This window comes from Ochotona princeps, chromosome 2 (genome assembly GCF_030435755.1).
Source record: "Ochotona princeps isolate mOchPri1 chromosome 2, mOchPri1.hap1, whole genome shotgun sequence".
NCBI classification, from domain to species: domain Eukaryota; kingdom Metazoa; phylum Chordata; class Mammalia; order Lagomorpha; family Ochotonidae; genus Ochotona; species Ochotona princeps.
Genome location: NC_080833.1, coordinates 37,263,717 through 37,335,535, shown reverse-complemented (window position 1 = coordinate 37,335,535; position 71,819 = coordinate 37,263,717). Strand labels below are relative to the sequence as shown.

General features: G+C 45.0%; 2 protein-coding genes across 2 annotated transcripts in view; one reads left to right on the top strand and one right to left on the bottom strand.

The window, feature by feature from the left end:
* PDZK1IP1 (PDZK1 interacting protein 1) overlaps positions 1-656 on the top strand; it is a 4,631-nt gene extending 3,975 nt beyond the window's left edge. Inside the window, exon 4 of the mRNA XM_004598493.2 lies at positions 395-656. Coding sequence (XP_004598550.2) covers positions 395-467 — 73 coding nt within the window. The 3' untranslated portion in view covers positions 468-656. The remainder of the gene's footprint in view (positions 1-394) is intronic.
* Positions 657-29,493: 28,837 nt separating this feature from the next.
* On the bottom strand, positions 29,494-62,371 carry LOC101531548 (cytochrome P450 4X1). Its single transcript, XM_004598500.2, has 12 exons — positions 62,198-62,371; positions 50,454-50,595; positions 48,638-48,682; positions 45,179-45,306; positions 43,233-43,360; positions 42,993-43,147; positions 38,310-38,416; positions 37,268-37,458; positions 34,145-34,278; positions 32,767-32,831; positions 30,501-30,583; positions 29,494-29,689 (listed from the first exon to the last, which is right to left on the bottom strand). The coding sequence occupies exons 1-12, from the start codon at positions 62,369-62,371 to the stop codon at positions 29,494-29,496; spliced, it is 1,548 nt and encodes a 515-aa protein (XP_004598557.2).
* Between the last annotated feature and the right edge of the window lie 9,448 nt (positions 62,372-71,819).

The window sequence follows — 71,819 nt, the reverse complement described above, 5'->3', positions numbered from 1 at the left end:
GCTCAGGCTTGTTTTGGAGTGGGGCACTAAGTGAGAGATGGAGAATCGAGGGCTCAGTGCATGTTCTGGAATCCATAGGGCAGCGGGCATCCTAGGGAGAAGGGCTGTCAGTGAAGAGAGGAGTGAATGAGGGGAGTGGACCCACAACCAGGGCTGGGCGGGGGGATGGGCTCCTTGGGGATCCAGCTGGGGATTGCCCAGTGCAGGGTGAGGGGGAGCCGGGGCTCAGGGAGGTGGTGCTGGGAGGCCTGCAGGCTCAGGTGCACTTGTCCAGATGAGCTCAAGAACCCCTTGCTTCTGAGAGTCCAGTGCTTATCCTGGAATTAAAGATGGAGCAGGGCCGGGGGCACAAGTGGATGGTGGGAGAACCCCAGGATCTGCTACCCTCTTTCAGGTCCAATGAGCACGTGAATGCCTATGAGAATGTCCTGGAGGAGGAGGGCAAGGTCCGCAGCACCCCCATGTGACCCACGCTGACCTGTTGCCCCAGCCCGAGGCCCGCAGGCACCTGTGAGCAGAGCTGTTCATCACCGCCAACCAAGCCATTGCTCTGCCCTTGGGGATGGGATGTCTGCTCAGCATGGCCCCCACAGTTCCACCCTGACCTGTGGGAAGGGCCCTTATTTCTGTGAAATAAAGACTTTTTGTACTCCTGGGGCTAGGGCTCAGAACCAGCCTTCTGAGGCACCAGCATGGTGCCTTTGGAGATTTCTGGGAAGGTCCTTGCAGTTGCAGGCTGGGGTGTGTGTCGAGTGCAGTGAAGAGGGGTTTGGGTTGAAGCACCTGATGAACTTCTACACCAGGAAGCGAGGGCAAGGGAAGCCCATCCCTGCCTTGGGGTGGCCCTTGTCCCCTCCCTGTGGCTAGATCAGTCAGGGCAAGCTTCCCGGGGTGTGGCAGACCCTGACACCAGCCTGGGAGATGGTGTCCAAGGCTCTGAGATCCCACTACCCCTTGTTCCAGGAGTGCTTCTCCTAGTCCACCCCTCACTCCGTGACACTAGGATCTGCCCCCATACTGTCCAGCAACGTGAGGTCCACTCATGTCTCACTAGTCTGGCTTGGTCTGCTCCCCTTGGCCACTCTGGGCTGGGCTCAGCCTTGGACTGACCTCCACCACTCCTCTGGAGGGGCTGCCCAGTGTCACCGCACAGCTAGGCAGTAGGCTGTCCTGGGGTGGAGGTGAGGCCAGGGCTCAGGGAACTGGGACCCCATCCGGAGACAGCACAGCAGGAGGCAGGCAGAGGAGGCTGATGGGCAGGGCTGGCTCACCCTGGGGCCTCTCCCTGTGGGGTGAAACCTGAGAAAGGTGGCCCTGGGGGCGCTGGGGGGAGCCTAGAGGGCTGGAGGCAGCCCCTCAACCAGATTCACCTGTCAACAGCCCTTTATCCGCTCTTTTGCTGTTCCGAGGCTGCATCCAAATACCCCACCAGGGAGACACCTCTTCAGGCAGAAGGTGGCCCTCTCACCTCACTGGGCTTTAGGGCAAGAGCTCAGATCCACCCTCTCTGCCCTGCTGTGTGACCTGAGGCAGACCGCCTTCCCTCTCTGGGCGTCAGTGTCATGTGTCATCATGGCTGGTGATGATGATCTTGGGATTCTCCCTGAAGCTTTCAGCTACCTGGCTTCCTGTTGAACTCCCCCCTTTTCACCCCGCCTCTGCCAGGTTGCATCCTGCCCATTCTATCCTCTCAATCTGGCTTGGCTCTACTTCCTCTAGGTGGTCCTTTAACTCCCCAGGGCAAAGACAGGCAGTGGACAGCTGCTCACTGAAGGAGGGACAGAGGGTCCCGAGGACCAGGCCCCACCAACATCCCCTCATCCTTTCGGAGCCTCCTGCCTGGGTCTCATTTTCCTTACCCACCTCTGCCTGCAGGCTCCTTTACCATCAGCCTGCCAGAACCCCAAGGCAGGGCCACTGTCTCTGAATAGCAGGTGCAGTCCAGCCCCATGCCCCTGGCCTGCAGGACACACATTGCTCCCAGGAGCTGCCAAAGGGAGAGGGCATTGTGTTCCAGCAGCTCCTCCTCATGTTGTCTCTTCAGGTCAGTACCCCTGCCGTGGCATGGCTGGCACTGACCTCACACTCCCTCACCCCCATCCTATGTTCCCTGTGGGCTTCTGGGAAGAGGGCGGCGGGGGTGAGGGAGTAGAGGGGTGGTATTGGGAGCTTGGTGCTGCCAGCCCCAGAAACCCCCGAGACCCCCCAATCCTTATCGCTGGTTCCCACCTGCCAGCCAGGCCAGATCAGGGAGGGAAGGGAGGCTGGGCCCGGGCCAGGGCGGCCTCTTAATGACCCTCCCGGGGCCTAATCTTGGATTGGCAGCCGCTGAGAGGCGCAGGCTCGCTCCTGGAGGAGGCAGATAACGCACCAGCTGGGCCCCCCACCACCTATCGCCGCACGGCGGGTCCCCGGCGGCCTCCGAGTCGGGGCGGGGCTGGAGGGAAGCTCTCCGCCCCCAGCCCCGGGGAGGGGATACCGGGCTCGGAGTGACAGATGGGGCGGGGCTGCCCGGGCAGGAGCCGGAAAGCTCTTCATCCTCCCCGGAGAGGACCTCCTTTTTGTTTCTGCCAGCCGCTGTGGACCTATTTCTCCCTTGCTTGGCCCCCATCTTTGTCTTTTTTTAAGGGAGGGAGGCTGCCTCCCCCATCCGCTGATTCATTGCCCAGGTGCCAGGAGGGGTGGCGGGGCGGGGTCAAAGCCGGAGAGAGGGAGCTCCCACCGGTCTCCTGTCTCCATCTCGCGTGGGCGGGGTGGGGACCCAGCAACTAGAGCCTCCCGCTTGCTGCTTTCCAAGAAGCTGCACTTGGGAACTCAGCCGGGACCCCAAACCGGGCTCTCTGACAGGGGGCATTGTTACAAGGATCTTTACTGCTCGGCCACACGCCTGTCTCCCTTCTTCCTGCATGGAAGTGCCCAGCGTCCCCCTCCAAGGGCCTCCTCCCACCCGAGCTTCCCTGATGGCCCCAGGATCCACTACAGGCTTCGTCTCCAGCTGGCCTCTCCCTCAGGCCAGGCTGGTTCTGGGGCCACCACATCCCCCTCCTGCTGAGGCCCTGCCTGCACCTCCTCCTGCTGCCCTTTCCGCGGCTCCTACCTGCACCGTGTGCATTCCACAGGGCCCCATGAGGCGTCACACCCGCACCCTGGCACTGCACGGTGCAGGTTGACCGCAGCACCACAGACTTCAGGCTGACTTGGCGGAGGAGCTTCCAGCCTGCAGCTGGTTCTGACAGAAGGTGTGGACTCCCACGTCCAGTTTCATCTGTTCCAGGACAGGTGGGCAGGGCAGGCTACCAGAGCACCTGCCTCCCTGGCTCTCAGAGAGCAGGTTAACCGCTGACAGAGCTGCAAGGAGCCGCTGGGTCCTGACTTCTGGGAAGACAGCCTCCTCCCCAAGCCCAGGGATCAGAGGGTGTCATACACCTTCTGCCCCATCCTCCAGGACCCACGGCACAGTCGGTGGTCGGACAGCACCTGTCTCCATCCAGATCTGGCGGGGCTCGGACCCTCCTCCCAGATCTCTGTGCCTGGCAGTGAGCACAGCGGCCAAGCACTTGGGCTGGGGAATCATGCAAATTCCGACTCAGGTTCAACCCTGCTCCTTCCTCGTCACTGCCTGTGGGAGACCCCCCTGGCCCTTCAGACGCCCCATTCCTTTGCCAGGAGAACTGAGTCTCTGAATATACACATTGAAGGTATAACTTTTTTGAAAGGCAGAAGCTACAGAGGTGGGGGGTGGTGGGGAGAGATTTTCCAGCTGTGGGTCCTTTCCCCAGATGACTGCAATGTCTGGGATTGGGTCAGGCTGAAGCCAGGAGCCTGGAACTCCGTCTGGGTCTCCCGCATCAGTGCGCTTTTCCAGGACTCTTAGCAGAGCGCTTGTCAGTAGCAAAGCAGATGCCAGGCTCACAGGCAGCTGCTGAATTTGCTTTGCCCCACATGAGCCAGAGTGCCAACTTTAAGGTATCTTGTGTGCAAGGTTACTGGGAGCAAACAGTACTGCTCGGCCCCAGCCTTTGATGAAACTGCTGGGCGTGCCCCACCCTGCTCCAGGACAGGCGCCTGCCCCTGGCAATTCTGGCCCCTGCCCTTCCTGCCTTATTCTCCCTACCTGAGCCCCACCCACACCTGCTGCCTGTTTACTGGCCTGTGTCTGGCTACTGTCCAGTCTGGGAGTTCTTCAGTAGCAGGAATGGGGCGATGAGTCTTTTCATCGCCAGCACCCAGGATGGGCTGGACAAGAGAAGGGAAGTCCAGGGAGGAGTGAAGAGATCCGGAGGAAAGGGACTCAATTACCCCTCACAGGGGCAGGCACGCGCAGGCACAATCTCTGGCTGAAGGTCCCAGGGTGGGAGACTGCGCATGCACCCAGCTTCAGCAGCTGCTCTCTGTCTGGCTGTGGTGTTGACTGCCACCTGGTGGCTGCAAACCCTGCAGGGAGCAGGGCGTCAACAGAATCTTTTTTTTTTTTTTTTTAAATTTTATTAATTACATTGCATTATGTGACACAGTTTCATAGGCTTTGGGATTCCCCCATCCCCTCCCCGTCCCCTCCCCGCCATGGTGGATTCCTCCACCTTGTTGCAGTATTGTAGTTCAAGTTCAGTCAAGATTCTTTCTTTGCAAACATATACCAAGCAGAGTCCGGCATCTCACTGTCCAGATAAATTCATCGGTTTCTCGGGGAGACCATCTCTGGTCTGAAGGTAGAGCGGGCAGAATATCATCCTGGTCAATTAAAGCCCCAACATAACATCAACAACAATTTACAACATTATGGAATTAATTGACATGGTATTGAGTAACCAATATGTTACAAGACGCGAGTTCTTAACCACAGTTCTTTTCCTGTGACTACTTCATTGACATTTCAATTTTAGTTTATATACAACCAGCTTCTATACACCTTTAAATGGCAATAGGGTACTATTCAGCTGTCTTGTGTCTATTTTCATTCTAGTATTTAGCAATTTATAGTGTTGGAGTATAATTTTGCTGAACCTGGCAGTTTTTAGGGTAGTCTAAACTGGCTTATAACTCTAACAAGGCATATATCAACAGTTTAGGTGCAGAACAGTTTTAGGAGGGGTGTGCAGAGAAATCTTCAGTACCTTAGTGAGGAGTAACTAATCTCTGTGTCCTATCTAGTAAGGTATATGTGATTCAACAGAATAAATTTGGGTTCTTCCCCTGAAGTGCTGGCGCTAGAAGCCTCCCCTTGGAACAGCCCCAGGAACCCCTACACCTCTGACACCCACACCCTGCTTGTGACCCTAGCAGTCAAGTTCCCAAATGCCGTAACCTCCAAAACTATTGATGACACTGGGCTTTTGGGGCTGAGCTGCTTTGGTTCTGAAGTCACCTCCTCACTCCTCTGCTCTCTCAGATGGTTGGCGAAGGGGCCAGGGTTGTAATGTAGGGGTTTAAGCAGCTGTCTGCAGGCTGGCTTCCCATCTAGGCACTGGTTCAAATCCTTGCTGCTCCATTTGCCACCCAGCTTCCTGCTAATGTGCCTGGAAAGGTGGCAGAGAATGGGCCAAGTGTGTGGGCCTTTGCCACTCATGTGGGAGACGTGGGTAGAGGTCTTGGGTTCAGTGTGGCCCAGCTCTGGCTCTTGGAGCCATCTGGGGAATGAGCCAGTGGATGGAAGACCTCTCTCTCCTTAGTCTTTCCTACTCTGCCTTTCAAGTAAATAAACAAATAAATCCTTAAAAAATAAAAAAAAAAGAGAAATAGTTTGAGAGCCTGGTGTGTTCTTCCCTGGGCCAGTTTTCCCAGAAAATCTCCTGGAGAAGAAGAACTGAGAGAGAATGAGTCCCAGTGTCTGTCCTTAGCTGGAAGCTAGGGGAGCTCCTGTTTGCTATCAGCTGGGGCAGTAACCGGTGCCTATCCAAGAGGGATGCTGCGAACCTGAAATTAACATGAAACACACAGAGTAGCACCCAGCACATGGCATGTAAGAACCATCAGCTATTGCTATTCCTGTTGTTATTACAGAGCTAGTCAGGTTAGATGCAGAGCCACAGCGTTAGCAGGATCCCTTTAATCTGGGGACCTAAGTCACAGGAAGGAACAGCACCTGCCCAGGTCACAGAGGGCACTGGCTGAGAAGCAGGCTCGGGCCTGTGCCTGGCAGGCAGCAGAGAGCCTGCTGGGCCCAGCTGCCCCTGCATCACTCAGGGCACGTGCAGAGTGGGGCTGGTGTCTGTTCTGTCCCACGCTGCAGAGGCAGCAACGTTTCTGTACGTGGACTTCTTAGGTGCATAATCAAATCCTTGGCTGGTTGGGGAGAGAGGACGGGATCAGGGAGACACGGGAGGGAGGCAGCTCCAGGTCCCCAGAGTTAATGAGCCTGGGGCAGGCTGGGAAGGGACCCTGCTCGCATCTAAACTCAGTGGTGTGTGATGCCTTCTGACTGGAGCCCACCATGGCTCAGCCAGGTGGCTACAACTGGGACTCTTTGAAAGAGGGGAAAATACAGACCCAGAAGTGCAGGCCAGTGGCATTGAACTCCAGTCTTTTGCCTTCGGTCCACTGCAAATTCCACCCCAGCAGAGGGTTCTCTGTGGGGCCTGCAGGGTGTGTGTTGGCCATGGCAGAGCACCTGGTGCTTTTGGGAGGACAGTGGGGAGGGACCCCTCAGTTAAGAGGTCCATAAGCCTCTGCTGCACCTCCTCCCATCTTCCCTCCCAAATTCCCTCAGGACCGGCCTGTTGGTTTCCTCCACAAGCGCTGCGATTGCTCTCATAAAGGATGTCCTTATTCCGGGCCCTTGTTGCAAGATGCAGAGTCGCTGAGATCCTCCTGCTGCTTGGGCAACAGGATGGCAGCCAGCTTCACAGGGAAGCTGAGCTTGGTCCCCAGCTCAGTTCCTGTGGGCTTGGGCTGCCCATAGAGCTGCTCCCTCTGCTGGCACAGACCACATCCACGTGTTCGTGTCGTGTTCAAGGGTCTGATGCTGACTTAGGTACAAAAGTCCTAGGAAGCTTGACACAGAGGCTGGGGTCAGCTTTCCAGGCGGGGTACCCTATCTACTTCATTCTCTCTGTGCAACAACGTTGCCAAGCACGGCGGACCCTGTCCCCACCTGCACATCCTCAGGCATGGCTGCACCAAAGAGGAAGTCTCCATAGCTCAGCAACCTGAGTCTGTTGTCTCTGTGCATGCATGCCACCAACTCTCCCAGACCAGATAAGGGGCTGTCCTCCTAAATGCTCCTCCCCCCAGCTCTCCCAAAATTTACTGCCCCCTGCTGGTGTTCCCTTTACCTTCCCAGCTCCTCTGCTTCAGGTTGCACGCTTACCTCTGCACCTCTGCTTGTGGTACTCTCATACCTGCCACCTCAGTGCAGACAGAACTCACACCTGTAACCCAGGCCCAGCCAGGACCCAGCCCTTTGCTGGGTCCACTCCATGAAGCAGATGCAGCCCAGCAACTGCCTGCAGGGTTCCAAGACCAGCTTCCTGGGCAAATCCCAGCCTATCATTATTTTACATGATCCTGGAAAGGCAAAAGGCACGTGGGAATCTGGACATGCAGGTTAGGGGTGAAGTGATGCCTCCTGGTGGTGAAGAGAACAGCAACAGCTCACAGAGGTGCTCAGCTCCGGCCAGCTGCTCCTGGCTGACCTGCAGTATCTTGAGTGGCCACTAGATGGCCACACTGTGACTCGGCCTCTTTACTTCTCTGGAGGAGCACTCCGCGCAGCTCTTAAGTTCTGCTTGCTCCCCTGTTTCCCACCTCGGCCCCGAGTTGTGCATATTCAGGGTCCACGTGTTTCCCTTGCCAGGTTTACTAGATCTGTCTGAGCTCTGCGGGGAGAGACACACCCAGGGTGGTGGCAAGACCTGCACAGAGCACAGGTGCTCAGAGCTTGCTGGGTGAGTGTGTGCCAGCCAGTCTGACACACACACACACACACACACACACACACACTCACACACACGCACACACACATTGGCACATTGGCTCACAGCCTGGGTTGGATCACCTGGCCTCTTTGGGTCTCAGTTTTTTTTCTTTTTGCTTCCATTTTTTCTTCTTTCCTTCTTTCCATCTATTTGTTTGAAAGGCAGAGAGAGAGAGAGAGAGAGAGAGAAGATGAATATGAATGTTCCATCTGCTGGTTCACTCCTCAAATGGCCATGACAGCCAGGAGCACAGAACCCCATCTGGATCTCCCATTTCAGCAGCAGGGGCCCAGGCACCTGCACCACCTTGTGCATTAGCAGAGAATCGTATCAGAAGTGGAGCATCTGGGACTCGAATCTGTGCTTATGTGGGATGACAGTCCAACCCACTGTGCCGCAACGCCAGCTCTCCTGGGTCTTGGTGTCCTGATCACTGAGTGGACACAGAGCAGGCTTGCTTTGGGACTGGCATTTGGCCAGTGCCTAATCAGTGTCCCCAGGGTTTAGCTCTGGCTTTGCTCCTGACTCCCTCTTCTTGCTAGGGCACATTCTCACTGACAGCAGGTAGTGACCTAAGTAGTTGAATACCTGCCACCCTCATGGGGCTCCGAGGTTGAGCTCCTGCATCCTGACTGTGGTCTGGCCCAGCCCTGGACATTCAGGACAGTGAGCTAATGGTTGGGGTATCGCTGTCACTTTGCTTCAAATATATAAAGTTCAAATCATAAAAAGTCACACACACACATACACACATACATTTACCATGACAGTGCATTGTAAAGCCTGGCACACTGCACCAGGGCAGACGCAGCCACCTTCCACTGCCCACCAGCCGTTGCTCTAGTCCTACGCCTACACATTATCTGGCCAGATTGGGGATATTAAACATTGTTTTATCTCTTTAAGAATGCATAATTATTTTGCCTGAAAGACAGTTACAGGGAGGGAGGGAGGTAGATCTTCCGTTCTCTGGCTCATTGCTCCAGATGGTTGCAGCAGCTGGCGTTGGGCCAGGGAGCCAGGAGCCTCGAACTCCACCAAGGTCTGCCACATGGGTGATGGTGGCCCAGACACTTGGGCCACCTGCTGCTGCTTTCCCAAGTGCATTAACAGGGAACTGAATTGAAAGTGGAGCAGCTGGGATTTGAGAATCAGTGCCCACACAGGACGCTGCCATCATAGGTATCCGCTTTAATCTCCCAGCCAGAATGCCAGCCCCTGTTTAACCTCTGGCTAAAGGTTCTTCCGCGCTAGGTGGGTTATGACATAGAGTTGCTCTGCCCACAGGTAGGGAATGTAGGAGCTGGAGTTAGGCCAGGCTGGTGGGTCCTGGCATGCCTTATGGGTCAGCTGAGCCCAGAGCTCTCTGATTCACCTGAAAATCTCAGTCTTGGCCTCCCCTGTCCTTAAGGTCATATGACCCTCCCTGCCTTCTTTTTGTCCACACCAGGTCCTGGCAGCCCAGACTGGGCTGGGGTGGGACTGAAGGTTGCTTTGCACACCTCATGGGCCTCTGGCCCTGGCGCTGGCTCCATCTTGATGACACTGGTCACTGTCCCCTTTCACCAGGGCCCTTAAGCAATGACTGCACTCCTTGTGACCAGCTGCCAAGAGTGGAATCACTTCTGTGAGGAATGTGAGCATTTCTGAGGCCCTTGTAAACTGCATAATCTCTGAGGTTTACCCAAAGTTGAACCTCTTTACTTAACCAATTCCACCACATTGCAAACAGTGGGAGAGGACATTCCAATGTATTTTGTGGTAGTTTTTTCAAAGCTTCAACTTTCTAATCATTTCTCTGCACAGCTTGTAATATTCATTATAGCCACCAGGTGGCGGAACTACCAATTCCCTGAGATCAATGCTGGACCAGTAATTGCTCTCTGAACCTGTGCCTGGAAGGGAGTTGGTCCAGACTGGGAATCTGAGTGGAGGGGCCATTGATGAAACTGCTGGCCAGTTGTTAGGGTGGCCCTGGCTGATAGATCTCTGACTAGAGGTCAGGTGCTGGGATGTTAGATCTGGCCCTGCCTGCCTTGGTTTAGCTAGAACCATCTGTATGTTAATTTGCAGCATCACTGCAGCATAAGCAGTCATTACCATGGTTTGTCTCATAGCCAACTGGCCGTCTTATGCATGTCGCAGGCAGTGCAGAGCCCAGGACACACCTGTGTACTTGTGGTTACCTGGCAATTAGGAATACAGAGATGAACTGTTAGCACAGAACATCACTGATCGCCACACACCAGCCCACACCAGTGCTATAGATGGGGGCCTCTTTGGCAGTGTTGGGTACCATTACCCAACTGTGTGGTGAAGTGGTAGAGTGGTCACATTTGGCAGGGTCAAGACTCTATCCAGCATGCGAGAGAACTTGGCCTCTGGGGGTAGACTCTATGGGGTTGTGTGGGCCCAACCCTGTGGAAATACAAGTCCCCCTGGTTAGCTCACAAGCTGGGGTTGGGATGGACTAAGCTAGGTGTGACCATGCTACCTGCCATCACTCACGGGTGTAGGAACCCATAACAGTCAGGTTAGGTCAAGGCAGCAGCACCTGAATGTGCATCCTATAACAGGATGTGGGGTGGGCCGTGCTGCCACTGGAAGGGGGCAGAATGGGCAGGGCTGAGCTAACCTTAACTCACAAGAAACAACAGAAATCAGGTTGGAGCACAGGTCATGCCAAGTAGGTCCTTGTACCTACTGATCTGTGTGAGACAGGGACGCTAAGCCACAGCATCTAAGGGGTCAAGACAAGTGAGGGGCTCTGCCAAATTGAATCAGAGTGACCACTGGCCCTTACGTGATCTAAGGCTGGGAATAGGCCTGGTTGGGCAGCTAAGGGGATACTCTAGCTGGGTTGAGTTTCCCACCAATGAGTGCATGGGCTGGAATTGGGGCTGTGTTCTGATCAGGATGCGATTGTAATCTCACTTGGCACAAGTGTGGACTGGGACTGGAAGCACCGAGCCAGGCCAGACGCCAACACCATCTGGTTCTCTGCAGGCCCAGGGGAAATGTGTGACAGACTAGGCTAGGTCTCAGCCCTTACTGAACCATGTGTGAGCTATATGGGGGTATGGAAGAGCCATGGCTGGGTTGAAACACTCAACAGTAAGAACCAGATCGGGTTGAAGACCAGTCAGGAAATGCCACTGTTCCTGCTAGGACAGGAGGCGAACTGAGCAGGGCTGGCTCATGGACCCACTGGTGTGTGCAAAATCTGGCACTGGGAGAGTTTCTGATGGAGGAGCCTGGACAACTCCTCTGGCAGGACACAGTCCCTGCGGGTAAGCTCAAGAAACACAATAGGAAACAGCCCAGAACAGGCTATGGAAATTATCCCACTGGCATACGTTGGCATGGGTTGGGGGCAGACCAGGCTGAACCTGTTCACATCAACCGCTGGTGAGTCCGAGCGCCAGAACAGAGTGTGGGTCAAGCCAGGTTCGGTTGCGACACATACTAGTACACAATAAGGAATGCCAAGGTGAGATGAGCCGTACCAGATGTGGTTGCAGTGCCCAAACAGCACATGTGATAATCAGGAGGAGGAGGCAAAGCTGACAGGGGAATGTGGGCTCCCCTGCTGGACAACTACTTCCATTGGAAAGCGTGAGTCGGGATGGGGGCAAATCAGAATAGGCAGGACTATAACACCTGTGGGCCTCATGTGGACTAGATAAGGGAAGGGCCATGGTGGGCTGATTGTTCCGACTGGTGCAAGCAAAAACTAGAGTGGGTGAGGGTGAGGGTTGGTTGGGCTAGCCACTGCACTAGCTGGCAGAGGCTGGCACTGGGAGCTAATTCTGTCAAGTCAAATGCCAGAACTACCTGGAGAGTGCATAATCTGGGAGTGGGTGTGGCCTAGAAGGGAAATAGTGGGCACCTGCCTCGGGCTACCACTCTCATTGGACAGCAGGAATACCAAGAAAGGGGCAGGGGTGGCTGTACAGAAGGGCACCTGCCAGTAGGTGTGTGGGCTGGATAGTAGGTTGGTCGGGTTGAGCTGGGCTTCAATGACATGTGTGAGAGCTAAATGGGATATGGGACAGACTGGACAAGCTTGCGGTGCATACTGGCAAGCATGGGAACCAGGATAGTGGGCAGAACTGGTGGGGGTTATGGGGAATTGCCCCAACCAGGCTGCAGCTCCAACTGGTTTGCGTAAGGACTGAGTATGAAGGGGGCAGGATCGAACTGGACTACAACCCCCTTTGGTTCACAAGGAAGACAGGGCTGGAGACAGAACAAACCCAGCAATCCCAACGACCAGCATGTGCATAAGCTGATTGGTGTGACGGACGGTGTCGGACTGTGTACTAGCAAACTTGTGCAAGAATCAGCCCTGGATCATCTCAGAAGAAGTTTCTTTGGAGATCCCTCCAACTGAATTGTTCATCTTAGAACCCCAACCATGAAGAGACTGTCAGCCAGTGTACTCTGAATAGGTTTCATTGCAATTGAAACTGAGAAATTGGAAGCAATCCAGAACTGATGAACTATCAAAACTGTTTGAGCAGGACCCTCAGAACGTGCCTCCCGTTGGGGATATGGGATGGGTAGGAGGTTGGGTGGGGCTTTTCCCTTTGTTTTTTTCCCTGACCCCAGATACAGGGAAAAATGACAATATTAGTGTGGAAACAATGGTATTACCCACTTTCACCCTGTAGCCCTTGACCCTTTGTACCCTAATAAACTAAGTAAGATAAAAAAAAAGAGATTATTGAAGTTTAAAAGAGAGTTTGGCAGAGCAGTTGGGTACAAATTCAATGAACATAAATCAATGCATAAATAACTTTGTGGCTAGAAAAAAACTACAGTCCCTTTTAAAATAGCAGAGCAGAACCTTAAATACCTTGTAATAAACTTAACCAGAGACATGGAAGACCTCTCCTAGGAAAATTACAAAACATTAACAAGAAATAGAAGACATTAAAAGATGTAGAAATTTACCATTTCCTGGATCAGCAAGATCAACATCATCAAAATGTCCACATTACAGAAGGTCATATGCAGATTCAACATGACCTCAATCAAAATTCCAAGAACATTCTTCTTAGAAACAAACAAAAAAAAAAGATTCAAAATTCATCTGGAAACACAAGAGATGTAGCATCATTCTGAAGCAAACATGAGCTCCCAAAGATGTGTGTCTTCAGGCCCCAGAGGGTTGCTGGTGTCAATCACAGCGGTTTATATGCCTGTATTCATGTTACTGGTGTTGAGGGACTGTCCTCTTTTCCACTAGGAAATCCTGAGTGACTGTGGTCTTACAGCAAACAGTCATTGGGGTTCTGGAGCTCTGTGACATGAACGGGACCTTTCTCAGCTCCCATGACGCTGGAGTTCATTCAAACAAAACTCCCTCGTCCCAGCCCTGGTGATGTCAAGATGGGCTTGCTTAGTACCACAGGGTGAATGCAGGTTATGATGGGTATTAGGAACTGGCAGGTGTGGGCTTTCAGCAGAGTAATGCAGATAGAGTCTTCCCTAGGTGCTATAGGGTGAGTTTCAGCGAATTTGAGAAACAAAGCACTAAAAGATGTGATCCCTGGGCTGCAGAGCTGCAGGGCTCCTTCTCCAAATCCTGCAGGTACCCTTGATGCTGTGAGGGAGACTGTGTACTGCCAGTAATGCACTGTGAACATGGAGACAGTACCTTCTTCAGGTCCCACAGGGTGAGCACAGTGTTCCCGGGACTTACAGATCAACAGTCCCCATCTGAGAGCTGTGGGATGCAGTGCAGGCCTTATTCAGGTCTCGAGTTTCATGCACAGGCCATCCTGGGGACAGCGCTCTGGAAGGTGCTAGTCTGGAGCAGTGGACTACAGATATGGTTCTCCCCATGTCCCACAGACAAGCTCTTTGTAATTTTGGGGGGCTGACTTCTATTTGTTTTTTTTTTTTTAAAAGATTTAATTTCATTGGAAAGGCAGATATACAGAGAGAAGGATATACAGGGAGAAAGATCTTCTGTCCACTGGCCCACTCCCCAAGTGGCTGCAACAGCTTGAACACAGTCAATCCAAAGCCAGGAGCCAGAAGCCTCTTCTGGGTCTCCCATGCAGGTGCAGGGTATCCCCCACTATAAACATTCCTCATAAGTGTGACATATTTGTTAAAAATCAGGGGACTTACGATGACACGTCATTAGTACCCGAAGCCCATACTTTATATTGGGGTTCATTCTTGCATTGTTTCCTCCGTGTATTTGATAAATGGATGATGACATAGCTCCACCATGATAATACTCTAAAAGAACAGTTTGATAATCCTAAAATTCCCGTGTCCTGTCTATTCATCTCCCTTTCCTTCCATCTCCTGGCAGCCCCTGCTCTTCTTACTGTGTTCATTATTTTGCCTTTTTCTGAATGTTACATAGTCAGGATTAGATAGCATGTAACCTTATCGGGTTGGTTCTTTTTTTTTCTTTCAGTTTTTTTATATTTTTATTAATATTTTGCATTATGTGACAGTTTCATAGGCTCTGGGAATCTCCCTCCCCCTCCCCTCCCCCCTGGTGGATTCCTCCACCTTGATGCAGCATTACAGTTCAAATTCAATCAAGATTCTTTCCATGCAAACATATACTAAGCATGGAGTCCAGCTACTTATTGTCCAGATGGGTTGCACAGTTTCTTGGGGAGACCATTTCTGGTCCGAAGTCAGAGCTGGTATAATATCATCACAGTCAATTAAGAGTTATCGGGTTGGTTCTTAGAAATCTCTTTTGAGTAGCTGTGAGAGGCCTGCTAGTGAGATTAGAGAAAAAGGAATCTTAAAAAGTTTTGCAGAAATTGGGCCTGGTGTGATGGCCTAGTGGCTAAATCCTTACCTTGCATGCTGTTGCGGCTGTTTGAGGAGTGAGTCAGCAGACAGAAGATCTCTGTCTCTCCTCTCTGTATATCTGCCTTTCCAATAAAAATAAATAAATAAATGAATAAATATTTTTAAAAAGTGTTGGAAAAATTCAAAGGCTGGAGACATGCTTCTTTTTTTTCCCTTTTGGGAGAAACAATCGACCAAAACCCAAGAAATGTTCATAAGACAGTCTATTACAGGGCAGAGCCATAACAAAGATAGAGTGCTAGTCTTGAAGCTTGCACTTCAGGTTCTAATATTTCATGTTCAGGATGCAGCAAAGTTTTCCAGAGTCTTCTTGAGGGCCATGGAATGAGGAAGCCTTCTACATTGTGACCTTTAACTTCTTTCCCTGTGTGTCAGACCTGTGTCTTCAAAGTTACAACCAATTTTGTTACAAAAATACAAAAGTGTTCTTTCTGTTTTAAAAATTAAATATTATTTTTGAACTAAATAAATATTACTTGAAAAAATAAAAACAAAGTTTTAAAATTAAAAATAAAAAGCACGATAAAAGAAGAATCACATAGACCTGTCCCTAGGACTTGGCTTCCCAGGTAGTATATTCTTGCAGGACATTTGAGCTCAGAGAGATTTGGTGCTCAGCAGAAAGGGCTGGTGAAGTCTTCACGTGGGGTGGATCTCAGGGGTTTTCTGTTGTTCTTGCTCGTGGGAGGGGCTTCCCTAGTGCTTCAAGCAGTGTTTCCTGTTTAAGGAACCAGGGGATCCTGGGAGCCATTGTAACTTGGAGTTTTCAAAGACTCTGTGGTAACTTCTGGAATTTGTCTTCACCTTTTCTTTTCCCACAGTTAAAGCACTTGTCTCCTTCCTGGACTCTTCAGACTGGATCCTGTTGCTGACAGTAATGTTGCAGCATGGGACTCTGGCCTGCAAAGAGAACTTTATGTTCTTCAGGGTTAGGACAACAAAGAATCGCTAATATTCCCCTTCACACACATCATCCACTATAGTTGTGATTCTTCTCCTCCTCTTGCTCTGCTTATTCTTGTGAGGGAGCCGAATGAATATTTCATTGTTTTATGTTTTAAAGTAGTTTTTATTATGTTCCACAGATTCCTGCCTTTCCCTCTCCTTCCCTCCATTTGCGCTTCCACTCTTTCCCCCCGTATTACACAGCATTATAGTCTTTCAGCAATAGTTAGAAGTCTAACATGTTATTCATGTGTGTCATGGCATTGTAGGTATGGGCAAAGGCAGAGAGTCTAGTATCATATTGTCAAGGTATGTTTCACTGGAGTCTTGCTTTGATTCTGGAGTAGCCGTGCCTACTGCAATGTCTCTTGACTTCCTAGTATGCTGATCTCCACTATGCAGTTAATTTATGAGAATACACAGACACAGACACACACACAAAGACACACACACACGTATTTGTTCACCTATGTAGCTAACCAAATAGATTTTTAAAATCATATGTTTTCATGCCTTTTCACTTTCATGGTCCCTAGTAAGAAACCAGCTATAGTTTTTTTTTTTAAGATTTATTTATTTCTTATTGGTATACAGAGAGGAGGAGAGACAGAGAAGAAGATCTTCCATCCGTTGATGCATTCCCCAAGTGACCACAATGGCCGGAATTGTGCTGATCTGAAGCCAGGGGCCCAGAGCCTCTTCTGGGTCTTCCACGTGGGTGCAGAGTTCCATGGCTTTGGGCCATCCTTGACTGCTTTCCCAGGCCACAAACAGGGAGCTGGATGGGATATGGGGGTGCCGTGGTTAGAACCAGTGCCCATATGGGATCCCAGCGTGTGTAAGTTGAGCACTTTAGCTGCTAGGGTATCATGCTAGACCCCAGGCATAGGTCTTGTCAAGAATTTCTTATGTGTGACAGGTCACTTTTCTCTTGCTGTTTTCAAAATTCTCTTTCAGCAATTTGATTACAACGCATCACAATTTGGGTGACTTTGAGGCTATCCAATTTGGACATCACTGAACTTTAGATCTGTTGACTCCTGTGTTTCCTCAAATTTGAAATTTTATTTATCATTTCTTTAACTATGTTTTTACCATTACTTTGACCTCTCATGCTGAGACTTCCATAACGTGTTTATTGGTATGCTTGATGGAATCCAATAAGTCCATTAGGCTCTGTCCATTTTACTTTATTTTTTCTTTCCTTCTCTCTTTGGACTGGGTACTTTTAATTGCCATTCCTTAGAGTTTACTGCTTATTTTTTTCTGCCATCCCAATTTCATCTAAGTTGTTGTGCATTTCTAGATCTAGATTTTTTACTATGTAACTTTCTGTGGTTATTCCTTTAACACATTTTAATAGACTTAGTTTCCTAATAGTTCTGAATGTATAAAACAAAAATTATGAAGTAGAATATCAAATTCCTATATTCCCTTTGTCCAATTTCCCTTACTATTAGCATCTAACTCTAGTCTCATATATTTTCCCCAACTTATTGATGTTCCTTACTGGTTTATACATCACTATCCTCATCTTCAGTCTTTGTTCGTGGTTTCCTTCTGCATTTGCAGCATGTTGAAGACACTGCTTTAAAACAGCCTTTGTAATTCTAATGCCCAGGCTCCTTTAGGGGATGGTTTGTATCCGTTTCTTTCTACCCCTGTACATAGGCTTTCTTGGTGCTTTGAGCACTAGGTATTGCACTAAGAACTGGATAGTTTGAGTTGTGCAAAGGAGTTACTCCAGCAATCAGATTTTTCTCTATTTCCGGGAAGTATGACTGCTGCTTGCTGAGGACTGCAATCACCAGTCCAGTCTAATTTTTCCAAACATTTTATTCCTTGCTGTATGTGCTCACTGAGATGTCTGTCTCACTATCTCTGTAATCAGTTTCTTGAAAGAGATTTTATTTAAGAAAAATTATTTATTTTTATTTTAAATGTATATTTATAGAGATGAGAGAGCGATCTCCCATCCACTAGTTCACCACCTAAGTGGCAATAATGTCCAGAGCTGAGCTGATCCAAAGCCAGGAGCTAAGTCCAGGTCTTCCACATGGTGCAAGGGCCCAAGGTTTCCATCCTCCACTAAAAAAAAGTGACCGTTCTCCATTAGTTTCCCAGGGAAGTGGATTGGAAGTAGAGCAGCGGAGACATGAACCAGTGCCCATAGGGGATGCTGACATTACAGGCTACAACAAAATGGATTCCCCACTAGCCAAATTAATCAAAAAGGAGGGAAAAGATATGGATCAATAGGAATAATGAACAACAGCAGTTATAAGCAATTATTATGCCAACAAATCAGAAGACCTAGAAAAAATGGGTAGATTTATGGACACATACAAGTTACCAAAGCTGAATCATGAGATAATTAATAATATAAATGTACTTAGAACCAGGATGGAGATCAAATCAGTAAACAAATCACTCCCAACAAAGAAGAACCAGGACTGGGTGATTTCACTGCTGAATTATACCAAGTGTTTCAAGAACTTACCCCAATCCTCCAAAAGCTGTTAAAAGTAATAGGAAGAGGTCCTGGCATGGTAGCCTAGTGGCTAAAGTCCTCACCTTGCACACACCAGGATCCCATACGGGCGCTGATTTGTGTCCCAGAGGCCCTGCTTCTCATCCAGCTTCCCATCCAGCTCCCTGCTTGTGACCAGGGAAAGAAGACATTCCTCTGTATATCTGACTTTCTAATAAAAATAAATGAATCTTTAAAAAAAATAGAAAGGGAGGCAAGCCTTTCAAACTCTTTCGCTTTAATGCCAAAGCCAGATAGGTGTTCAACAGAGAAAGGGAACTACCTTTCTCTGACATTGCTGATGAACACAGACACAAAAACTTTCAACAAAATACTAGCCAATAGAATCCATCAGATAGCTCATTCACCTGAGCCAGGAGGAATTTATTCCTGGCTTTCAGCGATGGTTTAACATAAACAAATAAAAAAATGTGATACATTATGTCAACAAAATGAAGAATAAAAGCCATATGATCATGTTAATAGATGTAGAGAAGGCATTTGATAAAATCCAACACCACTTCATTCTAAAAACCTTAGACAAGATGAGCATTCTGCAACACAATCAAACCAACACACAAAAAGCCTAATTCCAGCATCATCCTGAACAGAGAACGATTGGAAGGTTTTTTTATTTTTACTTTTTAAAAATTCTTTTTTATGATTACCATTATGATTACTATTTTATGATGCAGTTTCATAGGTCCTGGGATTTCTGCTACCCCCTCCTCAAGCTCTGAGTTCTCCCATATCACTGAGTTCCCCCATATGATGAGGAATAGCATAGTTTCTCGCAAGCAGTCATAAGTCCATCATTGCAGGCATGGACAATGGCAGAGAGTCCAATGTCCCATTATCAAGACACTTCCAAAGGTTTCACTGGAAGCCCATGATCGATCTGAAAGTAGAGATGCACACTGTACCATATCCTCACATGTAGACATGAAAGTCTCCATTACACAGTCACTCCTCAAGTGAAAAGCTATAATAAAGTCAACAACAGGAAACAAAACAGAAATTTACAATGCCATGAAGTTAAATAACATGCCACTGGATATGATATTCTCCATTACACAGTTACTAAACAACCCCTTAAATGAAAAGCCACAAAACAAAATCAACAACAGGAAGAAAAAAAGAAACTTGTAACACCATGAAGTTAAATAACATGCTACTGAATGACTAATGTGTCATTGAAGAAATGAAAAAAAAATTAAGAACATTCCTGAAGAAAATGATGCTATTGTATGATCTTCTATGAGTCAATGAAAAATTCAATGAGAAAAAAAAGGTGTTTTGAAGAAATTAAACTAAACAAAAACATCAAAATATGTTAGATATGGCTTCTGCTGTAGGCAACTAATCTACTAATCTATGACGTTTGATTGATGAGTTTAATCCACTTACATTTAGAGTTAATGTGAAAAGGTGGTAATTTGGTCCTGTCCTTTTAACAATGGGTTGTTCATTGATTTAGTCTACTGTTATTTTACTAGGATGTTCTTTGCATTTGCCTTTGGTTTTGGTGAGTTCTAATTCTCTGTCAAGAGAACATTTTAAAGTATCATTTGTAGGACAGGTTTGCAAGAGACATATTCTTTTAACTTTACTGTGGAAGAATTTTATTTCATTTTCAAAGACAAAGGAAAGTTTTGTTGGGTACATTATCCTGGGCTATTAATTTCTTTTTTCAAATCAATTTCCTTTATTCTAATAAGTAGGAAACAGCAATTAAAGACTTAGGGTGCACATCTTCTTTTTTTTACTTATTTTTTTTACATTTTATTATTATTGCTATCATTTTATGATAGAGTTCCATATTCCCTTATCCCTTCCCCAATTCCCTCCCCCCCACCAAGTTCCTCTATATCATTATAAAAGTACAGTTCTTCATACTCAGTCATATGTTCAGCATTGTGGGCATGGACAATGGCAGAGAGTCCAGCATCCTGTTGTCAAGATATAGTAAACAGTTTCATTGTAAGTCCATCTTTGTCTGGAAGCAGAAATGCGTACCACACTGCATCCTCACATCTGGATGTTAGTCTCCATTTCACAGCTACTTTACATCCCCTCAAATGAAAAGTCATAATACAAAATCAACAACAGAAAGAAAAATAGAAATTTACAATGCCATGAAGTTAAATGACATGTTACTAGATATGACAGTCTCCATTACACAGCTACTATACATCCCCTTAAATGCAGAGCCACAAAACAAAATCAATATCAGGGAGAAAAAAATTAACAACACCAAGAAGTTAAATAACATGCTATTAAACGACTAATGTGTAGCTGAGGAAATGAAAATCAAGAACCTTCTTGAAGAAAATGATGCTACTCTATGATCTAAGAGTCATTGAATGATTTAATCAGAAGAAAGTGTTTTGAAGAGATGAAACCAACAGAAAACAACAAAACCCATGTGATGTAGTTTCCGCTGAGCTTTGTTGAAGTGTGTCTCCTCCAGACAAGAAATAGATGGGTTATGTTTTTTAATCCAGTCTACTAATCTATGACGTTTGATTGAGTTTAAGCCATTTACATTCAGAATTTAATATACATGGATGTTACTTTGGTCTTCTCATTTTAGGAATGGGTTGTTCCTTGGTTTAATCTTCTGTTGTCATTTTACTGGGATCTTCTTCCCGTTTGCCCTTGGTTTTGGTAGGTGCTATTCCTCTTCTCTGTCAAGAGAATGTCTTGAAATATCATTTGTAGGGCAGGTTTGAAAGAGGCAAATTCTTTTAACTTTTCTTTGCTGTGGAAGAATTTTCTTTCATTTTCAAAGACAAAAGAAAGCTTTGCTGGATATGTTATCCTAGGCTGACAATTTTTTTCTTTTAGAATCTGGAATATGTCACTCCATTCTCTTCTTGCCTGTAGAGTTTCCTGTGAGAGATCTCCAGTGAGCTTAATTGGCATTCCTTTATATGTCAATTGATTTTTTTTTCACGTGCACATTTAAGGATCTTTTCCTTATGTTCAATAGAAGAGAGCTTGATAATCATATGTTGTGGTGAAGATCGTTTTTGATCAGGCCTGTTGGGAGTTTTGTGTCCCTCCTGGATCTTGTTTCCCAATTCATTCTCCAGATTAGGGACATTTTCCTTTATTATTTTATTAAATACATTGGCAAACTCAGCTTCTCTTTCTGCACCTTCTGGGATTCCCATAACTCTTATATTTGGCCTCTTCATAGTGTCTTTTGATTCTTGAATACTTTTTTTGGCCTGATCCAGCTCTGCTTCCAACTTTGTGTTTGCTTCCCCCTGGTGACAGGAAAGATCTTCCAATTCTGAGATTTTGTCTTCTGCTTGCTTCATTCTACTTTGGAGACTCTCCACTGTACTTTTAATTTGCTCTACTGTGTTCTTAATTTCTAATAAACCAGCCTTGATTTGCTTTATTGCTTCCTTAAATTCTTTGAACTCTTGCATGAGCTTCTCATTTTTGATCAGAATCTTTAAAATGAGTCTTATGGATTCTGTGTCCTGCATTTTCTCTATGTCTTCCTCAGTTAACTCTGGGGTTGGCATAGGGTTTTGCTCCTTTGCAGGGGAGTTTTTGGTATTATTCATTGTGCTTTTGTCTCTTCTTTTGCTCTTGGTCATTGTACTTCTGGTTAGCAGAGTCTTCTCCTTGGAGCGGGTTTCTAAGTTGTTTCACCCACAGGTCTACAATGCGATTTTACTTATTATGGTTGGTATACAACTTTTTGGTTGTAGCCACTTGTGCCACAACCTCCAGTGAGTTCCAGGTCTGGGTTCTTATGTCAGATTTCCACCGTGGTCTCACAGCCCAAACTCTTGGCTCACCACTCTCCACCTCCTGTGATACCGTGCTGAGGCTGCACCGTTGTCTCTGTAACCTTTCTCCCACTTTTGGTTGGAGCAGGTCCCAGGATTAGAGAGACACCAGGTGTCCTATATAATTAGGCTGTTGGTGGTGCTGATCTTGTCGGAACTTGTTGGACGTTAGGTCTGAGTGCCACACAGACCTATTTTGACCAGTATGATGCCACAGTCATTATTATATTCCTGCGGGACCAGTGCAATCCACTGATGTCAGCGAGTTCTCGCGAGCTCAGCACATGCACAATTCCCTGTTGTCCCCTGCAGTCCTAAAGCTATTGCCACAGTGCGCAAAATGGTGCCTGATGTACCACCTCTACAGTTCTTGATCTGCTGGCCGTCAGATCCGAGGGCTACCCAGACCTGCTCTGGGTGGAGCCCATAGAATGTCATGTTGTTGCAGTTCACCGAGTCAGAAATCAGCTCACTCCCAGCTCAGCGCATGCTCCATCCTTTTTCTTGTCCTTTCCCCCTTACACAAAATGGCGCCCAATTCAGCTCTAGAGGGCTGACTGGGCTGTGAAATCCGCCCTGTTCTCACACTGCCTGTCTGTGATCTGCTGCTCTGTCTCTGCTCCTGGTCAAATCAAACGGACCATCAGGACAGACAGATTTTTGGGTTCTCTTCCCGAGCTCCCAGTGAAAGTCCCTTCCCACCTGTTTGCTGGACTGGCAGGTGGCACCCACCCCAGAGGAGCCAAGTTCTTTTCTTTCTTCATGCTCAAATATAAACTTAGCATCTTAAATGAAGAAAAATGAGGAGATCTTCAATTATGATTTATTACAGACAATTTCTATTACACCCTCCTTGATGACAAGTGACATTTTAGCTGTAAAAGTAAAAACTTTACCATGCCTTTTTTGTTTTGTTTTGGCCTAACAATGAGGCCTTAAACTTGGGGCCCCGTGCCTGATGGAATTCTTGTAACATACACTCGTGTATCATATAGAGATACCACTCTGTTTCTCTTATGTATTCTTACTCTAGTTGTTTATTTAGAATGACAAGCACGTCTTTTCAAAAAAAAAAACCAAAAACAAAAAAAAACCAAAAAAAAAAACCCAAAAAAAAACAACACCACACTGCTGTGCCCGCTGCTTTCCTATGTCCGTCAGTCTCCAGGTATCCCTCTGCTGTTGTTCTGTCCTTTCCTATTTCCTGGAATGTGTCCTCTCTGCTTCATCCTGATTAAATGTTTTTCCATCTGTTTAAAAGTGTCCTTACCCTATTCTGCCATCTTGATTCTCTGTTAATTTCTTTCTGCTTTTAGAATCTGGAATATGTTGCTCCTGTAGAGTTTCCTGTGAGAGATCAGCTGTGAGTCTGATTGCCATTCCTCTATATGTCAATTGATTTTTCACGTGCACATTTCAAGAACTTTTCCTTATGTTCAATTAAAGTGAGCTTAATCATTTGTTTTAAAATATGTTTTTTTAATTTTTATTGGAAAGGCCGATATTTAGAGAGCAGCAGAGACAGAGAGGAGGATCTTCCGTCCGGTGATTTACTCCCCAAACAGCCACAATGGCTGGAGCAGAGCCAATCTGAAGCAGGGAGCCAAGAGCTTCCTTCAGGTTTCCCATGTGGGTGCAGGGTCCCAATGCTTTGGCCTGTCCTCGACTGCATTCCCAGGCCACAAGCAGGGAGCTGGATGAGAAGTGGGACTGCTGGGATTAGAACCAGCGCCCATACGGGATCCCAAAGTGTTCAAGGCGAGGACTTTAATCACTACACTATCGTGCCAGGCCCGAAGAGAGCTTGATTATTATGTATCATGGTAAAATTGTTTTTGATTAAGCCTGTTGGGAGTTCTGTGCCCCTCATGAATGTTGTTTCCCAATTCTTTCTCCATATTAGGGAAATTTTCTTTTACTATTTTGTTAAATTCATCAGTAAACCCAGCTTATCTTTCTGCATCTTCTGAGACTCCACTAAGTCTTATAGTTGGCCTTTTAATAATGTTTTTAAAATTTTTATTTTAAAAAAATTTAATAGTGTCTTTCCATTCTTGAATATTTGCCCTGGCCTGATCCAGCTCTGCTTCCAGCTTTTTGTTTGATTTCCCCTGGTGACAGGAAATACCTTCCAATATTGAGATTCTTTCTTCTGTCTCCTTCATTCTATTTTTGAGACTCTCCATTGTACTTTTAGTTTGCTGCACTGTATGCTTCATTTCTGATATATCAGGTTTCATTTGATTCATTTCCAGTGTGACATATTCCTTAAACTTCTTGAACTCCGGTATTACATGCTTCTCATTGTTGATCAGAAGTTTTATACCAAATGTTTTGAATTCTGTATCCCTCATTTTCTCGATGTCTTCCTCAGTTAACTCTGAGGTTAGCAATGGGTTTTGCCTCTTTGCAGGGGAATCTTCAATAATATTCATTTTGCCTTTGTCTCTTCTTTCACTCTTGGTCATTGTACGTCTATGTGTTAGAATTTTCTCCTTGGGCTAGGTTTCTAAGCTGTGTCACCCACAGGACTACAATTCAAGTTTACTTATTGCAGTTGCACACAGCTCTTTGTATCCACTTGTGCTACTCCCTCCAGTGAGTTCCATATTTGGGTTCTTTTTTTTTTATTATTTATTTTTTATTACAAAGTCAGATATACAGAGAGGTGGAGAGATAGAGGGGAAGATCTTCCGTCCGATGATTCACTCCCCAAGTGAGCCGCAACGGCCACTGCTGTGCTAATCTGAAGCCGGGAACCAGGAACCTCTTCTGGGTCTCCCACGTGGGTGCAGGATTCCAAGGCTTTGGGCCGTCCTTGACTGCTTTCCCAGGCCACAAGCAGGGAGCTGGATGGGAGGCAGGGCTGCCGGGATTAGAACCTGGTTGCTAAGGTCCTCGCCTTGATCCCATATGGCCGCTGGTTCTAATCCCGGCAGCTCCACTTCCTCTCTATCTCTCCTGCTCTCAGTACATCTGACTTTGTAATAAAAAAAAAAAAAATCTTTAAAAAAAAAAAAGAATATATAAGAATGAAGCCTTGGCATTTGCAAGAAAATGTTTAGAACTGGAGATAATTATGCATAGTGAAATAAATCAGACCTATAAAAACAAATATAGTTTCTATCTTTTAAAAAAATTTAAAATGCTTTGAAATGTTTATTACAGATGTGAGGAGATTGCATACCCATGCAGATCTCTTGGTGGGATGGGAAGTGATGGTGCAGGAAGGTGGGTGGGGGAAAAGACTTTGCCCTCCCTCCCATGACTATGGGGCCTAAGGAAGAGGGGGAAATGTTGTGCTATTCCTTAACATCAGCTCACATTAGCGCCAGGGGACAGCAATGGTATCCTGGTTTTGTCCCAGGGACCTTGATGTGTAGAAGAATGTTTTGAGGGTGTTCCTTGGGTAGTCTCAATTGTTCTGAGATGGTGTTGGCTTTGTTGATCAGGTATGAGATATCACTTTCAATACTTTGCAGCTGTTTATGCTTTGGTATTCCATGATCTTAGGTGTTCAGCGGAAAACTTGGACTGTAACATTGTCCTTTCTATTTTTTGGTGGTATCACTCCTCTTTCTATTCTTTGGTGAGACACTCAAGTTCCTCTTTGAATCAGACAGGCCAGCAGTTCTGTGCTTTGTGTGTATCCCAGTATTTTAATTTTTAAAAAATGGTACAGTTCCATAGGCTCTGGAATTTCCTCTTCCACCTCCCCAAGTCCCCACTCTGGGCTGGTCTAACTTGTCCCCAGAAGCTGGCTGTTATCTGTATTGACAGGTGCTGAAGCCTAGGTGGGAAGGCCCCTGAAGACTCTCCCCTTCCTCCAGACCCAGCTCTCACATTTGCTAGCAGGTGCTGTAGCCTAACCTCGCCTAGACTATCCCCCTGCCTCGGCTCTCATTTATGTTGGTGGGTGCTGTGGTTCAATTTGACTTAGTCTGCCTCCAGCTCTGGTACCCACATGTGCTAGTAAATTGGGCAACTCAACCCAACCTGGCCTGCCAACTGCCCCAGCTCTCACATGTTGTAGCGGGTGCTGCAGCCTAGAAGGGGTGTCCCCAAAGTTATGCTACCTGGCCAGTACTCAGCCCTGGTTCTCATGCATACTGGCAGGAACTGTGGCCCAGCCCAAAATAACCCACTCCTGTTCCTGACACTCACCAGTGAGTGCTGTGGCCTAGTCGGTGCAACCTCCCCAAACTCCTACTAGACACATTCCCAAACATGGCTCTTATGAGTGCTAGTGGGTGCTGTGACCTACTCAGGCCTGATCTGCTCCTAGTCCTGACTTCTGTGTGTGCAGGCTGGTGCTTTGGCTTGACTCATGGTGGCTTTCTGGATTCTCCCTTATGGTCCACTTTTCTCAATCCTTCAATTACTGGTAGGTGCAGTGACTTAGTCAATGAAAGCTTCCAGATATCATTGAAGGATTGAAAAGTATATCCCATTCTAAGAGAAAGCAGAAATGAGCACATGCAGCCATCCTAATACCAGACAAGACAGATTTTAATTAAAAAAAAAACTGGTAAAAGAGACAAAGAAGGGCGTTACAGGATTATGGAATCAAAGTAACAGATGCACATGTCCAGTGCCAGCGGTGCCTGTTTTTTTTTTTAAGAATAAAAAAATTTTTAATTTTTTCCTTAATATATCTGATGTAAAGGAGATTTTAAGGGAGAAGCCCCACCCAGTCTCCCACCCACCCCAGGTCCCAGATGTGGGGCATGCTCCGAGGGTCTTGCTCAAGTGGTTTTGATAGTTCAACAGTTATGAATTGCTCCCACTCTCACCACTCCAAGCACGATGCAGTCGTTGGAGAATCCACTGATTGACATAATCCATCATATAGTCTCTGTTTGCCCAGTATTTTCATTGCCAGAATATAGCTGAGGTGGTTGATTGACTTGTTCTGTCTTCTGTCTTTTCATGGCTAGGGTTCTGAGTCCGGAAGCTCGATTGGGGGGATCCCCAAAGAAACTTTGTCTGAGGTGTTCTCAGACCAGATTCTTCTATGTACTAGCAAGAACAGGGCCTGGCACAGTCCATTGCCCCATCAACTGGTGGTTGCAGTTGCTGGGTTGGTTCTGTTTTCATCCCTGTCTTTCACTGGAACCAATGGGTGTTTGCAGTCCAGCCTGGTTCTGCCCAGCACATACTTGGCCCTCACATAAGCCAGTGGGAGCAGAAGCCCAGCTGGAGCGACCCACAATAACCCCCACCAGGCCCGCCTCCTACCCTGGTTTGCCAGTATGTGTGGCAGACTAGTCCAATCTGTCCCATATCCCCTTCTGCTCTTGTACATGTCAATGGGTATTAAAACCTTGTTCCATCTAACCAGCTCAACTCTTCAGCCTTCACGGATGTTGTTGAGTGTCTCTGTCTAGCCACCCCAGCCCCTGTCCTAGTTTTTGTGCCCTCCTGTGAGGGGTGCTACGCCAAGAGGGAGGAGCCCACTATTTCCCTCCCAGGCCACTCCCACTCCCGAATTATGCACTCTCCAGGTGGTTCTGTGGTTTAACTTGACAGAACTAGCTTCCAGTGCCAGCTTCTGCCATCTGATGTTGTGGCTAAGCCCAAACAATCCTCACTCACTCTAATTGTAGATCACACCAGTAGGAATAATTAACCCAGCCTGGTTTTTCTCTGATCTGGTCTACATGAGACGCACAGGTGCCATAGCCCTGCCTGGTCTGGTCCACCCCCATCCCAGCTCACACTCTCCAGTGGGAGTAGCTATCCAGCAAGGGAACCACCCCTTATTCCCCTGCCGGTTCTGCCTCCTCCTTTCCTGGCTCTCAGTTGTGCTGGTTGAGTGCTGCGGTCACATCTGGCACAGGCAACCTCATCTTGGCATTCCGTGTTGTGTACTGCTTTTGTCGCGACTGAACCTGGCTTGACCCACACTCTGTTCTGGCGTTTGGATTTGCCAGTGGATGACGTGAACTGATTCAGCCTGGTCTGCCCCCACCCATGCGAAATGTTTGCCAGTGGGACACTTTCTGTGGCCTCTTGGCTGTTTCCTTCCATGCTTCTTGCGCTTACCTGCGGGGTCTGTGTCCTGCCAGAGGAGTTGCCCAGGCTCCTCCATCTGAACCCCTCCGAGTGCCAGGTTTCGTGCATACCAGTGGGTCCATAAGTCAGCACTACTCAGTTCACCTCATGTCCTAGCAGGAATAGTGGCTTTTCCTAACTGTCCTTCAACCCATTCTGGTTCTTGCTGTTGGATGTCAGGGGTGCCTGGGTTTTAAAACAGATGCTAAAGGGTGAGGGACGCAGGCAGTCTACATAAACAGCGTGACTTGATAAAGAAGATCAGGGTGGAATGCAACTGCATTCTTCAATTCACAAACTTCTGGTGCTAGAGACTAAGGTCAAACCTTTCAGGCAGTGATCTTCAGGTGGCTAAAGTTTTGAGACCTAGGTGGAAGTCTTCAGGTCAGAGTCCACAGTTGGGCAACAGTCCAAGGTCACAAGATTCTGTGATTTAAGGATAGCCTTGAAACAGTCATGTACTGACTTCTATACTTGCATCATGCTGTTGTTTCCTGATCATCAAGCATAAGCTTGTTAACCTGAGTACAGAACATGGCTGTCAAAATCTGTCCGGCAGCAATTCATGTGATTTGATTCTCTAAGAACTTCAATAAACAGTTGATGCAGTAGGATGAGACTGCCGAGTTGTTTGTTTGCCTTTATAAGAATACATACATACATATGAGTAAGAATAAAACATATAGGAAAACGTCTGAAGCTGCACATCAAACCATTCTGTTTCAGGAAAAGCATTGAGTTTTTTCTTTTAACTTCTGATTTATTTTGCAAGGCAAGGACTTCAGCTGGTAGGTTACTGTGCCGGGCCCAAGAAAGCATTGATTTTAGGAAAATGATTGACCAGGGCATGGGTTGCAAGCTTTGTGAAGTGAAATTATTAGTTTTCTACATGCTTTTCTAATATTGCAAAAATTTTGCATAAGCTTTCATACATCCACCAAATACCTGTGTAATTTTGAAAAAATTTTTTTTTAATTATTTTTTTTTGAATTTTTATTACAAAGCCAGATATACTGAGAGAAGGAGAGATAGAGAGGAAGTGGAGCTGCCGGGATTAGAACCAGCGGCCATATGGGATCAAGGCGAGGACCTTAGCCACTAGGCCATGCTGCCGAGCCCTGAAAAATATTTTAATAATAACAGAAACACTCAAAAGTCACCTGGCCAAATGCTTGCTATATAGATTCATGGCAGAGTCAAACAAAGATCCTCTAATCTTCCAAAGTCAGACAGAAACAGTAACAGGCATCACTCCATGTGACTTGAAAATATCTTTGGATTATGGGCAGTTCCAAAGGGCCACCCCCCACCCCCCATCTTTGTCCGCTTCAACACTTTGAATCCTTTGCATTCACCCTCGTAATTAGTTGTACATTTAGCTAGAAATAATTTAGCCATTGTGCTTTAGGATTGGACATTCAGGCAGTTTCTCTAAGTGCAAGTGGATCCCATTCTTGGGTTGGAGGATGACGTTGTTCAAGAAGAGCAGAGGTGTGGGAGATGCTGCAGTCACTTTGAAACGGAGCAGAATCAAGGCGATGGCCACCTTCAACTCGAGCATGGCAAACTGCTGCCCTATGCAGTTCCTGCAGACATCGGGGGAGAAGGAGATGTTGAGAGAAAGGATTCTCTGAATCTTTAGTACTGGCATAACAAGAGTGAAGTTCACAATAAAGCACCATTTATACTGTGGACACTTTCAGACTTCTGATTGACGTTGTTGCCTAGTTAGGAGGCTCCAATGTGATGTCCTCCTTGGAACAACAAGGTATTTCAGATAGTCAAAGAACTGCTTCTTCTGCCCCAGGGGGTGGACTGCACAGAGCCTGTGAACAGTCATGCAGATCATGAGATTACCTTTGAAGGTGTAGCTGCAGTGTGTGAATAGAGAAGGGACTATCCTTTGTGAATTTAATTGACCCACTGATGGCCTAGACGGGCACTGCTATCCACCTCATGGTCAGGTGAGAAGACAGAGTTCTGTGAAAAATGTATAGAACTGAGAGGCTAAAGTGAGTTAGCTAGACCCCTAATTAAACACTTCTGTGTGCATTTTTAAAGATTTATTTTACTTTTATCTGAAAGGTAACATTGCAAGGAGGACAGAGTTAAATCTCCCATCTGCTACTCACTCCCTATATGGCTGCAAAAGCTGCAGTTGAGCTGTTCTGACCCAAAGTCAGGAGCCAGGACTCAGCTTCTTCTAGGTCTCTGACCCCAGGACTTGAGCCATCGCCCCCTGCTATCCCAAGCCATAAGCAGGAATTGGAAGTGGTGCTCCCAGGATACAAACTGGCATTCATATTGCATGCTAGCACTGCAGCGGGAGGCTTAGCCTACTACACCCGGTGCTGGCTCCCGTTCTGTGCATTTTCAACAACTTCAAATGGTTCTCACCTTGGTCCAGCTGAGAATGGTAAAAAGGCATGAGGGTGTCTCTGATCAGAATTCTCCTTAGAAAACCTCAAAGGGTCAAACACCTGAAATGAGAGGACAGTACCACCAATAACCCCCCCAAAGAACATTTAAGACACTTCTTCAGCTGCTACTTAGTGCTGACCAATAGGAGTATAATGTGAATCATGTGTGAAGTTTAAAGTGTTCTGGTAACCACATTTCAACTGGCAAAATTAATTTTGGGAATGTAATTTATTTAACCAAAATTATTCTCACATGTAATCAAAATACTTATGAAGGAGATGGTTCTTTTGGCCTCATATCTTGAAAATTTCATGTGTGTTTTACACTGAAAACATGTCTCAATTCCAAGTAGGCACATTTCAAGTGCTCAATAGCCACTTGTGTCTTACAGCTACTCCATTGTGCCACCAGACTTGCAAACCCTGGCCTGCCTCCAAAGGGCCTTGTCTGCTATTCAGAATAAGGGAGAACTGAAATTCATGCTATGACAATTGGAGGAGGTAAGGGTGTTAGCCACCTAGAAGGCATATCAAAATGATTATGAGGTTAGTTGCTACTGGGACATGCGGTCCAGCTTTCTATTACAAGGAACAGAAGAACAGCTACATCCTGTGAGGGCTTTGAGGTTTAAGAACTAAAGTAAATGAAATTATGATATTGTAAACACAAAAGGAAAAAGAGAAATAAAAAGAAATGGAGGAGGTCTGGCGTGGTAACCCAGTGGCTAATGTCCTCTCTTTGCATGTGACGGGATCCCATATGGACACCAGTTCATATCCCGGCTGCTCCACTTTGCTTCCCATCCAGCTCCCAGCTGTGACCTGGGAAAGCAGTCAAGGACAGCCCAAAGCCTTGGGACCCTGTACCTGTGCGAGATACCTAGAAGAGGTTCTAGACTCCTGGCTTTGGATTGGCTGAGTTCCAATCATTTTGTGGCCACTTGGAGAGTGAACCAGCACAGATCTTTCTCTCCTTCTCTCCTTTTCCCTGTAAATCTGACTTTACAATAAAATGAAAGAAATCTTAAAAAAAAGGAAAGAGAGGGATTGTGTGAGATATATTTCTTAGAATTATACCTATGAAATACATGAAATCCAATCTCTTCATATCAATATTAAAAAATGTAAAAAATTTTAAAAATCCAGTCTTTTCATAGCAATTTAAAAAAATTTATAAATTGAAAAAAGAAAGCAATACCTCTTGGCAGTTAAGATAAAAAGCTGAGTTGTTGGAGTCAACGTAGCACAAAAAATACTAGCACCATTGGATCAAACTTCTCATGTTTACTTCAGTCTTTTTGCCTGCCTAGATCCCCTCTCCTTTCTTTTCCACCCTTTCAGGACTCCTGGAACCTGACTGACATGGTGTCCTGTTGGGTTTAGCCCCAAAGAGACACTGGCAGGGCATCTGGAGAGAGGAAGAGCAGAGGGTGCTTTTTCTCACAGGATGCTTCAGTGTGACTGTGTCCCGGCTCCTGTTTGATGGCTACCCAGGACACTCCCTGGTTCTTACTCCTCTCTCCTAGGCCCTGTGGCCTAGAAGGGATTAGCACTTGAGATGTGTATTTGCTCAGCTTTACCTTTCCTTAAACCCATTACTCAAATGAGTGTGTCATTGACTTCCTGCTAGGATCTGACTGTTCCATCCAGCAAAAGTGAGATGACTGGAGTGCACTATTAATGACTCACAGCCTTTTGCTAAGAGCTTGACAGGTGAATCACTGAAGAACAGACTGTGATAATTGACAGCAGATCATGGGGTATTATGTCCACCTGTTCACTCAGAAGAAAGAATAGGAATAGGAGAAGGGGATAACTTATTTATTTATTTAGTTTGAAAGACAGAGAAACTGGGGGGAAGATGTTCCATTTGCTGATTCATTCCCCAAGTGCCTGCAACAGCCAGGGTTTGGCCAGGCTGAAATCAGGAGCTTGGAACTCAGTCTGAGTCTCCCAGTTGCATAGCATGGACCCAAGAATTTGACTTGCTGTCTGCTGCTTCTTAGGGTGTCCAACAATGGGAAGCTGGATCAGAAGCAGAGCTAGGACTGAACCCAGGAACTCTAACACGGGACAGGAGAGTTCCAAGTGGCAATTTAACTGTTGCGTGAAATGCCTGCCCCAAGCACAAATTTTTGTTTCTCTTTTGTATCATTTTCCTTATTTGTACAGCCATTTCCAATGCTTCGTTTGCAAAACGTAAATAGCACATTAGGTTTTTGAAGTGTGTGTAAGGGTCATACCTTTGGATTTTTCCAGACATCAGGGTTGTGGTGAAGACCCCAAATACTGAGGACCACGATCATTCCTGAGAAAGGAGGAAAACAAAAGAAGCTACAAAAGAAAGAACAAGTATTGGGCACTGTTACCCTGCTCTTTAACAAAATTTTTCCTCTTACTGGGAAGATTCAGTTCCTTGGGGAGCTGTGTATGCCTTACTTGATGCCACACAGAGGAACATATGAGAAAAAGAGCTTTGGCTGGCATCTTAGTTTTCAAACAGTGGTTTACTTCAACTTGTGTTTCTGTTTTAAGAAGTGGTTGTAGCATGTCAAAATCATAAACCATGCTTATGTTTTTTGCTATGTTTGGCAATTACTTAAATTTCTGTTAATGGACTCTAAAACACCCTTTGAGACAATCTGGGTACAAAGAACCAGACTTTAGTTCCATTATTCAGATCCAGGGAAAAGTTCCTGTTGGTGCTATTTACATGTGGAAGGTGAGATTTGAGGAAATATCCATTTGGTTCCAGCATAAAAAATAGGAAAAGGGGAGAGAATTTGAGGATTACTTTGAGAACGCAAGTTATTCCGATAAACTGATTTTGGGTTTGTGAACAATCGTCTAGTGACGGTCATTTGCTTTAAGTAGTCCTCTTGGCTTGTTTTTAAGCAAGAGTTAACAGAACAGGGGAAAAAGTGTGTCTTGCATGCCTGCCAGGGACTCTCTCAGAAACTCGGTGTTCTGAGCAACCCTGGCTCCACGCATTGCCCTCTGACAGCTCTGCTTACATCAGTCAACCTGTTGCACTTTGGGCTCCCCCAGTGGGTTTTTGGTTAATCAACAAAGTTTGAAATGCTCCATACACTGTAAAGAATTACATACACATCTTAATATCACGTGCTAGAAGTAAATGAGCTAATGTGTTTGAAAGCTCTGTGTAGAATGTACATTCCTGAACACTACTGAGTGTGACACTGGTGATGAGGCCTAAGAACCCCTCACTCCCACAGTATACCACACTTCTCTCCCTTCCTGGGTCTTCTAGCTAAAAATGAGAGATGAGAGACAATGCTCATCTCATATGATGTTTCATCTCAATTTCAAACCTGGTCAAAGATGACCTCAGAAACTATGTCCCAGAAGCAATTAACTCCAGGGAATTAACTCTGGGCTGGGATACTAGAGATGTGAATATTGGGCTCAGTATTGCTGCACCTGGTTATGTGCAGTTGGGACACTTACTGAAATTCACATGTTCTGTGACCAGCCCTAAGCCAGCTGCCTTGAGCTTGTCTTTTGAGTTCTCCAAGAGCTAAGAAATCTTTCAGTCTTTTTCAGTGTGGGCCCTAGGAACCCATGATCTTTAGGAGGAATTTAGGAAAATAATGCAAAGACCTGCAGGCAACGAGCATCCATCTGGGAAGGTGAGGGGCTTGTTGAGTTCTCTGGAAATGGATGGGACAGGAGGAATCAGGCGAAATGCCTCACTGATGCACATTTCAGTGTACGACAGCTCGCTCAGCTGGTCCCTGTGGGGAGAGGGAGAAAAGGAACGAGGGACCTCAGACTCTTATCCAGTTTGTAAATATTGATCTTCTCTTCAATTTGATTGTTTCTCATGGTAAACACCAAACTATTGGTAAGTACCAAACTAGTGGCAAACTAGTTTGCCATCAATTTATGTATCAGAATATTAAAGCAAGACTCTGTCTGAAATGAGAAAGCTGTCCCAGAGACAGAGGAAGCAGACAGGTGTCAGATATCCTAATAAGAAAGTGACATGTTGAGCTGCCAGCAAAGGAGATGCTAAGCAGGCATCTGAAAGCTAGTTGTGTAGGCTTTGGTGAAATTCCGGAATATTTTATCTGGGTGAAGCTATTGTGAATGGGATTCATACTATAATGTGTTTCTCAATGAGTTCATCTTGGTGTGTAAAATGCTATTGACTTTTGTGTGTGTGTTTTGTATTCTACATACTTTACTGAGCTCATTTACTAATTTGAATCATCTCATGGCAGACAGAGTCCCTAGGTTTCTCTCTGTGTAGAACAATACAGTCTGCAAACCAGGATAATCTGACTTTCTCCTTTCTGATCTGTAAGTATTTAATTTCCTTCTCTTTTCTGATTGTTTTAATATAAGACCTGAAACTATGAAAGTACTAGAAGAAAACTAAGAAATCAGTATAAGCAAAGATTTTTTGAATAGGACCCCCAAAGCACAGGTAACCAAAGTGAAACTAGATAAATGAGGTTATATCAGATTAAGAAGTTTGGGTACAGCATGAGGGACATCAACAGAGTGAAGAGGTAAACAACAGAATGGGAGAAAATATTTACAAATTATTATCTGACAAAGAATTAATATCCATAATATATAAGGAACTAAATAAAGTCAATAACAAACCTGAAAATGATTGAGTTAAGAAATGGGCAAAGGATCTGAGTTGAATTTCTGAAAAGAAGACTTATAAATAGCCAACAAATAAATTAAAAAAATTTTCAATGTTACTGGCTTTTAGGGAAATGGAAATCAAAACCTCAACGAGGTACCATCTCACTTTAGTTATCATAGTTATAAAAACATAACATGCTGCAACAATATGGAGAAAAGGAAATTCTTACATACTATGGTTGGGAATGTAAATTAATATAGCCACTAAGGAGAACATTGTCATTTGATTCAGCAATCTCTATCCTGATTATACAATTAAAAAAATGAAATTACCACCTCATTAAGATATTCAGGCGTCCATGTTCATTCTAGTATTATTTACACAGAATCGACAAGATGAAAATAACTTGTGTGTATTGAAGGACAAATGAATAAGGAAATGTGGTATGTATGCACCTTGGAATATTATTCAGGGTTAAAAATTATCATGTCATTTCTCACCACCCAGATGGATATGAGCTCATACCAAGTGAAGTAATTCAAGTACAGGAAAAAATATTATGCAATCTCACTGACATGAAGAATCTCAACAAAGGTCAAGCACATCGAGACGGAAAATAGAGCAGTTATTACCTGGGCAAGCACGTGCAAGAGCAGGGGGACTGTGGCTCAGAGGACTCAAACAGCCAGTAAGCAGCACAAAAGTTAATGCAGTTCCCCTGTGTGAGGGACTTCTACAGAAATAGATCTCAACTACTCTTGCCATGCTCAAGATAGGTAACTAGTAAGAGGACAGATATTAAATTTACTTCTCTGTAGTAATCACTTGGCAATTGAAACGTGTTCCCTAGCATCAGATGTAAACATTGACATCTGTTTCTAAAAGTTAAACAGAAAATAAATAGAGCAAACCCACAGGTATAAGTGTATACCTGCTTTCACTTATTTTATCATCTTATTTAAACACTTATGTCGTGTACAAAGTGAACAATAGAACTACTGTATGATACAGCAATTCTATTTCTGGACATATGAAAGTTCTTTATGCATATTATGTAAAAATATTCATGGACTTCCATTTTTTCACACCAAAAATAAGCTCATATTTTGATTTTACATTCTATGAACTTTAAAAAATATTCTGATAAAACCAAACAAGAATACAATCAGTATATTGAAGTTTATCTTTATGCTCATATCTATTGCAGCATCAATCATAAATTCAAGGTACTGAACCAACCTAAATGTTCATCTCCAGATACATGGGTAACAAGTAGGAAACATACACACACACACAAATACACACAAACACACAAATCTGTTGTTTGTGACAACAATGAATTTGAAGGATATTATGCTAATAAGCCAGGCACAGAAAGACAAATGCACATGATCTCACACATGGAATCCAAGAAAGTGGAGCTTACAGAAGTAAACAGTAGTATAGTGATCACCAGGGGCAAGGGTGGGGCAATAATTGGGAAAGATACTGGTCAAAGAATGTAAAATTCCAGTTAGAAAGGAGGAATAAGTTCAAGAGCACTAATTATAGTTATGAGGGATTAACTGTATATTTGAAACTTGTTAAGAGGATAGATTTTTAATTTCTCCATCACAGTGGTTGAGATCATCAATTGATTGGTTGGTTTAGTCATCTCACATGAATTTACTGCACACACACACACACACACACATACACATACACACACATACACACAATTTATTTAAAATATGAAAAATACAAAAAAGAGAGTACTGAAATGCTATAGCTGTCTGAGCAGCTCTTAGAACACAAGTGTCAATTCCTAAGTTCTACCAGCCAAGCTCTAGGTGCAAGCCTAAGGATCATGGCTCTCCTTTTCAAGGCACCAGAGCTTATAAGAAATAAAAAATGGGACATTGTACGCACTAATAATGGGAAAAGCAACCATGATTTATGGATGAGTGTGATTCTTTTGCAAAAGACGCAGGATAAATTGAGGCTCTCCTGATACAGAATTGACTGCCTTTGCAGCTTCTATGTGCACCCATCTTCAGGCACTATGGTTACAAAGATATCAGGGAAAAAGCTAAAGTAAAATCCGAGTGGAACTAGACAAAAAAGCTTAGGGATGTGGATCTCACCAGGTGATGGAAGACCCTTTCCCCAGGATGTCCCTGATCTCCTCCCGGCATCTTTCTTGGTGCTCAGGGTTCCAAGCCAGGCAGTAGAGGAGCCAAGAGAGGCTTGCGGCTGTGGTGCTGTGCCCTGCCAATAGGAATGTGTTCACCTCAGACTGTAGGTCGGCATCTGAGAAGCTGTCTTCACTCTCACTCTGTGATATATTGTAGAGACACGTGCATGAAGAATTAGTAATAGATTTTTAGAGATCCAAGCAAAAGAATGCTTTAAGACAAATAATGTTTCAAATGAGCTTCAGTTTTAACTCAGTTCAACAAATACACAGGGGAATTTCAAAAAGTTCATGGAGGAGGTATTTTGTATGAAAGAACTTGGCATGAGTTTTAAGTTTCTGGTACTGAGATAACCTTACCTTCGAATTCAATTTTCCTGTGAACTTCCTGATGGGCTCTTGTGTACACTGAGTTGCACTTTTTGCAGAGCACAGAGGAAAACCAAGGTGAGATAAGAAAAGCAGGCCTTGCAAAGAAGTGTCCAGTCATCAGGATCTGGAACCTTCAAGCTCTCACCTTTATGCAATTTCCAAGCACCCTTCATGATTTCACACATTTCCCCCAAACTGTGTGCATGTTTGATCACCTCCAAACCCTGCCAAGTCTTCACCAGTTGCTTCCCAGTGACTGTCACAGAATCTCATCTTTTATCCCAATCTACATGGAGCCAATCCGTCAAGTCAAAGCACTATTAAAATTTAATTAATCTGATTTTTTTTTGGTATAGCTAGACAGAGATTTATTTAAAGAATTGGATCACATGATTGGGAAACATGTCAAAGCCAAAAGGTTAGAACATTTGCAAACAGTTGATATCCCAATCCAGAATCCAATATCTGCAGGCCGACTAGCAGGTGAAATCTAACCGCAATTCTTTGGGAAGCAACAAATTACTCTATTTTGTTTTTGTCTTCCCACTCTATCCCCACATATCCATGTACCCTCACATTAACTGGCTTTTGGTGTCGATTGTTAAGTTGGTAAGACTCACCTGAGCAGAAAGGATAATATCCAAGAAATCCTGGTACTCCCTCTTCTGAGTGCCATCCTGCTTCACCCCCTCCTTGATTGATATCCTTCTGTCCTTCAGTACCTTTTCTGGGTAGAATAACAGTTCACTGTTACCAAACGGATAGAAAAGTCTGTCAAAGTCAAATAAATGATGACAAAGAAGCCCTGACCCAAGAGCAGCTACAAATCTTGTGTGAGTTCAGGAGGACAGGGTAGGTACTAAAATATCTGGTTTTTACACATGGTTTATCTTCTTATGGGAATGCACAGCTTTCAGCCCAAAACTCCAAAGACAAACATGAGAGATGGAAAACAAAGATTATTTCAGCAGGCAGTCCAATTTTATGAATATGAGTTATACATAACTGATCAAACATTCTGTTCTTCCCCAGTCTAATATTTTCACAGAGAGGTGTGTTAAAAATTTATTTGAAAGGCAGATTTACAAGCAGAATGAGAGACACAGATAAAGAATTTCCAATCACAGGTTCACTCGCCAAATGGCCACAATGGATCTGAACTGATCTGAAGCCATGTGTCAGGAGCTTCTTCTGGGTCTCCCACGTGGGTGCTGGGTCTCCCAGGTGGTTGCTGGGTCTCCCATGTGGTTGCTGGGTCCAAAGGACTTGAGGTATCGTCTGCTACTTTCCCAGGTGGTAAGCAGGGAGTTGGATTGGAAGTACAGCAGCTGCAACATGAACTGGTGCCCTTACATAAATCTGGTGCTCCAGGCACAGCTTACTTTGCTGTACTATGATGGCCCGACTTTTCCTATTTGTAAATCATCTAAGAGATAGCATGTTGTTCAAACTAAGAAAGCAACCATGTATTCAATGATTATATCTTCTTAATAAATGAAATAAGTATAGTAATGCTAAAAACTGTAACAGAGGGAAGTTGGGAACACTTCGTTAAAAATATAAATGAACTACCTGTGAAATAATATAGTGTTATTTGAAACTGGGCATAGATTAGTTGTAAATGTGCTTTTGGAACTCAAGGGAAATCACTAAATATATAATTGATACACTAAGTGAGGTGTAATCTTAGAAAATGTTAATGAAACCACAGGAGGTAGATAGTGAGGGGGAAGACCAAAGGAGAAAGCAAGCAGTGAATAAGGTCTAACAGCATGCCCAGCAGGGGGAGGAGGGCACTGGGCTGGAACATAGCACCTTGGCTCAGGATTCCACCCAGCAGTGTGGCATTGCCATGGGGAAAGGCATCTGAGAACATATTGGAATAGGGCCCACCAAGGAATATTTGACAGGTGGGCTGGATCTGAGAGTGGGTTGGACTGGACAAGGGTATGGCACTTGTTAACATGTGTGTGTAAGGGTCTGGTGGTGCTAGGGCTTTGCCAGGCTGCAGCACCTGCTGGCACCTGCAAGAACCAGGATGGGGTACGCGCTGGGTCAGACTAGGTCATAGTACCTGCTGGTTCACATATTTGAGTAAAATAAATAAATCTTTAAAGAGTATACTTTGTTGATAGGGCTAGGCTCTGTATTTGCTGGTGGTTCTAAGAGGCAAAATGGGTGTGAGGTGGACTGAGCTAGGTCGCAGCACCCACTGATCTGCACGAGAGCCAGATCTATGTGTAGGCCAGGCAGGGCTGGGTTGTAGCACCCACAGCCTAGAGCTGGAACAAGCTCACATTAAGATTGTTATTGAGGGCTAACCTGGCTGTACTAAGCTGTAGTAACCCCAGCATGAGCTGGGACTGGGGGCAGGCCAGTTGGAGCCAGGCTGCAGCACTCACTGGTGAATGTTAAGGTTAGCTTGGTCATGTCTGGTTGGGCTGCAGCACCCATCAGCACATGCAAGATCCCAAACCAGAAACAAACCTAGTAGTGGGGATAGGGTGTTTCTCTGACAGGCAGAAAGGGCTGCAGCAGTCCCTGGTCAGGGCTGCAGCAGTTGTTGGCCTGCATACGAGCAAGGTTTGGAGGGCTGGGCTAACAAAACCACTGCATCTGCTGATGCAAAAGGCAATGGCCATGATAAATCCCGACTGGCTGGACTTTGCCACAGCATCTGCTAGCAAGGGTCATGATAGGGGGCAAGCTGTGTCATACTGGATCCCAGTACTCCTTGGAAAGTGCAAGTTCTGGGACTGGACTGGGCCTAGTACAGAAACTGTGGACTCTCCCATGCTGGGCTTTAGCCCCCGTTGATGTGCATGAGAGTCAGGGCTGGGGGCGGTCGAGGCTAGACAAGGCGCTAGTACCTGTTGGCATAAGTGTGGACTGGTTTGTGGGGTGGGGTGTGCTGAGCTAAGCTGCACCAACAATAGGTGAAAAGGAGAGCCTGACTGGGATGCGGCATGGATTGGACTAGTCTGCTGAATGTATTGGCATGCGCAGGAACCGAGGCTGGGGTTGGACCTGGTGGGAGTTATTGGGAGTTGCTCCAATAGGCTGCAGTTCCTGCTGGTGTGCTCAAGGGCCAGGGCTGTGACATGCTGCGCTGGCCAGGAACCCAACACCCATTGGTTTGCATAATATGTGGGGCTGGGTTTGGAACTGAACAGGCAACTATAATCACCAGTGTGTGTATAGGTTGATACAGATGAAAGACTTAACTCGACTCTGTACTGGCTAGCACATGCAACAGTCAGGTCTGGGATCACCCAGGTGAGGTTTCTTAGGAGAACCCCCAACTGGACCACTAGACTTGAAATTCTGGCCACAAGGAGAATCAGAATTTGTGGTCTGACCTTGGAAATAGAAATCTATGCCTAACTATTTCATAATGTGCATTTTCCATGAACTTTTGAAAATCTCTTGTATGTTAACATTTATTCAGTGCCAGATACTGCTCAAAGCACTTTTCATATACAATCATAATGATCTCACTGTCAAACACAGAGTACAGATGGGAGCATGTATAACATACAACCATGGTGTGCAGTAGGTTATACCTACCAATAGGTTTGTGCTAGCACACATATTGCACACCAGTGAAAGTGTCTAAGGATACATTTCTCAGACTCTATCACTTTTATTTAATGACTCATGATTCTGTTAGCATATTTATAACCCACACAAACCTATAACATAGACTCTTTCATAGCTCCATTTCATGGATGTCACTGCAGAAAAGCAGTAATTTGTCATTGCTAGCTAGAAAGTTTTAGAGTTGATAAAGTATTAACTATCTTTTGTAGAGATTAATTTATTTGCTTTGAAAGGCAGATTTACAGAGAGGAAAGATACAGGTGTTTCATCACTGGTTCACTCCACAAATAGCCACATGGCCGGAGTTGGGTCAGACCAAATCTAGGAGCCATGAGCTTCTTCTGGGTCTCTTACATGGGTTCCAGGGCCTAAAGACTTGTGCCAACCTCCACTGGTTTCCCAGACACATTAGCAGGAAGCTGGATTGGAAGTGGAGCAGCTGAGACTCTAATAGTGCCCATATGGGGTGCCAGCCACACAGGTGCAGGCTCAACTTCTTACACTAGGCACTGGTCCTGATAAAGTATCAATGAACTGTTTGGTAAGTATTTTGTATGGAGGCATTAATGAAAAACAATGTTGAATTTCTAAGAAAGCTTAATCTATTTCATGTTTTGCATTTATGTTCTGTAAAAAGCATTGCTGAGTTAACTTATTGAATTCATGTCCATGTTTACTCTGTATCCCTTTTCATTCCTATGTTACATATCTTTAGCTTGTCAGTATTACTGCAATTACGATGCAAAAAGTCACATGTCCTATATTCTTTGAAATCTTAAATACTCTCTTGTCATATTATGCTAATAATACTTGTAAACAAAGGACCGGTATAGCAAAAGGTTCTGATAAAATTGTTACTATAATGTAGTAAAATCTCCAAAGGGACTCAAATTGTACTTCATTTGAGCAGTGTCCACTCAAAAATTTGTTTAAGAAGAATAATTCTGGGTTGGGGAGTGGGCATTAGGGCTAGTGATTAAGACACAAGTTTGGAAGCCTAAATCTCATATCAGAACATGTGAATTTAAGTCTCAGACCTGTCCCCTATTTCTGCTTCCTGCTAGTGTATAGTCTGGGCAGCACTGGGTGATGGTTCAAGTACTTGGTTCCCTGACATGGAAAACCTGGATTGAGTCCCTGTCTCTTGGATTCAGCATGGCCAGGCACTGACTATTGAGAGCATTTAGAGAGTGAACCAGCAGATTGAAGCTCTCTATCTTTTTATGCCTCTGTCAAGTCTGTCTCTCAAATAAATGAAACCTTTTGGGTCTAATGTGTGATTTAGCAGGGAAGAGAGTCAACAGAGCAGTTGAGATATCTCATTCCACTTTGGGGTGTCTGAGTTTGAGACTGGCTTTCTGGCCCCTGAGTCCATCTTCCTAGTAATGTGAACACTGCTATTCAGGGATGAGGACTCCAATAGTTGAGTTCCTGCCACCCATGTGGGAGACTTGGATTGGATTTTCTATTTCTGGTTTTGCACTCTCCAGACTCCAGTGCAGATATTTGTGGGAAGTGAACCAGTATATGAACACTTTATCTCCATCTTTCTGTTTTTCTTTCTCTCTGCCTCCAAGGTGAGTAAATCACATAACCAAAAAAAGAACAGGGATTCTCTATTCACAGTGAAGTTTATCTCTCTCAAGAGCCACAATATAGTCAGAACAGTATACGGACTTGGACAACCCATACCCAAGAAATACCTGTGTACTGATTCAGCACTTGGCTTAACTTTTGGAAGCGGTATCCCTGAGGACTGAATTTGAAAATTATGTCATGGTGATGTAGGAAATTGTACAAACGGTGAAATACTATTTTTCCCATTTCAAGCATTGCTTTTACACAAGGATCACAGGTGCTAGAAGAGAAAGATGGGACAGTATGTTAGTAGTTGATCTAGATACTTTTAAACAAATAGATCTTTTTGCTCTTCTGTCACTGACCTGTTTATCTGGCAGTTGGTCTCCTGGCTAAAAGCACATTTCATGATTATGTCCAGGGCCATCAAACTGATGTGCTCATATACCTCCAAGGTCGTGTCCTGAGCACTGCGAATCTTCTCCCACTTGCCCTGACATGGGAGGTCAAGATCAACATCAACACCATAAACATCATCAGTCTGCGTGGAGGTGAGGATACTTCTCTGACCCTGCACTTAGGATCCGAGAGAGACAAGCTTGACCTCACAGTAACCAAAGTTCAGGTGAATAAATAGCACACTGATCTGGGGCATGCACTCAGCTGAATGACAGAGAACATGGAACAAGCTGCACATCTGGTAAATGGCTGGTGTAAGGATCTGTGGTCTTTTGGGTAACATCAACCTGTCCATTAAAACAGATCCTCTGTGATTCAAGGGATATAATTACAAGAGGTTTCCCAAGAGTTGCTTCTATTTTCAATCCCCAAATTGCCAGATATACAGCATTGCTCTCAACCACCACAACCACCACAACCACGTTAAAACTTGGGATATTTTAAAATGTGTTTTAGATTCATTTTAGCAGACAGAAGAGCTGGAAAGAGAAGCAGCTACAGGGAGCTAGCTCCTAGTTGGTCACACTGTGTCTAGTTAACTTCTGCATCCACAGAAAACTAGTCACTTGGTATTTTCTAAAATATTTGGCTTGACCTTTAGAAACTCACATAGTCTCCAGTGAGACTGTATCTGCTATTGTACAAATAAATTTGCTTTTGTAAAAATCAAAGTCAATTGAAAAATGTTTAAGTTGAGGTCAACCTACATTTGTTGCGCATTTGCAGGTGCTAACCTAGAAGGTAAGGACTTGGAGACCTCAAATGAAAAGCAAAGGATTGTAAAAACATTTATCTAAGGATGCATTGTTCACTCCAGTAACTTACATCTGATCAGACAGGTAATTTTACTGAGCACAAAAGGTGAATTTAAAAGAAATAAAAGCAATGTTGTCTTGAAACACTCTAGAACCTTCAGTGAAGGGAGGATCTATCAGAGCAATCTGAGGGAAATGCAAGAATGGGAATGAGGGGAACATATATGGCTCCTGGACAGGCTGGTAGAATTGACACACAGTCCCTGGCAGATTTTAAATTGTGTTGAACACTGAACAGTACCAGGCCTGGAGGAAGATGTTTGCCTCTCTGCTTGCATCTGCATCCCGGTCTCTAGGGCTTAGCCAGCACAACTCACACAGATAGTGTCACCACAGTCTTGGTGGACTTTAGGTTAAGTTCGCTTGAGAGCTTGGCTAAGAACCCAACCAAAGAACTGGTCACAGTGCTTCCTCTGAGGAAAGGGGCACATTTCTGGAGGAGAAGAATTCTGGGCTTATTTGTAGTGTTTTGAGTGTTTACAGTAGACCTATTAATGGACTACTTGATTTTTAAAATAAATACAACTTTAAAATTGAAATATTTGTGCAAGCAGAGCTTTGGATAACGTCAAATTACAATCAGAGACGATCTCTGGGGGTGTTTCTCCACAACCTCTGCTGGTCTATTTTGGTCCTGGGGAAAATCCTTCCCAGTTCCCAAGGCTTCCTTTGTGCAGACTCACTCTGCTTAGAATTCATATATCTACATATTCAAGTCCAGCCTACAGTTCCTGTTAAGGTCAGCGTTCTCTGGAATTTGAAGCTGCAGTGGTTCTTCCTAGGCTTCTTCCCTCTCATCTGCAGCACCGTCTGGTTTATTGCCATAGGATCTCAAAATATGTATTTTAAACATCTTGTTTTAACCTCCTCAGGAAAGTAGCAAAGGCTTACAATAGACACATAGATAATGGATACTTCTACCTTGATTAATTCATACAAATTGATGCTTGATTCTTGCTATCGATTAAATGTATGTCTCAGATGATCCCCACTAGCAGTATTTTGCACCACATCAACACTTTCTTTCTCTCACTTACCAGCATTGTGTTCACAGAGTAAGTCATCACCTCAATGTATGTTTTCAGGATGTCAAAGTGGAATCCTGGAGTCAGTAGGCGACGATGCTGGAACCACTTGGGTCCATTTAGATTGACTAGTCCTTTTCCTTGAGAGACAGAAGGTACAAAACCTTTTGCCATGTATTAGGTGAGATGAAGAAGGAGTGATGTGGAAGAGACAGATGGATGACTGGGACCCAGAGGTAGTGCTCACTTGAAAAGCAAGGCATTGCTGATATCTTAGATTGGGGGTGAGTTTCTGTTCTTGTACAGTGAGATTTTTTAAGGATGATAAGTTTAAAAATCTAGCCAGAGTAGAAAATACCAACTACTAGCATGTAGTAATTGAGAAGGGTACTTAATCTTTCTGAGACTTGGTTGTCTCATCAAAGAATTATGGTAATAAATACCTGCTTTGTCATATTGCTGTGCACAGTATATGAAGGTGCATAATAACGTATCCCATAAAAATACCACAAGTATTCATCTCCTGCTTTCCACTCCAAACCATCCCATTAGCTATGTTGCACACATGGAACCAGAGAATAGTGTCTACCCTTCCTGTCATTCCCTTCTTGAGTCCTGCTTTGTGAATGGTACAAAGTAGAAATGTGGATCATGGCTAATGTTGCACAATCTTTTACTAAAAGGCTAGTCATTAAATATATGGTTTTCAAGGACTTTACACTGCTGGCAGCATTCTCAGGGTTCTCAGGGTTTTTATACTGCTGGCAGCATTCTCAGGGTGCTAGGTTCATGATGAATGGTCTGGTGCTGGTGCAATGATTGAACCATAGTCTAAGTGCTGAAACAGGTATTTCACTTAATTTTCACCATGGCCTAAAGATGTGTGTCTCATCTTTATTTTCAAAGATGAGAAAATCTGGGCAGGGCCAAGCAAATCAGAACTGACAAGGAAGAAAAAAAATCAGGATGGAGCACAGGTCATGCCGAACTAGGCTTTGGCCACAGCATCGAAGGCAAAGGCTGAGACATGTTAGGGGCTAAGCCAACTTAGTCAGAGCAACCAGTGCCACTCGAGTAATCTCGGGCTGGGAATAGACTCAGTTGGGGAGCTGTGAGAGTACACCCTTGCTGGGGTTGGGTTCCCATGGGAGAGTGCGGAGGCTCTAGTGGGGGATGCGCTCTGTCTGGATATGCCTGCAATCTCCCTTGGCACAAGTGTGCACTGGGCCTCGTTGCATCGAGCCGGGCTAGACACCAGCACCATCTGGTGCTCTGGGGAACCTGGGTTGACGTAGGATGGACTAGGCTAGGTCTCTGCCCCTACTGATCCATGTGTGAGCAGTGTCTGGGTATGGACAAGCCTTGGCTGGACTGAATCATTCCACAGTAGAAACTGGAATAGATTGAAGGCCAACAAGGATGGCTGCCCCATGGAACCACCAGTACGTGCAAGACCTGGCATAGGGAGAGGTGTGATGGAGGAGCATGGGAAACTCCTCTGTGGCGACACAGTCCCTACAGGTGAGCGCAAGAACCACAATAGGGAGAAGCCCAGAACAGGCCAGAGACAGATACCCACTGGCATGCATCTGTCATAGGTGGGGGGCAGTCTAGACTGAACCCATTCGCATAACCCGCTGGTGAATACAAGCACCAGAATAGAGTAATGGTTGGGCCAGGTTCGGCTGCGACACGAACCAGTGCACATTATGGAATGCCAAGATGAGGTGGGCTGTATTAGATGTGGCTGCAGTGCCCGACCAGCACATGTGAGAACCAGGGAGGGAGGGGACAAAGCCGGCAGGGGGAATGTGGGCTCCCCTGCGGAACAACCACTCCCATGGGAGAGCATAAGTTGGGATGGCGGCACACCAGACCAGGCAGGGCAACACTTGTGGGCCTCATGTGAGCTCGGTCAGGGAAAAGCCAGGTTGGAGCATGCATAAATTAGAGTGGTTGAGGACTGGTTGGGATTTGCTGTAGCATCAGCTGGCAGAGGCTGTTACTGTGGGTTAAATCTGCCAAATTAAACTCCAGAGCCACCTGGAGAGTGCATAATCTGGAATTTGGAGTGGCCTAGTAGGGAAATAGTGGACACCTCCCTCCTGGGTTACCATTCCTACTGGAAAGCACAAAAACCAAGACATGGGCGGGGTAGCCAGACAAAAAGGCACCTGCCAGTATGTGTGTGGGCTGGATAGTAGAGTTGGTTGGGTTGAACTAGGCTTCAATGCCAACTGACATGTATGAGAGCTAAATGGGATGTGGGACAGACTGAACAAGTCTGCGGTACATCCTGGCATGCATGGGGACCAGGGTAGGGGGCAGGCCTGGTGCGGGTTTTGGGGAGTCGCTCCAACTAGGCTGCAGCTCTCACTGGTTTGCGTGAGGGTTGAGAATGATGTGGGCAGGATCGGGCTGGACTGCAACATCCATCAGTTCATGTGGAAGACAGGGCTGGAAACAGAACTGACCCAGCAATTGCAATGAGCAGCATGGGCATAAGCTGATTGGGATGATGGACTGTGCTGAACCCTGTGCTGGCAAGCACACACAAGAATCAGGTCTGGGATCACCTCAGACGAAGTTTCTTTGGAGATCCCTCCAACTGTACTGCTGACCGAAGAACTCCAACCATGAAGAGACTATGTCAGCCAGTTGATTCTGAAGAGATTTAATTGTGATTGGAATGGTGAGATTGGCAGCAATTCAGATCTGTTGAACTATCAAAACTGCTTGAACAGGACACTTGGAGCGTGCCTCATATCGGGGACCTGTGATGGGTGGGAGGTTGGATGGGGCTGCTCCCTTTGTTTCTCCCCTGACCCCAGATACAGGGAAAAAATGATGATATTAGTGTGGAAACAATCGTATTACTCACTTTCCTGTAGCCCTTGACCCTTTGTACCCTAATCAACTAAGTAAGATTATTATTATTTTTTTAAATGAAACTCAGAAAGATAAAATGACTTCTTTAAGATTACCTTCACCTAGCCTGTTGAGTGTGACCAGGATAGAAATTTAAGTGGTTCTGAACTCAACATGTACATTCTTTCATTTAATTCCTTTCTTTTTTTTAAATCACAAAGTCCAATTACATGGCAAAGAAGCTTAATTGTTCATAGATAATTACCAAGCTGTCCTGTAGAAGAAAACTGTACTCATTTTTATGTGGAAATAAAGAGACTTTAGAAGAATAGGCGGGTGAGGCTGTCACAGAAGAGGGCGTGCTCACATATGAGCTGCCTTCAGAATGGGACCTTACAGGCAGAAATGGATTAGAAGCTTTCAGGAACTTGTTTTGACCTTAAAGCTCTCTTCTATCCTTCTTTGTCCCCCACTCACATAAGGTCCAGGACAGCTGTACCTTACTCCTAATGAATTCAGATTTGAGTTTCTTTGGAATGCTGTATTATGAAAAAGGGATTTCAAGGGAGAGTGGGTCACACTTTTCATTTTACACATACATACCAAGGCATGGAGTCATGAACTTGGACAGGTACTGGGACTTGAGATCTGCAGAATTAAGCAGAGGAAACAAAAGACAAAGTGCAAGTTATCAGTGAAAGTTGGTAAAGGGCTTCTTTACTCACCTGCACTAAGCACAAAGTGTGAGCAAAAGGAAAGCCAAGGTTCAGTGCCCACCCCCCATTCAACACTTCCTCTCCCAGGTCTCCATCCAGATACCAGAAAGCAGCAATCCTCAGGAGGCAAGCAGATACACTACCTGGGTTCTTCACTTCCTCTAGCAGAAACAGAGATTGCTTGAAGGTTGCAGATTTTTAAGAATACAAATTGGAACAGCATATATCTGCTTTGGAAGGCAGATAAATTATTGTGGCAGGGGCTGGGGGACATCAGAGAATGAAGCAAGAATAACTATTGGTTTCCTTCTATCACAGAAGTGTTTTTCAGTTCTTGCCCTTAAGTAGTGTTTTCAAGATCAGAGTGAATGCCTGGGAAATACGGGAACCCAGGGAAAAGTTGTTTTCTTTTGTTAGTTTTTATTAAGGGGATGGAGACGATGCTGGGGGAAAGAAGATTTAAGAGCATGAAGCTGGGCCTGGAAAGATAGCCTAGTCCCAAAGTCCTTGCCTTGCATCTGCCAGGATCCCATATGGACACTGGTTTGTGTCCCTGCTTCTCCACTTCCCATCCAACTCCCTGCCTGTGACCTGGGAAAGCAGTACAGGATGGCCCAATGCTTTGGAACACTGCTCCTGCATGGGAGACCTGGAAGAGTTTCTCTAGGTCTAAAGCTCCTGGCTTCAGATCAGCTCAGCTCCGGCCATTGCGGCCAGTTGGGGAGTGAAACAGTGGACAGAATATCTTCCTCTCTGTCTCTCCTTCTCTCTGTATATCTGCTTTTCCAATCAAAATAAATAAATGTTAAAAAAAGAACATGAGGTCTTTGGTTTGCAAAGTTGACAGAACAAAAACTGGATGTTTTGGTTTTGTGCTGTGGAATAATCCATGGTGGGAACCTTGAGAAAGGACTGGGCTGGGGAAGTAGATGACTTATATTTGCAAAGAGCATGTATTGAAAAATTAGGCAGAAACAAAAAATAAAACTTGAATGGCAACCAAAAGGTTGAACTGTGAATGAATATCTAGCATTCAGATTGATCTACCAAAGCCTCAGAGGCACAACTCCTTCTGCTGTGTCCTGAGGACTAAGGCTCAAGACAGGACCTGGAGACAGGATGTGCTGCTAACACTGAGGCAAAGGAAGTCCCTGGCCATTCTTGTAATACCAGCTGGGCTTTAATACATGCCAGCACAAATGGCCCTAGTTTCTGAAAGTAATCAGTGTTGGGGGAGAAGATGGGAGTCACTTCAGTGTGTGGAGGAAATCTCTCTCCTGTCAGTATCTGCACCAGGGTCTCTTGGAGGCCTGAGAGTAAGTCCTTATGATGGAACCCTGCCTGCAAATGGTGCACATCTCACTCCTGGGTGTGACTGGGTCTGTGAGATTTGCTGCCTTCTTTTTTTTTTTTTTTAAGATTTATTTATTTTTTATTACAAAGTCAGATATACAGAGAGGAGGAGAGACAGAGAGGAAGATCTCTGTCTGATGATTCACTCCCAAGTAAGCGCAATGGCTGGTGCTGTGCCATTGGGCCATTGGGCCGTCCTCGACTGCTTTCCCAGGCCACAAGCAGGGAGCTGGATGGGAAGTAGAGCTGCCGGGATTAGAACCGGCGCCCATATGGGATCCCGGGGCATTCAAGGCGAAGACCTTCGCTGCTAGGCCACGCCGCCGGGCCCAATTTGCTGCCTTCCTTACCTGTCCTGCTCAGAAATGTCTTTGCATAGTCTGGGTCATAGATCAAGAAAAATGCCTGAAAGGGTCCAACCCAACAAGGAAAAGCACGGGGATAATTTTCGACAAACTCTTCCAGCTTCTCCATTTTATTGTCCTGAAGAAACTGTGATGAAAAAAGTAAAAGAAGTTAGAGAACCAGCCAAGCAGGACCTCTCCTCTCTCATAGACACCAGCTGGGTGAAAAGCCTGCCTGAGGCGCCACAGGCAGGGGAACCTGGATCCTAATCTGGAAGTGGAACTGTTTTCTCTGGAATTTCAAATTCTAGGGCATGATTTTCTAGGAAAGTTTAGTGCATATAGCTTCCAAGGTGAATATTTGTTGCACTTCCAGACCAAGTTACTTATAGTAACAGCTCTTCTAACATTCTCTCTCTCACCTGCTAACATCACACATGTTAGATTGGAAGTGGGATTGAAAGGACGGAAACTTCTTTGCTATCTGGGAGGCCACTGTCGATATTTGGTATCCTAAACACAGCCCACCATCTAACTCACCATTCCTTCTCTATATTTTCTTTACTGATTCTTAAGACCTAGGAACTAACTTCTCTCTTTTTAAAATTTTTTTGTATTATTATTTTATGATATAGTTCCATAGGCTCTGGGATTACCCTTAGCCCCTTCCCAAATTCCCTCCTCTCCCCACTTATTTCATTACACTATTACAATAGTATAGCTCTGCATAAACAGTCATAAGTCCATCAGTGTGGGTATGGATAATGGCAGAGTCAAGCATCCTATTGTCAAGATACAATTAATAGTTTCATTGTGAGTCCATCTTTGTCTGGAAGTAGAGATGCATACTGCATCGTATCCTCACATCTGGATATGACACTCTCCATTACACAGTTACTATACATCCCCTTAAATGAAAAGCCACAAAACAAAATCAACAACAGGAAGAAAAAAAGAAACTTGTAACACCATGAGTTAAATAACACGCTACTGAATGACTAATGTGCCACTGAAGAAATGGAAAGAAAATTAAGAATCAAAGAAAATTAAGAAAATGATACTACTGTATGATCTGTGAGTCAGTGAAGAAATCAGAAAAATTGTTTTGAAGAAATGAAGATTAAAAACAAAAACATCAATATCCATGAAATATAATTACCACTGGTCTTTGTTGGTAAAATGTGTCTCTTGTAGGCAACAATAGATGGGTTTTGTTTTTTTTAATCCAGTATACTAATCTAAGACATTTGATTGATGAATTTAAGCCATTTACATTCAGGGGTCATATGAATAGCTGGTAATTTGGTCCTGTCATTTTGGTAATGGGTTGTTCATTGATTTAGTCTTCTGTTGTTATTTCACTGGGATGCTCTTCATATTTGCCTTTGCTTTTGGTGGATTTTTTTGTCCTTTGGTGAATACCTTTTGTCATTAAGAGAACATCTTTAAGTCTCATTTATAGGGCAGATTTGGAAGAGGCTTATTCTTTTAACTTTACTGTGAAAGAATTTTATTTTAATTTCAAAGGCAAAGGAAAGCTTTGCTGGGTAAGTTATTCTGGGCTGAATTTTTTTTTTTTTTTTTTGCTTTTAGAATCTGGAATATGTTGCTCCTTTTTTTCTGGCCTGTAGAGTTTCCTGTGAAAGGTCAGCTGTGAGACTCAATGCCATTCCTCTATATGTGACTTGATTTTCTTTCATGTGCATATTCAAGCATCTATTATTTATTTTCAACTGAAGAGAGCTTGTTTATCATGTGTCATGGTGAAGATCACTTTTGGTCAACCCTATTGGGAGTTCTGTGGCCCTCCTGGGTGTTGTTTCCTAATTCTTTCTCCAGATTATGGAAATTTTCTTTTATTATTTTATTAAATACATATTTAAACCCTGCTTCTCTTTCTGCACCTTCTGGGACTGCCATAACTCTTATATTTGACCTTTTAATAGTAGGTCTACAATTCAATTTTACTTATTGTGGTTGGTACATAGCTCTTTGTTTACAGTTCCTTGTGCCACTCCTTCCAGTGAGTTTCGGATCTGGGTTCTTATGTTGGACTTCCACCATGGTCTCTGATGAGCTCCTGGCTCACCAGTCTCCACTGCCTGTGATTCCATGTGAGGCTGTATCATGGTCTGAACAACCTTCCTCCAACTTCCTGTTTGAGCAGTTCCTAGGATCAGGGAGACACCAGGTCTCCTAAATAGCTAGGTTGTTGGTGGTGCTGTTCTTGCTAGAACCTGCTGACCGTTAGGTCTGAGGGTCACCCTGACCTATTTTGACCTGTACAGTTCCAAAGCTGGAATTATTTTCCCTGTGGGACCAGTGCAATGCACTGAACTCAGTGATTTCGCTTCCAGCTCAGCACATGTGTCGCTCACTGTTGTCCCCTACAGTCTCTTAGCCTTTGCCACAGTGCAGTGTACAAAATGGCACCTGATGTGCCAGTGGTGGAGTTCTGAATCAGCTGGCCTATAGGTCTTGTTCTGCCTGGACCTATTTTAGGTAGAACCTATAGAATGTCACATCATTGTCTTTCACTGAGCCATAAATGAGTTTGCTCCCAGCTTAGTGCATGCACAGTCTTGTCCCTTAACCTTTGCCTTCCTGCCCAAAATGGCATCCAGTGCAGCTCTGGTTGGAATTTGGGTTGTGAGAGACACCATGTTCCTACAATGCCTGTTTGGGATCTGCTGCTCTTTCTCTCTGCTCCTGGTCAAATCAAACAAATCAGCAAGAAGGCAGTTATTTGCCTGGGTTCACCTCCTGAGCCCTTGGTGAACTCCACTTCCCACCTGGCTGCTTGATGGTGGAGCTTTGGACAATGGTGAAGCTCAGAGCGCCACTTGCTGACTGCCATGGGGTATCTGAAATACCACACGGTTGTCTCTGCTGTTTTCCTGTGTCTGTCAATCTCCAGGTGCCCCTCTGCTGTTGGCCTGTCTTCTATTTCCTGGAATGTGCCCTGTCTACTTCACCATGGTTAATGAATCTCCATCTGTTAAATGTGTTCTCACTCTATTCTGGTGTTTTTATTCTCCTAAGACTTCTTTTTAAAAATCTGTCAGTTCCAGAGCCATGGCTGGGCTAAAACATCCAACAACAAGAACCAGAACGGGGTGAAAGCAAGCCAGGAAAAGCCACTGTTCCTGCTAGGGCATGAGGTGAACTGAGTAGGGCTGGCTCAAGGACCCCCTGGTATGCGCAAAATCTGGCATTGGGAGAGGTTCTGATGGAGGAGCCTGGGTAACTCCTCTGGCAGGACACAGTCCCTGCAGGTAAGCACAAGAAGCATGATAGGAAACAGCCCAGAATAGGCCATGGAAAGTTTCCCACTGGCATACATTTGACATGGGTCAGGGGCAGACCAGGTTGAATCAGTTCATGTCATTCACTGGTAAATCCGAACACCAGAACAGAGTGTGGGTCGAGCCGGGACTGGTCGTGACAAAACCACTGCACAATATGGAACGCTAGGGTGAGGTTGCCTGTACTGGATTTGACTGCAGCACCCAACCAGCACACGCGAGATCCAGGAAGGGAGGGGCAGAGCCGGCGGGGGTGGATTAAGGGGCTGGTCCCCTCGCCAGACAGCTACTTCCACTGGAGAGCTTGGGCTGGGATGGGGACAGACCAGACTAAGCAAGGCGGCAACACCTGTGCGCTGCACGTGGACTAGATCAGGGAAAAGCCAGGCTAGGCGGATGATTCCTGCTGGTGCAAGCATAAATTAGAGTGAGTGAGGGATGTTTGGGCTTAGCCACAGCATCAACTGGCAGAACCTGGCACTGGGGGCTAATTCTGTCAAGTCAAATCACAGAACCACCCGAAGAGTGCATACACCGGGACTGAGAGAGACCTGGAAGGGAAATAGTGGTGGGTTCCCCCCTCTTGGGTCACTACTCCCGCGGGAAGCCATGAAAACTAAGACGGGGGCTGGGGTGGCTAGACAGAGAGGCACCCAACAACATCCGTGAGGGCTGAATAGTTGAGTTGGTTAGATAGAACTAAGCTTTAATACCCATTGACAAGTACAAGAGTCAAATAGGATGTGGGACAGACTGGACTACTCTGCTATACATACTGGCAAACCAGGGTAGGGGGCGGGCCTGGTGGGGGTTATTGTGGGTCACCCCGACTTGGCTGCAGCTCTCACTGGTTGATGCGGGGGCCGAGTGTGTGCTGGGAAGAACCAGGCAGGACTGCAACACCCATTGGTTCCAGTGGAAATCAGGACTGAAAACAGAACCAACCCAGCAATTGAAACCACCAGCTGATCGTGGTGACGGACTGTGCTGGCCCCTGTGCTTACTAGAGCATACAAGAATCTGGTCTGGGAATACCTCAAAGTTTCTTTGGAGATCTCCCCAATCAAACTGCTGGACTCAGAACCCTAGCCAAGAAAAGACAGAGGACAGAGCAAGTCAATCAACCACCTCAGCTATATGTTGGCAGCGAAATACTGGGCAAATGAAGACTCTATGATGGACTGCGTCAATCAGTGGACGACCTCATCGAGTGAAACTGGCAGCGATTCATAACTGGAGAACTATTAAAAGCATTTGAGCAAGGATCTCAGAGCATGCCCCACATCCGGGACTTGGGGTGGGTGGGAAACTGGGTGGGGTTTCTCCCTCAATATCCTCCTTTACCTCAGATACATGATGGAAACAATATGGACATAATACTATTGCCCACTTTCCTGTACCCCCTGAACCTTTTTTTTTTTTACCATAGTAAACTATGTAAAGATCGTCAACAAAAATACAATAAAAAAAAGAAAAAAAAAAAAAAGAAAAAAAATCTGTCAATTCCATCCATCATGGGAATACAATCAATTTCTCCTATGGTAGTAGCATCCCCATTTCTATGGATGTGTGAAGCTTGACATAAACTGAGATGCAAAATTCAAATTTTTGATATTTATAAATCAGAGTGCAAATACTGTCTCCAGAGAAGACCCTTCTCCTTTTAGAAGCAGTTTGCAGATTGAACATTTCAAATATATCTTAAATCACTGAAAAACAACTTTAATTTACATCTGCTTCATGTATGAAATGGTAGTCACTATATGTGCATGCTTGGGTGTGCCTGCCCACACTGTTGGGTATGATTGTACAAGAGAAGGGAAGCTCTGGCTCCCAATTTCATCTGTTATCACTTTGAACTTGAAATCCAGGAGGTATCCTCTGGAGAGTGTAGGCCACTAGCATACTGATGTTTGAAATCTGTTTCCTGAACTACTGCAGACTCTTTTTGCTAATGTCTTCACAATAAAATCAGTGACAAGTGCCCACCAACTATACCCACAGGGATACAATCTGAACATGATTTGGCTTCTGCATTTATATAGACATTTAAACCTCAAAATCATAAGGTAATGGAAATCATAAGGTAGTGGAAATTGGGGCCAGCAGCATGGTGGAATAGGCTAGGTTTCTGCCTGTGGTGTTGGCATCCCATATGGACACCAGTTCATGTCCTGGCTGCTCCACTTCTGATCCAGCTCTTTGCTAAAGCCCTGAGAAAAGAGCAGGATCTGGGTAGGGTAGGCATGCGCTGGGTTCTGAGAGGGTGGGCAGACTCCACACCAGCACATTACCCGGCTAGAGGACCTGGCTGAGGAGCCCATGTGTTCACAGACATGGGAGCTGTGGATCACCCAAGGAAGGGGGTATGGTATGTGGGAGAGTGGAGATCACTAAGGGAGTACGCTACAGGTGAGGAATGACCTGGGGGACTTCCACCAACAAGGCCATTGTATTTGCAGGTAAGTAGGGGGACTGGGCAGTTTCAAGGAGGGAAATAGGAGAAGCTTTCTGGGTAAGAACAGTGCACCTGTCCATGTGGGAGACCTGAGCTGGGCTAGTTAATATCTCCTACTGTCTATTGGGGTACATTAAAGCTAGTGCTGAGGGCCCTACCTGGCAGGGCTAGACCACAGTACCCACCTGTGAGTGCTGGAGAGGGGGATGGATCACCTTAGGCTGTGTCATGACACTAACCAACATGTGAGAAAACCAGGTTTGGGGACAGATCTTGTAGGGAATGTGCGTTCATTCCTTGGGACTTTAATAGCTGCTGAACTGCTCAAGAGCTGGGAGTGGGGAAGGGTTAAGCTAGGCATGATCAGGGAACTCACTAATTCTCATGGGTGCTGGGGCTGAAAACAACAGGCTAGACTGGTCCAGGCTGTAGCACTCAGATGTACCCAAGAATTGAGTGTGGGGCTGGCTGGGCTGCACCATCCACCAGCACACACAAAGGTTGAGATGGAGACAGCAGACCACAGTGTGTAAGGGCCTAGCACCAACTGGCATGAGTGAGATCTGGATCTGGGAGTGGGCTTGGTGAGAGAATTTAGGGAATTCCTCTGGTGGGTCATAGCTCCTGCTGGTGCGCACATGAGTCAGACCTGGGTATTGGTCAGGCCAGGCAAGGCAGCTCCACTTGTTGTCAAATATGTGGGCTGGTTCATGGGGGCAGGGGTGGAGGACAGGGCAGGGCCAGGCCAAACCTTAGCATACGGACATATGCAGGAGCCAGGATGGGATGTAGGCCATTCCAGCCTAGATCTGCACACCTACAAGTTTGCAGGGCAGACTGAACAGAACAAGGCTGCAGCACCCACCAGCCAGAAGAAGTTGGGACTGAAGGCAGTCTGGTCAGGCCAATCTGCAGTATCTGAAGGCCAAGGCCAAGATGGGGGATGGGTCACAGCAACCACCAGCATGCACAAGATCTGTGGCAGGGAGCAGGCTTCATCTCCCACTTGTGAGTGTGAGAACAAGAACAGGAGAGCGATATAGGTTGGACATGGCTGCAGCATCCCTCAACATAGATGTGGATTGGGTTTTGGGTGTGCCAGACTGTGCTAGACTCCAGCACCTGCTGGTATTCACAGGAGCTAGGATAGGTATAGCATGGGCACCTGCTGAACCATAGAGCTCTGGATCTGGGGGTGGGTCAGGCAAGCCTGGGCTGTAGCACTCAATGGTAAGAGCCAGAATGAGTATGCACTGGTTGGGCAAGGTTGCTGTCCTTGTTAAGATAGGAGGTGGGTCAAGTCAGGCTAGGATAGGCACTCACTGGTGTGCGTGAGATCTGTCACTGGGAGATCTATTAGAGCTTTTTGGGAAACTCCTTTGTCCGGATGCAGTGCCTGCAGGTGAGTGCAAGAATCAAGGTTGGGAGCAGCCCAGACCAGGCCAGATTATAGTACTAGCCAGCATGTGTGTGGGTCAGGTCTGGGGACAGGCTAGGCAGGTCCACATCATAGCACTCACTGGCAGATATGAGAAGCAGGATGGGGTGCAGGCCAGGCCAGGTCAGATCACAACACCAGCCAGTTCACATTAGTGCTGTGATTGCACGGCTGGCTGGATTGACCACGCTGCAGCATCTGCTGCATTGAACTGAAACAGCTAAACTCAGCTGCAACACAGACCAGAAAGTGCCGAGGTGTGGCCTTCCATGCCAGACTTGGCCACAGCCCATGTAAGACCTGAGGGTCAGGGGTTAGCCTGGTAGGGGAGCTGTAGGGGCTCCACTGCTGGGCTACCTCTTCCAGTGATGACCATGAGAGCTGGAACTGGGGGAAGACCAGGCTGGGCAGCACTACAACACATGTTGGCCTGCATGTGAGCTTGGTTGTGAGGGAACCAGCCTGAGCTAAGTGACTGTATCCATTGGGGCATTCAGGAGAAAGGTTGTTGCAGGCTGGTCTGGTTTTGCTGCAGCATCAGTTGACAAGTGTCAGGAAGGGAGCCACATCCTTCAGGATAGACTGCAGAACCACCTGACAAGTGCAAGATATGGAACCTAAAGTGAAGCTAGTAGGGAAATTGTGGGTGCTCCTCTGAGGCTGCAACCCCCACTGCTGAGCATGAGAACCAGGGCTGGGGTGGGCTTGGCTGGATAGGTGGCAGCACCCACCAACATAAGTGTGGGCTGAATAGTGGGCTGGCCAGTCTGAGCTAGGCTGCAGCACCTGTTGATGTGTGTGAGAGCTGAATGGGATGTGGGACAGATTGGACCACCTTGCTGTACATATCAGTAGGAGCCAAGGCTGGGGATGGGTCTTGTGTGTGTGGGGTTTCTGGGGTTCACTCTGACTAGGGTGCAGTTCCTTCTGGTGTGTTGTGGGCAGGATTGGACTGGGCCACTGCATCCATGCCTCTGCATCTGCATGATCAGCCTTCACTAGACACCAGCCTACCAGGCTCCCTGAATCTGAACTTTAACCTCCAAATTGCATCTGTTCTTTCCCAAGATGTTCTTCTCAGTGATTTTACAGCAACAAAAAGTATAGAAAATTGGTCCTGAATTGGAAAGTCTTTAGCATTAATGGTGTCTAAAGATCTGGAGGAGACTCTGGAGTTGGATAGAGTTTGGAGGAGTTTAGAGGAGCTTGGGTTGCTATGTTGTGAGCATGCCTCCTAATTTGAATGGGTAGCAGCCAGCCAGTCAGCCTCTGACTTTCCTACATGCTTTATTGCTCCCTTTCAACATGTTTAATAATCCTAAGCCTCAACTCCTTTTTGGGAAATCACTCCATTTGGAACCATCCTGGCTCAAACAACCTGATGTTGGAAGGGTGAGTAAAGGTGCCTTAACTGGGATCAGTTTGATTATTCCCAGATCCTGAGAAAGCAGGTTGTTCCTGTGTCCAAGATAACATGAAATGCTGCCTCTTAAACAAACTCAGTGCTATACCATCTATCCCACATCTCTTCTGTATTGTCATTCAGGGTAATATCTTACACTGCTTGCTTTCACTGTTAAGTTCTGATTTCAAGGGATAGCTGAGAGGTAAGGCTATTATCTTGCAAAGAACCAAGAGCTTCCTAATCCATGGCTGAGCTTTGCAACAGGTGGGGCATGGCAGACACCAAATGGAGTTCCTAGTAGATTGGGAGTCACATGCTCTGCCCTTCTCGTTAGAGACCTGAGGCCAAGAAGATGAATTTGATACTAAGCAATGTGATTGTGAAGATTGACTTCACCACACTTATGTGTATTAACATAAGAACATCAAAATACCATCTTGTACACTTTAAATATACAATGAAAAGTAAACATAAAAGAATGAGAAAGTACCAGACTTTTCAGCAGCTGTTTTGTAAACCAGAGACAATGAAACAAAATATTCAAAGTTTGGAGAGCGAATAATTGCCAAAGTAGACTTTCATATTTAGGCAAACTGCCAAATGAGCTTGAAATGAGAATAAAGACATTTTTAACCGCTCAAGAGCTTAAAAACTTTGCCTAAGGTTTGTTCTCTCCCTCTGAAGGAACTACTCATAAATTTGATATAATAAATCAGAACAAAAAAGATGTGATATCCAGGACAGAGAAGATTGGACACAGGATATCATTCTTAGGAACTCTTACAACAACATTTGTGCATCAGGCCTAAAATGTAGTCAGACTAGATTGAACAGGAGCAGAGATCCATGGGAGAAATGTATAGGGACCTCTGAGTTATATGGTATGTTTGAACACCTGGAAATATGATTCAGAGACTTTAGACAGATTTGTTGAAATGTTTAGAAGAATAGTTTAGAAATAATAGTCATTGAAAAAGTAGACAGATGAGAAAATGAGGAAGTTGACACATGGGGCAGAGGACAGCTCTATAAGAAAAGGAACAAAATTTCTTAGAAGAAGAAATACAAATGACCAACAAATTAATGAAAAAAATACTCAGGATCATTAGCCATCAGGGAAATACAAATCAAAACTATAATGAGACATCAGCTTAACACTATTGGAATAGCTATTCTTCAAAAGACAGAAGAAAACATTCTGCAGACTATGTGGAGAAAGAGAAATTGTTAAATACTGTTCATGAGAAGGTAAATTAGTGAAGCTACTGTAGAAAAACATGGAAATTTCCTAAACAACTGAAATAGACCTGCCATATGACCAAGCAGTTTTACTGCTGTGTATATAAACAAAAACATGAACACTCTGTATCAAAAAGATACCTGTACCACCATGGTTATGCCATCACTCTTTATAATAATCAAATATTAAATTAACCAAGATGTTCATCATTCGATGAGTGGATAAAGTGATACACACACACACAGGTTTAAATAATGGAATGTTATTCAGCTACAAAAAAATGAAATTTTATCATTTTCATCAGAGTGGCTCTAACAGGAGAGACACTTGGTGAATGAAATAAGCCAGACACAGAACAGGTACCACATATTCTCTTACATATGGGAACTAGATCTTTTTTTGTTTTAAATCAAACAATGAAAGCAAAAAGAAATGCTTATATGCATCAGTTTTGCTCCAAATATGTTTTGTCAAAATTTGTTTAAAATCTTGGTCCTACAAATTGTTAAGAATGATATAGTATGAGCTATGATTGTTTTAAAGTTCACTGTATATGAGTGACACACAGATCTTTTTATTGATAGTTTATACTTTGCATATATCCCTGCTGAACTAGAGTTTTTTATTCTTATTTGTTAAACTTTCTAATATTAAAACTGTTATCTCAAAAGCAAGTAAAAATAAAGAAGAAAAAGAAAATGAACAAAATAAAAGAGAACAGCTTAGATTAGCAGTAATCCTAATTAACATAATAAAATAATATAAGCCTTTATTTTTGTGTTTAACCAAGAAAGTTATAATGTGGCTACATCGGGATATTGAGGGATGATACATAAGTGACTGTCATAACAAGTTCATTAAGCCTACAATTGATGAATTATGCAAATAATACATCATTTTACAAGTAAGGATTTACATACCAGAAGAAGCAGATAAAATAGTTGGAGGGAATTCCTCATGGGAAGAAGAATTAGGAAATGGGGTAGCTGAAGGATTCTGAAGCAGCTCTGCTGGCAGCCGTGGTCTGTTTGCTAGGGGTTCAAGACTCACATGTCCCTAGACTCAAGTCCCTAGAGCCCAACACCCTTTATCCTGTATTATCCTTCTCTCGTGGACTCTGGAGGGCAGGGACCCCAGCAATCCTACTGTATCACATAGCTACCATGAATAAGGAATGAATAAGGAATCAAGGGTGGGAGTGGATTCAAAGAACAAGAGATAGGAAAAGCTAAGGCTCTTCCTTGCATTACTTAGAATAACATACAATTTTAGAGCAATACACGTGGAAAGCTTTTTTTTTTCTTTTTAAATGCAGTTCACACTAGAACGTTCAAGAGACTGCAAGAATCACAGACAGACTGTAGCCTACATAGGAGGACCTGGGTTCAAGGCCCGGCTGTGGCTCCTAACACCAGCATCCTGTTTGTGTGGATTGAGAAACAAAACAGTGAGAAGCTCAAGAGATTGGGGACCTGGATTGTGCTCCAGCCTCTGGCTTGTGGGCAATTTGGGCAGTGAACCAGCCTGTGGGAGCTCTCTTTCTCTGTGTCTCACTACCTCTCAAATTTAAAATTTAAAAAATTGAGCTGATGTATTTCATTAAAGAAAATTATTACCTGTTTGCTATATATATAAAAAAAGAATCACAGACAGAACCGATCTACACTTGGCTTTCTTTGTCACTACCCAGGCTGCTAAACAGTTCTTCCCAACCCCCACAACATCCTCTGATGACCTCTCCCTGTAGCCCTGCGAGAACGATCCTAGAAAAGATGCTGCCAGCAGCTGCTGGTTGGATTAGAGACCTGTGAAGACCAACGATCTCGCAGCAGGGGAGGAAGCGGCCACCTCTCTGCCTACCACCCAGCCCTGCAGTGTCCGCCGTCTCCCCTCCCTTCATCTACCTTCTGGTGCCCGTGGAACCAGTGGGCTGGGGGCGCGGGGAAGGGTCGCAGGTCCCGCAGTAGCCGTTGCCTCCGCAGGTAGAGCTTCATAACCTGCAGCAGCCCCAGAGCGAGGCAGAACACGAACGCGAGGTACAAGGGCCGCGCCCAGCGCGTCTCCAGCCAGGCCTCCATCGCTGCCCGCAGGCTCAGGGCGCCGCAGATCCTTCACCGCAGATGGCTCCCAGCCCCCTGCGCAGGGACACCACCCACAACGCCCGCCCTCCCGGGCCTCCACGAAGCCTCCTGCAGCTGGCAAACAGGAAAGAGCGGCGGGAGTGGTTGTCAGGACCCCAGACGGGAGGCAGCCGCGCGTTCCAGGCTTTGTAGCTGGCAGTCGTGGCCGCGTGCCTGTTTTCAGGCTGTGTGTCTAGACCCTCTGACAGTGTGAGAATTCAGGTGTGACACTTTTGAATCACCACAGAGCTTGATTTAGATCTTAACATGCAGCCCAGGCTATCACAAATAAGTAATAGGCACAAAAGCCCCCTTTCCCGCTCTGAAATGCCATGAAAAGCCACAGGAGCTGCAGATGGGCAATAGTGTGTCGGAAAACGCTTGAGAACTCTCCTGTTGAGGTGCAGTGTGAGCTGGCATCTGCCCCAGCTCAGCTCAGGCTGCCCTGTTGCTTGGACACCAGCTGTGGCACTGAACACAGAATTGGGAGGAGGTAGATAGCAGCAAAACATTAAATGGAATTCTCTGAGATAGCTGCAGTCAGGTCCTGTTGTGCCATTGATGGATCCCAAAGCAAACTGAACATGGGGATTAGCACTTTATTCATTTTCAGGTTGAAACCCAACCTCCATAAGATAAAGGCAGGACCCAACTTCCTGTCTGTCTCCCTTTATCAAAAGAAATTCACTGACTTAAGGGAGCGATCCAGTTGACCTTACAAGCTTCTAAACACTACACTTGATGAGTCATTCTCTCCTTTGTAGATAGGAACCTTCATGGCCAGTAATGTCTGGAGAGCTTCTATCTAGGGAAGTCCTGGAGATCATGTAACTACCACTCATGTAGCTCCCAGAGGGGCTGGAGCCCACCTGACCATCATAAATTCTCTAAAGGGCACAGCATCATAAATGGATTTAAGGAAAGGTCATGACCTTCACTGACTAACCAGGAGCCTTGCACACACGTGCCTCTCAGCCCAGTTTCTGTCCATAAGAACCTTCATCCCTAATGCCTTGGGGAGCCTGGGAATTGAACAATAGCTGCTGCTTCCTTGTTCTGCTTCTTGCCATAAACACCTAACTTCTTCCTTTTTTAAAAATGTTAAATTATATTTATTTTTTATTTTTCATTATACAGTTCCATAGGTTCATGGATTTTCCCCTTACCCACCACATTCTTCCCCACTGTTTCTCCCTATATTATTATAATAGTATGGTCGTTAAACACTCACAAGTCCATCATTCTGCTATTTCAGTGCATCTCTTCATTTTTGGTATAGACAATGCTAGAGAGTCCAGAATCCTATTATCAAGATACTCAACATTTTCATTGGGAGTCTTTTTTTTTTTTTCAGGAGTACATGCATACTCCAACGTGTCTTCACTTCCTGGTATGCTAATTTCCAGTATATAGTTCATTAGTGAGAATATATGCATATACATGTTTATCTATATATCTATTGATATTATATTTTGTATGAAGATTGCCTTTATCAGAAACAACTTATGGTATTTATTCTTTTGGAATTGGTTTATAATACTGAGTATGATGGTCTCAAGTTGGGACTGTCCTGTGAAAATGGAAGAATTTAATTCTTACTGGCTGCATAGTGTTCATGGAGTAGATGTAGCACAGTTTCTTTATCCATTCCCCTTTTGATGAGTGTCTGGGTTGTTTCCATTTCACTGCTGTAATATAGAATTGCAGGTCACTTTCTCACATGCAAATTTCATCTCCTTTGGATGTATTCCCAGGAGTGTGATAGCAACTTTTTAAAAAAAGAATAATTAATCTTTTTTTGGGAAGGCAGATTTACAGAGGGAAGGGGAGACAGAAAGATCTTTCATGTGCTGGTTCAGTTCCCAAATGGCTAAAATGGTCGGAGCTGAGCTGATCCAAAGTCAGGAGCCAGGAGTTTCTTTCAAGTCTCCCACTTGAGTGTAGGGTCCCAAGGTCCTTAGCCATGCTCTGCTGTTTTCTTAGGCCACAAACAGGGAGCAGCATAGGGAGTGGGGTATCCTGGACATGAACTAGAGACTATATGGGATTATGGCATTTGCAAGGTGGAAGATTAGCCAATTGATCCATTACACTGGGCCTCTTAGCACTCTGCAGACTGACTTCCATAGAGGATGTGTTAGCCTACATTCCCACCAACAGTGAAGTAGAGTGTCTTTCTCCACACATCCACACCAGCAGGTGTTGTTAGTAGAGTTCCAGATTTAGACCAACCTCACTGGAGTTAGGTGGAATCTCAATGTGATTTTTATGTACTGCCTTGATAGCTAAGAACCTGAGCATTTTTCCCATGTCTGTTATCCATTTGAATTTGTTCTTTTGAAAAATGCCTGCTCACTTCCTTCACCTGTTTCTTTCTATGCTTTTTTAGAAATAATAAACTTATTTTTTTTATGATGTTTACATAGTTGAGAGGGATGCATGCCTGTGTGGACCACTGATCTGGGTAGGGAGGGTCGAGGAATGGGGGAAGGTTGATGAGACAACTGTTTCCAGTCTTCTTTTTCTCTTCTGCCATCTGGGGAAGTGGAGAGAGAAGGGGAGAAGGCTGCTCCCAGCAGCCCAATTGCGTAAATGCCCGGGGAGGAAGCAGCAACCAATGTCATCCCGGGGTGCCTGATATGAAGCATGTTCCAAAAGTACTGCTTAAGTGGTTTTAATAGTTCTGAGATGTTGATTTCATTGATGCAAGGTTGAGGAAATCCTTCCAAGGTACATTGGTTGACATAGTCCACCTTAGAGTCTTTTTTTTTTTTTAAAAGATTTGTTCATTTTTATTACAGCCAGATATACACAGAGGAGAGACAGAGAGGAAGATCTTCCGTCCGATGATTCACTCCCCAAATGAGCCACAACGGGCCGATGCTGAGCCGATCCGATGCCGGGAACCTGGAACCTCTTCCGGGTCTCCCACGCGGGTGCAGTGTCCCAATGCATTGGGCCGTCCTCAACTGCTTTCCCAGGCCACAAGCAGGGAGCTGGATGGGAAGTGGAGCTGCTGGGATTAGAACCGGTGCCCATATGGGATCCCGGGGCATTCAAGGCGAGGACTTTAGCCGCTAGGCCACGCTGCCAGGCCCCACACACCCTTCTTGAGCTCATAACTCAGCTGGAACTGGCCTCTGGCAAGTAGCGTCCAATGTGAGAGCTCAATGAAGGCAGGTCTTTTCTCTTTTGTTCTTTGTGGTGTGGATAGGACTTTATCCAGGGTGCTGCTGGACCCCTGAAAGAAGGTCAGGTTAGGTGGAATGAATAGTCAGAACATTTTTTGAGAAGTTTGTACCCTCTGTTACTATAAAATTAAAATGGGACAGCGTGCATCCAGTGCCAGAAGCCTGTACACTAATATTATTAAGCACATTTTACAAAAGAAAGGCATTAAAGGTCAGTGAAAAACAGCTTTTAGGATTTTTGCAATTTGTGCAGACAGTTAGCCCCTGGTTCTCAGAGGAGGGGACTTTAATTTTACAAACACAGGATCAAGAAGGGAATGAGATGAAGAGGTGGCATCAGAGTCATGGGGCAGAGGGCAGGAGGGCTGACATGCCTTCCTCAGCCTATGCTATTTGGACAGTATTGAGGCAAACCCTGGACAAGGGGACAGGTGGATATGCCCATCCTCCCCAACTGCTCTACCTCAGGATCAAACTTCCTTGATTTATTGCAAAAAGGGAGGCTCAGGCTCTAATTATGGCTCTATGGAAAATGCTCTACCTAAAGATGACATAAAATATTGTAAAAATGATTGGGAAGGTTTTACAGATGAGGAATGAGATTTTTTAAAACCAGAAATATTTATATTAGGGGCTAGGGATTGTGAAAAGGGGCAGACAGTTGAATTACATGATAGGCAGTCTCCTGTTGTTGATGAGCCTCCAATGGAATCTTTAAAACTGTGCGAGACATTTCCTGCTAGACTCAGTTCCAGCAAAAATTGGCTTTAGGGGAGCAATGCAGCAGGCACATAATGAAGGTGATTTTTTTCTGTTTTCCTGTTGTTTATGAATGGGATGAACCTGAGTGGGAACCATTGCCTTATAAATTTATAAAAGAACTAAAGCATGCTGTCTCTGACTATGGGCCGAACTGTCCATATACTATGACGATGGTGGGGGACTAGCAGCAAAGTGGATGACTCCATATGATTGGTTTCAAGTTGCTGAAGCTTGTCTCACAGGAGGAAACTTCTTTCTGCGGAAAATGGGATATGAGGAGTTAGCTAAAGCAGAAGTAAAGTCTCACAAATCTGTGAGGCATGGCAAATCTTTTACCTTAGACATGCTTTTAGGACAGGACACTCATCTTGGTGTTTCAGAACAACTTACTCTACCTGAGGAAACATTACAACTTATCTCCTCCCTGGCATTAGGAGCATGGAGACACCTGCCATCTTTGGATCAAAAGTCTTCAGGTTTTGTAAATATTAAGCAAAGGCCTGAGGAGCCTTTTGAAAACTTTGTAGCTTGACTCACTGAAGCAGTGAGCTGGACAGTAACTGATGATACAGCTATGGATCTCATAGTTGAACAGTTAGCTTTTGAAAATGCTACTCCACTTGCCAAACCTTGCTTCAACCATTGAGAAGAACAGGAGACTTGTCAGACTATGTTCAAGCTTGTGCTGAGGTAACTCCATTTTACATAATGGTTAACTATTGCTGCTGCTCTTCAAGGCCAAGCCATCACTCAGATTTTGAAAATCATAAGAGGTAATCAAGGAAATCAAAACAAGAAACAATTGTTATTCCTGTGGCAGAGTAGGGCATTTCAGCCACAATTGCCCCCCAGAAATTCCTCTCAAAATTCCAAATGGGAAAAAACTTAGATGGACACTCTTAAACCCAATTTAAATACTCCTTTCACTGTTGTCAGCAGTGTGAGAAGGGATTCACTGGTAAAAGAGTTGTCTGTCTAAATTCCAGAAGAATGGAACAGTTCTATCACCTCAGAGTCAATCCAATTTGAGTAATCAGCTTGTACTGGGTCAGATTCAGGGAAATGGGAGGCTGGCCCAGTCCCAGACCCTCCAAAATATGAAGACATGTTTGAATATCAGCTCTGAGGGGTACCAAACTAAATTGAGGGCTCCTGTTTTAAGCACTGGGTTAAAGCAAAATAAATTTAAACTTTGTAATTGTGGCAAATTGGGACATATGTGGAAAGATTATAGGGAATGAAATACCCCAAAATCTGGTAAGCAAGTTATGGGTTATCTAAAGTCCTGCCATAACATAGAAATTTTGAAACATCCTGTCCACCTGGAAGGGCTTAAAACGTTTGTTGTCCAAAAATAATTGAATGCTAAGTGTTTTAATTGTGATAATCTCAAATACCTTCAAAAGCAATGCCCAGCATGTCTTTTAACTAAAAAAAAAAAAACAAAAAAACAAAAAAACAATTATGGCACTAATGCTGCTAAGGATGACTACCCAAAATATGTCCTAAATATGATAGAGTTCTTTATTGGGCAAAATTATGTAAATCTAAAACTGATCATGATGGCTGGTGTCTACGGTCAGGAAACTCCTGGCAGAGCCAATCCCAAGTCTGAAAAAATCAGAGGTTTGCAGAACACCTATATCCTATCCAATTTGTGCCTACAGAAGAGTAACAGACCTAAAATCTGGTACTATTGGACGTGCTAATTAAAGGTTGATATCTATCAGGATCTCACTGTCACTCCTTCTCAATGCCCCGTTCATGCCTTTTTACCTTGTAGTTCTCATCCTGCAGGTGGAAATCCTCAAGGACAAAGTTCTAACTAGTTGTGGCAAATGGACATTGCTCATATCTCTCTCTTTTTTTCTAAACAGCACATTAGTAGTTGGTTAATGAATTAAACCAATAAATTAAATTTTATCTACAATTTTTAAATATATTAACAGTTCCACAACAGATGATGCCTAGTGATAATGGAATGTAGACCAAAAGCCAAAAAAAAAAAAAAAAAAAAAAAGGAAAATGTTTATAGTTTTGTAAATGTGTCGAGGTTGTTCACTATGCATTGCCTAGGATAATTTATATTACTGGAAAAGTTGAAATATAGGTCTTCAGTGTAATAGGTGGATTTCACCATAATGACCATATTCTCCTTTCAAGATTTCAATTCAGACTGGATATCAAGGTTGGATTTTCACTTACTAATTTTTAATGGACATTGCTGTCACCAAGCTTGGTTAATAAAGAGTCCTTAGTATATCTTACACTTGTCTGACATGATTCTCTCTTGCACCCTGCAACATTTTGGAGGCCTCAGCTAAAGGCCAGTGGTCATTCTGTGTTCTGGAGTCTGGCTTGGTAGTCTGGGGTGGGGGGCACCGTGATGGTTAACATGGCCCCAGCTGCCATTCCTGGCTTTCTGGCTTGTAGGATTTGTACTGAACTCTGCCCATGTGCAGACATCTCACCATCTGATGTGTTTGTTTTGAGTACTCTTCTGGGACTCCAGAGGGCTGGACGTAGCACAACTTCTTGAGTCAGGGTCCATACAAGACGTTGTTGTGGCCCATTGGGTTCTTAAAATTGAGTGATTGTGGTAGCCACCTATGTCTATGTTGATGTGTGTCTTTTTGTCAAAATTAGTTGAAATTTTACTCTTACAGTCTTCTAAAATGTATTCTGGAAAAAAAAAAGATGTGTGCGTTGTTTTACTGCTTGGCTTCAATGATTTCTGTGCTCACCTGTAGGACTGCATCCTGACAGAGTTTCTCAAGCAAATCTCTCAGGTACCTCTCATTGGTAGATCTCACACACACTGGTAGGTTCTTGCTCTAGCCTGACTTGATCCACTTCCTATTCTGGCAGATACAATGACTTACCTGACCAGCCCACACCCATTCTGGCTCTTATTGTTTTGTGCTACAGCCAAGCCTTGCCTTGCCCAACACCAGATACAGCTCTCACATATTTAAGTAAGTGCTGAGACCTAGTCCAGTCCATCCTATACCGACCCTGGCTCCTGTGAGCACCAGTTGGTGCTGGAATCTAGTCCAGTCTAGCGTACCCAAGACCCAGTTTTCACATCCATGTTGAGGAATACTGCAGCCATGTCCAGCCCAGTTTGTTGCTTTCATTTCAGCTCTTGTGTTCACTAGTGGGAACCACAGTGCAGCTAGGGCATCCCTTTAGCTTCCCAACGAGGCCTGCCCCCAGCCAAAGATCTTGGTGGTTACTTCAAATCAGCCTGGCATGGCCCATCTCCAAGATTTGAATTTGCCTTCAAATGCTGCAGATTGGCCTGGCCTTGGGCACCCTAAGCTTCAATTTTTGCTGGTGAATGCTGTAGCCTAGCCCTGCCCTGTCTGTCTGCATCCTGGTTTTCATGCAAACCAATAGGTGTGATAGTCTAGCTGTGCCCACCATGACTTAAACCCCTCCTGGCTCCTGCACATACCAGGGCACTACAGTTTGGTCTAGCTCTGCCAGATTTTGTCCCAAGAGCCAATATACACACTTGCAGAATGAAATAGCTCTACATGGCCTGACCAATATCCATCTGACTCACATGCTGACCGGAAGGAACAATGGCCCATCATGGGACTTCCACAAGTTCCCACACCAGGTCCACTCCCAGACCCAGATCTCATGCATGCCAGCAGGTGTTAAGGCATTTTCTGGAAGTTTGTCCCCCAGTCTCAGCCTTTGTGTGTGCCAATAGATGTTGCAGCCCAACCTGCCTCATACCCAATTTGTAGGTGTGTCTACAGGTGCTATGGCCTGGACATGCCCAGTCTGTTCCCAACCCTAGCACCTATGAGTCCCCCAACCCTCAAACAAACCAGCTGGTATGGCCATCCCATAGGGTGAGCTCACCAATCCCCCACAGAATCTGCTTTCATACCTGGTTCTCTCACATGTTGGTTAGTGTCTTGGCCCAGCCTGATTTGGTCCACTCCCTGCCCTGATACTGGTGATTACTGTGGTTGATTCCTGCCAGGCAGGACCCCAGCCATGGCTTTTGCATGTGCCAGTAGGTAGTAGTTGATAGCAACAAGCCCAGTTCAGATCTCCCACGTGGGCAGATGTATTAGTCTGGTCCCAAGAAGTCTTCCAGTTTCCCTCCTCTAAACTACCCAGTCTCAGCCCCCTTGTTTACTGGTGAGTGCAGTAGCCAGGCTTGTGGGAGTCCCCTAGAAGTCACTCGAAACCTGTTATTCTCTCTCAGCAGTCATCCCTCCTAGACACCCCCATACCCAATTCTCTCAGCAATCCACAGCTTCCTGTGCCTGTGAGTATGCAAATCCCCAAGCCCAGACCACTGACCATGTGTCATGCCACCTTGAAGACCTGCTCACTTGCCCATGGCCAACACATGCTCAGGTGTGTGTCACCAGACCACTTCTACCATTGAGGTGATGGTTGCAGCCCACATAACTTTTTTTAAAAAGAATGGTCAACTATGTTGGCACACTGGTACAATTAAGACTAATTTGGTATTAACCAGGCCCAGAATGCCTGCCAGTTTTGCTTCCAGCAGTGTAACACTTGCTTAGGTACAATGCAACCTAGGCAGTTGCCTACAACTGGGTCTATTTCCTATTTCCTACAAGATGGTTTGTTTTGCTGTCACTGAGTTTCTGAAGCCCTTTGTAAATTCTGGATATTAGTCCCCCATTGATTGTGTAGTGTGTAAAGATTTTCTTACTTCTTGTTGTTTGCTCCCTCACTTTGTTGATCATTTCCTTTGTTGTTCAGAAGTTTCTGGTGTTGATGTAGTCCCATTTGTTTGACCTTGTGCTCTGGGTGACTTTTTAGGGACTTTTTACCAATGCCTATATCTTATAGAGTGATTCCTGTGTTTTTCTCTAATACTTTGATTGTTTCTGGGTGCATTTTAAGTTGTTTATTCTTTTAGAGCTGAATTGTTTTGGATTAGGTTACAGATGAGTGTCCTATTTCTTACTTCTGCACACTGCTATCAAATTGTCCCAACAGCATTTCCTAATGAGACCAAGTTTTTTCCCTGGGCCATTTTCAGTTTTCTTGTTGAAGATTAGTTGGCTGTGCATGTGTGCACTCACTTCTGGACTTTTTAAAAATTTTAATTATTTATTTTTTTATTCTGCTCTGTTGATTCTTGTTTCTGTGCCAGTACTGGAGACACACACACACACACACACACACACACACTCTTTTTTTTTTTTGCCATTGCCCTATAGTATGTTTGAGGTCTTGAATTACAATTACTTCAGCTTGGTTTTTATTCTTCAGGATGTTTAGGTGCTCATGGTGTCTTGTGTTTCCAGCTGATGTCTGTGTCATCCTTTCTAGCTCTGAGAAGAATATTATTGAGATTGCATTGAATCTGTATGTAACTTTTTAAAAAGAGATTTATTTATTTTTATTGGAAAGGTGGATATACAGAGAAGGAGAGAGAGGAAGATCTTCTG

Bases quoted from the DNA above. Each gene is read 5' to 3' on its own strand.
- LOC101531548 (XM_004598500.2), bottom strand. From the start codon at position 62,371: ATGGAGGCCTGGCTGGAGACGCGCTGGGCGCGGCCCTTGTACCTCGCG. The intron at 37,459-38,309 runs GTGAGTCTTACC...AATATATCACAG, and splicing joins ATATTATCCTTTCTGCTCAG to AGTGAGAGTGAAGACAGCTT. The intron at 34,279-37,267 runs GTGAGATCCACA...CTCTCCCCACAG, and splicing joins AAAGGGTCTTCCATCACCTG to GGACCAGCTGAGCGAGCTGT.